Here is a 72089-nt window from a genome sequence, read left to right on the forward strand (position 1 = left end):
TACCAATCAAATTCTACGACTATCTACGCAGCGAGAGGAAATTGAAGTGCTGATAGAGAACTGTTGATAAGAAAAGATAACTGACAGATTAAGAAAGCATTGGTATCTATGCTCAAGTATAGCAGGATGCATGAGATGGGATCCAATGACTTCGTCAATAATTTATCTTCCTTGATGAATGATTGAAGTGCAACTAGCAATAGCTAGCTAGCACGTTTTATGCTTTGTCTGTGTCTGGAATGAGAATACATGTTCTGTATATATCTGCTTGATCTTGCTTAGCAGATCTACATTAGTTCCTCAATTTTATCAAATTGAACAATGACTAGAAATTTCAATCCCTGGGTATTTAGTGCACAAAGACCAAAATAAATTGAAAGAGTAATTAGGGAGATCAACTATTTAGATTAAATTTTGTAAACAATATGACGTGGTTAATAATAATTACGGTATTACTTAATTAAGTAACGTGCTTATTTTTTATTAGTGATATATCACATAGTTTGTATAATTGATCTAAAAAATTGCTTTACCTAGCATTACTCAAATTGAAAACTCTGGATTAGTATTATTGAAATTGATTACAAACGATATTACTATTCTACACTAAACTAGGAGGAGGGAGAAGAATTCCAGCTCGAAATGCAATTGGTCGAAGAAAAAGCCCTATCACAAGTGGTGGCATTATTAAAGAGGACTGCCCATTTGCATACATGAAAAAGCCCTAAACTAAGCTGTCATGTTCCAACGTTTGCTTGCATTGCATGCCTACCTCCACATATAGCTTTGAGCTGCTTGTCTTATTTTAGCTGCTCCACCATGGCTACAACAGCTACATTTAAAATATAGCCAATTTTATTTCCAGCTTTTGTACGTATTCTATTTTTCACTTCCTCTGTTTTAGGTTATACACATTACATTATACAAAATAAATTAATTAATTAATTAATTAAAATATATATATATATAAGGGCTTGATTAAAATCCTGAGTCATGTTCGTATGACGACATGCAGGTGGTGAGTGAGGTCCGAAATTTCTACTTTATATGTTCACCACAATATTGGAGTGAAAGTTTGTGCATTTTGAACTTTAAAAACCAATGAGCCGTGGAAGCAACTTGGGTTTCTTTTAAAGAGAAATTAGATTTTCATCCCTCTTTTTTTTCCTTCATTCATTAAAACATTGTTTCTTTTCAATTTTTAATCAAGGTCTTGAGGTTTTAATAAGAGTTACTTATTGATTTCCCCCTCAAACTTGCCAGGCGCTGTCAATTTACCCCCCCCCCCCGGGAACTTTAATTTTAGCCAATTATCCTCATAAACTATTATAATTGGCCAAAATCCTCCATCCTGTTAGATTTTCTAATTGGCTTATTTGACGATTTCCCTCTTGAACGTGTAAGGCGCTGCCAAATTCCCCCATGAATTCTTATAATTAGCCAAATTCCCCCACGCCGTTAGATTTCCTAATTTTTCATTTGATATTCCATCCATCCTGAACAAAAGCGTCTTTTTATAGGCAGACTGACTCAACTCAACTCACCACAACCTCTGCCTCCTCCTTCGAATACCTTATGAGCCCCTTTCATTTTCTATGCTTCTCTCTCCAAAGTTCACAACAGATTACACACAGAGCAATAAGAAATGCCACTACTGTAAAATTCCCCACCGAATTCGACAGTTAAATCTCATTTCCAATTCTTTCCACCCCACATCTCTAAACCTCAATCTCTCCCAAAACCACCTCCAAAAATCTAATTCCACCAATTAACACCCAAATCCCAACTTGCCCACCAACCCATGCTTCTTTTCTCTACAACCACCCTACCAACACCCATCAATTTCCACTTTTACCCACCTCTTTCCTTCTATTTCCCATAAACTCTCACATCCCTCAAACCCAACGCCACTTCCATTCCCCGACCCATGACCTTTTCACCATTAACGCCTTCATACCCTCATCCCTCCAAAACTCTAGAAACCCCCCCTCCCCACTACCCACTACATCACTCACTCTGGCTTCGATGGCGATCCCAATTCCAATTCCATGGTCCCTCGGCGTCCGCCGTCGTATTGTTCTAGAAGATTAATGAGACTCTTGGGAAGTTACAGATAAGAAATCCATCGGTGGATGTTCCATATCGAATTATATAAGATTGTGGACCCCCACCGTTGACAGAGAGTTGACTTTTGGTCAATATGTTATGAATTGATCTTAAATATCAAAATTAGTAATACTAGATACTATGTAGGACTTACTGGGCCTACATTTGTTAGTGAGTTATCCCATATAATATATACCTTAGTTTACGTGTATGCGACGCTTTATTGTGATATATATATATATATGTGTGTGTGTGTGTGTGTGTGTGTGTGTGTGTGTGTGTGTGTGTGTGTGTGTGTGTGTATTTATCTTCTTCATAATATGAATCATATGTATGATAACTGTTATGACAATGTGAGCCTAGAATCCTATTAGAAACATTCTGTATAACTTATATGCTTGTGTGACATGTTGGTTAGTGGCCATGAAAAGTTGATAGTGCAGGTGCCTACGTTGTAACTCATAGGCGTTCAGGTAGGGGCAGGTGGTGTGTTGAATTACTACACCATGTAGCAGTGGTACATGGATGGTCCTGCTTGGTATATCCGCGATAGGAGACCATACGTATTACAGGGGTGATCATGCTTGGTAAATCCACAATGGGTGATCACCGCTTGCACTATTAGACTATGCTTATGGTTCTGGTTGGTTTCTCCGCAATGAAGGCCCATACACATTTTAGGAGTGATCGTGCTTGGTATATCCGCGATGGGCGATCACGACCTAGAGCTATATGATATAGTCTTGCTTGGTATATCATGATGGGGGACTATTAGGGGTGATCATGCTTGGTATATCCGCGATGGGTGATCACTTTCTACATTATTAGACTACGCATTGGTTCTGCTTGGTTTATCCGCAATGGGGGACCATACGTATTCTAGGATTGATCACGCTTGGTATATCTGCAATGGGTGATCACTACCTAGAGTTAGGATGTGGTCCTACTTGGTATATCTGCAATGGGGACCGTACGTATTTTAGGGGTTATCATGCTTGGTATATCCATGATGGGTGATCACTGTCTGCACACTTAGAATATGCCTATGGTTCTGCTTGGTATATCCACAATGGGGGACCATACGCATTCTAGGGGTGATGAGGATTAGTTGTACTTGGTACATTTCGATAGGCCACCATATTTTAGTTGGATTCCGTTGAGTGGTCCGGAATCCCTACTCTTACTCATTTCCATAAGGTTAGTTCGACCCTAGATTCGAGTGAATATGAATTGCTCGCAATAGGCGTTGTGTTTATAAATTAGATTTATCATGTTGTTACTTGGAATCCAGGTAGGGAATTGTGTAGAATTCCTCTATTAAATTTCATGAATTGATATGTGATCTTATTGATTGATTAACGTAGTTAAATGTTAATATCATGCATCTTTGATTCTTGGGATTGATTAATTAGAGTGATTGTGGAATGACATTGGATATGATTGTTATTATTATGACTAGATTATTTGATCAATGTGGCTTGAGAATAATATTGTGTTTCGTTGATTCTTTGATATGTTACATGCTATGGATTGAGCTATCATGTTGAAAACATAGTGATTTATATGATTGATGAAATAGAAATCTTGAATGTTATTTGGGTTGTTATGTAGTCCTGAATCTAGTAATTCATGCTTGTCAAGTTCTAATAATTGATTGAGGGATGCTATGCCTTTCTGTTATAACGTATTGTGATAAACGTCAGAGTGTAGTGATTGGTGAACTGCGAATGGCGTGATCCCTTCTTAGGGTACGTAGGCAATCTAACGCAATGTTAGATGCAACCATGAAATAAAAGAAAATGTCTGTGTGGTTAAATCATTGACTGTGTTTTGGTCTTGTCTCGGAGGCGAGAGATGATAGATAAATAGGAATGTGGTGATGTCACGTGTTGATCTTGGACATATGTCAGGATTGGGGTGTGACAGTCGCCTTCTAGCTTCCACCTCCCCCGTTGACTTATTGCAGAGTTTCGCGAAGGACAAGAAGATCCTGCTCCCCAACCCCTACTTCCAGAAACTTTGTGTTCAATAGTTAGACCTCTTTTGCCAAATCATCGACGCTGATGCGTCAAAACATCTTAAGAGGCGTGTAATGCCAATTATAAAAAAAGGTCTTTCACACACGGATAATAATGTGATTAAATTAGTTGTCAAATGATTGTTTTTTTTTTTTTTGGGTAAAAGACTATTTACTACCCTCATGTTTTGTGGTTTTCAACATTTAGTACATCAAGCTTTTTTCGTCTCAGATTCATACCTAAAGTGTAAATTTTGGGACAGTCTCATACATCCGTTAGTCAAACTGTTAAATCTACTGTTAATTGTGACGTGGCACCCATGACTGGGCGCCACGTGTCATCCATGTTTTTTTTTTCTTTTCTTTTCTTCTTTCTTCTTCTTCCTTCTTCTGCAACTTTTTTTTTTTCTTCCTCCTTCTCCTTCTTCCTTCTTCCTTCCCCTTCTTCTCCTTCTTCCTTCTTCTTCCTTCTTCTTCTTCCTCCGAATCTGGGGAAGTTTTTTTTTTTTTCTTTTCTTTTTTCTTCTTCCTCATTCTTCATTCTTCTTCTTCTTTCTTCTTCTTCTTCTTCTTCTTCTTCCTTCGACTACAACTTTTTTTTTCTTCCTCATTCTTCTCCTTCTTCCTTCCTCCTTCTTCCTTCCCCTTCTTCTCCGTCTTCCTTCTTCTTCTTCTTCTTCTTCTTCTTCTTCTTCTTCTTCTTCTTCTTCTTCTTCTTCTTCTTCTTCTTCTTCTTCTTCTTCTTCTTCTTCTTCTTCTTCTTCTTCTTCTTCTTCTTCTTCTTCTTCTTCTTCTTCTTCTTCTTCTTCTTCTTCTTCTTCTTCTTCTTCTTCTTCTTTCTTGAATATGGGGAAGATGAAGGTTTTTTTTTTTTTTTGAGGAAGATGAAGAAGGAGGAATGAGGAAGAAGAAGAAGGAAGAAAAAAAAAGTTGCAGTCGGAGGAGGAAGAAGAAGAAGAAGGAAGAAGGGGGAGGAAGAAGAAGAAAGAAGAAAGAAGAAGAAAAAAAAAAAACCTTCATCTTCCCTAGATTCGGAGGAAGAAGAAAGAAGGACTTCTTCTTCTTCTTCTTCTTCTTCTTCTTCTTTCTTGAATATGGGGAAGATGAAGGTTTTTTTTTTTTTTTGAGGAAGATGAAGAAGGAGGAATGAGGAAGAAGAAGAAGGAAGAAAAAAAAAGTTGTAGTCGGAGGAGGAAGAAGAAGAAGAAGAAGGAAGAAGGGGGAGGAAGAAGAAGAAAGAAGAAAGAAGAAGAAGAAGGAAGAAGGGGGAGGAAGAAGAAGAAAGAAGAAAGAAGAAGAAAAAAAAAACCTTCATCTTCCCTAGATTCGGAGGAAGAAGAAAGAAGAAGGAGAAGAAGGGGAAGGAAGAAGGAGGAAGGAAGAAGGAGAATAAGGAGGAAGGAAAAAAAAACCTTCATCTTCCCCAGATTCGGAGGAAGAAGAAGAAGGAAGAAGAAGGAAGAAGAAGGAAGAAGGAGGAAGGAAGAAGGAAGAAGGAGGAAGGAAGAAGGAGAAGGAGGAAGAAAAAAAAAAGTTGTAGTCGGAGGAAGAAGAAGAAGAAGAAGAAGAAGAAAGAGGAAGAAGGAGGAAGAAGAAGAAAGAAGAAAAAAAAAAGAATAAAAAAAAAACTTCCCCAGATTCGGAGGAAGAAGAAGAAGAAGGAGAAGGAGAATGAGGAAGAAGGAAGAAGGAGAAGAAGGGGAAGGAAGAAGGAGGAAGGAAGAAGGAGAAGGAGGAAGAAAAAAAAAGTTGCAAAAGAAGGAAGAAGAAGAAAGAACAAAAGAAAAGAAAAAAAAAACGTGGATGACATGTGGCGCCCGTCATGGCACCACGTCACAATTAACGGCATATTCTACAGTTTGACTAACGGATGTATGAGACTGTCTCAAAATTTACACTTTAAGTATGAATCTGAGACGAAAAAAACTTGATGTACTAAATGTTAAAAACCACAAAACATGAGGGTAGTAAACTGTCTTTTACCTTTTTTTTTTTTTTAACAAACGATTTTATCTATACTAAAAGGGAGGGGCTGGGCTTAGCATCACAATGGGCTAGCAATAATATGATTCAATCAGTTGTTTATTAAATATTATTTCTGTATTTTTAAACACGTGCACAACATGTTAAGAGGCATGTAATGCTGGTTATAAAAAAGGTTTTTCACGCGCAGATAATAATATGATTAAATTAGTTGTCAAATGATTGTTTTTATTTTTATTTTTAACAAACGATATTATCTACGCTAAGAGGGAGTAGGTGGACTAGTAATAATGTGATTCAATCAATTATTTATTAAATATTATTTTCTCTATTCTTAAGGTAAGTTCTATTGAGACCGATTTTATTATGTGAATTCAGCTGCTTTAATTGATTTATGAGGGGTTTCTTCTAGCATGATCTAAGATTATTCATCCTTCAAATATTTGACTTTCCTTTTGTCAATCTACACAATTGTAAATAATATCATTTGTTTAAAAAAAAATAATCATCCATGAGTAGATTAAATTAAATAATTGAACAATGCCACTGGGCAGGATCATAATTAAACTTCTCAACTTTACATTTTGACTTAAACCCTATCATTTTCGTCTTCACTTCATACATTCATCATTGATCTATAGGATAAATTGTGGTAATGGTTCCTCAATTTTAATCAAATTAGAGCAATGGTTCCTCAACTAAAAATTCATTATCATTGGTTCCTCAACTCATCAAAACGTGTAGCTATGGTCATTTTCGTCAACTTTGTCAGAATTTTATCAAAATGAGTTATGTTGGAATGACTATTGCTACAATTAGGTTAAAGTTGAGGGACCATTTCTCCAATTGGGTTAAAGTTGAGGGACAATTTCTCCAGTTGAATTAAAGTTGAGGGACTATTAGTAATGGATTTTTAGTTGATGAATCATAGCAGTACGTTTTGATGAATAGAGGGTGCGTTTGGTACGTGGGACGGGACGAGACGTTCCGTCCCGCGTTTGGTGCGCCAAAAATGGGTGGAACGAGCTGTTCCACGGGACAGATTTTGGGTGTTTTTGCGTCCCACCTCCCCCCCTGGAACGGGTTTGTTCCACATCTGTGGAACACAATGTTTTACCATTTTAAGACAAATATACCCCATGTCTTTTTCAAAAATTACACCTTCGTTCCGTCCCGTCCCGTCCCGTTCCGTCCCGTCCCGTCCCGTTCCGTTCCGTTCCGTCTGCGTACCAAACGCACCCTGAGAGACCAATAATAATGGATTTTTAGTTGAGGGACCATTACTTTAATTGAGTTAAAGTTGAGGGACCATTGCTACAATTTACTCTAAAACAAAAGAAAAATAGAATTTGTACATAACATGCATCCATATGCAGTTATGTTTCTATTTTGTTTGTTTTCATTTTCTAAACACACATAAAATTATTAAATGGGAAGTCAACTTATTGTTAAGATTTTCTTAATTTTTACTCTTTCCATTGACTTTTATTGTCACGATTAAAAAATAATAATGATGTTTGGAGCTGTTACTCTTGGTTTTTTTTCGAGAAATTTTCTCAAAGTGAGACTCTTTATGAACTATACTATCTCCCAGTTAACATTAATTTTCGTGAAAACATTATAAAAAATTTATGCTAAAAACATGAGATGACAGAGAGTCTGTGAAAAGTCACACTTTTGAAAAAGTCTCCTTAGCATTTTATTTTTTTTATTATTATACATGATATTCTATATTAGAGCAACTCCAGTGTATGAGCCCTCCCCCCAGGCTATTCACTATTTAATCCACCTAGTGAACAGTAACTACCCTTAATGAATAGTGCATTCCCCTGGCAATTGCCTTTTACATCTCCACCCCTACACTGAATAGTCCTGGCAATTGGCAATAAAATATTAGTATTTTTTTATTTATAAAATAATACATAATAATTTTATTTGTAATTTCGGATAAGATTTTTAATCGTTCTCGTTGCACCACATGTCAGTAACCGAAAAGCCAATAGCAATAAATTTTTGTATTTTTGTATTTATAAAATAATTCAAAAGAATTTTATTTGTTATTTCAGATAAGATTTTTAATCGTTCTTGTTGCGCCACGTGTCATTATCTGCAAAGACAATTATTGGTGATAGATTTCCGATAAGATTTTTAATCGTTGTGTCAAGGGACGTGTCATTATCTAAAAAGACAATTATTGGTAATGGATTTCTGATAAGATTTTTAACCAATCACGTCATGCCACGTGTCACAATCCGATTACAATCTTTGAGGATAGATTTCCACCAGATTTTTAACGAATGACGGCATGCCACGTGACATTATCTACAACCTAATCCTTTCTGAATCCTCCATATAATCAACCATCCATCCTCATAAATCTCACACCAATTTTCTCAAGATCTCTATCATTATTCATAGTTTCTGCTTCCTTCTTCGCCAAAATCTCTATCATTATTCATAGTTTTTGCTTTCTTCACCAAAATCCCTATCATTATTCATAGTTTTTGCTTCCTTCTTACAATGTCTTATTCTTCTTCTTCAAAGATGATGTGGGAAATCGATCAAGAAGAGGAAAAATTGTTTAACCAATCAGAAAGAATGTTCAATGTTGGGGATTAGGCCCAAAATGAGATGGAAGAGGATGACGAGCGTAGACGGAGAGATGACGAATCAAGAATGGCTGGAGCTTCACAATCCCGTCGAGTCGTCCAAGCTGTGGCTCATTTCTGCAGGCCCAACCGTGCTGTAAACATTGATAGAAACAGGCAACGACGAGGTCAGAAGCTCTTGGACGATTATTTTGTCCGTAACAGTGCATTCCCTGATACATACTTCCGACGTCGTTTTAGAATGGAACGACATTTGTTCAACAAAATCATGGACGTTGTTTGCAACCATGATTCTTACTTTGTACAAAAGCCGGATGCTTTTGGTGCTATGGGTCTCCTGTCTGAGGAAAAAATTACTGCTGCCTTGCGGATGCTTGCATATGGAGCAGCTGCAGACCAAGTGGACGAGATAACGAGGATGGGAAAATCAACCATTCTTGAGTCCCTGATGAGGTTTTGTTCGGCAATCGAATCTATCTACACCGCAGAGTACCTCCGGAGACCTACTCATATGGACTTGCAAAGGCTTCTGAAGAAAGGCAAGATGCGAGGTTTTCCAGGGATGATTGGAAGCATTGATTGTATGCACTGGACTTGGAAAAACTGTCCAAGTGCATGGCAAGGCGCTTATAGGGACAGAAAAGGATAAAAAAGTATCATTTTGGAGGCGGTGGCATCTTTTGATACATGGATTTGGCGCCTTTTTCGGGGTTCCGGGAGCTCAAAATGACCTCAACATCCTTGCCCAATCCCCAGTGTTCAACGATGTCCTGCAAGGAAAGGCACCAAAAGTCACGTATGAGGTCAACGAACGTATGTACGACGGGCCATACTACCTAGCTGATGACATTTACCCAAGGTGGTCAACATTTGTCAAAACAATGCCACATCCGCGAAGTGCAAAGGAAAAACACTTTGCAAGATGTTAAGAGGGGTGCAAAAAGGATGTGGAGCGTTGTTTCGATATCCTCCAAGCTCGCTGGGCGATCATTAGGGGTGCTGCCAGATTGTTTGATGTAGAGTCGCTTCGATCCATCATGATGACGTGCATCATTCTTCACAACATGATTGTGGAAGATGAGTACGATTATGAAATCGTTGATGAATATGAGCCAGACACGATGAACAATTCAAGAACACATATATATTGTGCTCATGACGCCACCGATGAGCCCGTGCAACATGAGCCATTAGAAAGGGATGGATGATACAATGAAAGGATCATTCAACGATATACTGCACTTCAAAGCTCATATATGCACAATTCCCACCAAATTGACTTGATAGAGCACCAGTGGGAATTAAGGGGTGCTGAAGATACTTACGTTCATTAGTGTTTGTTTTTATTTGGTGTGTTTATTTTATTTTATGTGGTGTGTTTTTTTAGTTCATTTAGTGAGTTGAAATGTAATTTTATTTGGTGTTTGTTTTTAATTGGTGTGTTTATTTTATTTTATGTGGTGTGTTTTTTTAGTTCATTTAGTGAGTTGAAATGTAATTTTATTTGGTGTTTGTTTTTATTTGGTGTGTTTTTTTGGTGTGTTGATGTTATTTTATTTGGTGTGTTTAAATGTGTTTTGAATAAAGTACTAAATTCAATAAATTGGAAACAACATAAAGTACTAAATTCAATAAATTGGAAACAACATAAAGTACTCTATTCAATGAATAAGAAATTACAACCCGAATTGACTGGAAAATTATGGGTTCGTGAATGGATAACCATCACCTAACCAATTTGTGGTGCTAGGATGATATTTTCTTGTCGTGCTAGGATGATCTTCTCTTGTCGTGCTAGGACCATCTCCTCTTGCTCTCACTTCTCTTGCATGCCTCCTTCGCACCACGTCCGCTTTCTCCGACTTCCAAAAATATTTAGAGTCTGGAGACTTCCCTTCTAAAGGCTCCTTCATAATGTCACGATCTCGTTCAACCATTCTTTCTTCTCTTCTATGTTTCCTTTCTTGCCGAAGTAGTCCTCTTTCTCTCTCATCAGCTTCAAATGTTTTCTCAAAAGCTGCAGCTTTTGCATCCTCTCTAGCCTTATCAGCCTCAAATTTAGCCATTTCCCAGGCCAAATTCAATTCACCTTGGCGGGCAAGTTCTTCCATATATTTTGCATAATCATTCTTGGAAGCATTACCTTTTCTCTTTGAAGCCTTCTTACCTTGAGGCCTAATTGGAAAACAGGTCGACCCCGACGCTTGTTCAACGGGGGGCGTTTCAAGCACTTCTTCATAATCATCTTCATCATGATCATGCGAGACATGCTCGGGTGTAGAGTGTAGAGGGGTGTTGTTCATGAAAACTTCTGGACCGACATGCACAACTCTAAATTTAGGACAATCTTTGACAATATTCCAACATTCAAACCGGGTGAATGTTTTGTTTTTTCTTTTGGTTTTGGCACCATACCAAGATTTTGCTTGAAGTTCCTACACAATGCGGGAGAATAAATAATTATAATGAGAATAGGTAACAAATAAATAATACAAACAAATAATTATAATGAAAGTAGGTAACAAATAAATAATACAAACAAATAATTATAATGAAAGTAGCTAACAAATAATTATAATGAAAGTAGGTAACAAATAATACAAACAAATAAATATAATGAAAGTAGGTAAAAAATAAATAATACAAACAAATAAATATAATGAAAGTAGGTAACAAATAAATAATACAAACAAATAAATATAATGAAAGTAGCTACCAAATAATACAAACAAATAAATAATATATTGTTACCTGATCCGCTAAATTTTCTCCACTTCAAAGATTACCACTAACTTGTGCCAAGGCGTCTCTCCATGTACTAAACGATTGACTAAGTAATTTCCAACGACTGGACATCGATTCTTTAGTTCTTTGCCCACCCATTTTCTCAAGATAATTGGTATGAATAAGACTCCACATTTCTCGCAACTGCATCTCATTACCCGTAATCGAATCATGAGTAACTTGAACCCAACTAGTACACAACGCAACATCTTTAAGAAGCGTTCAATTCGTACCTGCTTGAGTAGTCATTTTGTTGGAAAAAAATTGGATTGAAACTTTGAGAGAAAGACATGAATGTGGTTGAAAGTGGTTGAGAAAATATGAAATTGTGGTGTAGGGTAGAAGATAATGAGAAGGTATTTCTAGAAAAGTAAAATCAAAATTTTTTATAATTTTTCATAATTTTTTTCGGATTTTTAAGAATTTTTTACATTTTTTTTAATTTTTATTCACCTAATTAATCTCTGCCGTTGGATTTAAAAAAATTTAAATTCCAACACTCCAGATTGTGCCACGTGTCACAACGGTAACATTTTAGATTTTTAAACTGTTTTTTTTTAATTTACAAAGCCTAATAACGTGGACCGTTGATCTTAGATCAAACGGATGAAATTAAATGAGATTTTTAAATGTTTTTTACCATTGGAAATCCAACAGTCCATAAAATAGGACCGTTTCAATCGAATGGACATGGGGAAGCCACGTGGCTTCCCCAACGGTAACTTTTCACAACTGACTCGCGCATGAAACGCACGAGCCTGACGCAGCCCTCGAGCTATCGGGCTGGCAATCCTCGATGGGCCTGCTCCTCGAGCCTCGCCTATCGCTCGGGCTTCCTAACGATGGAGGTCATCCCCCCAGCAATTTGTTACTGTTTGGAGGCCTGGCCCCCGAGCAACCTCTCCCGCTAGAGGTGCTCTTATGGAGGGAGAGGCAGGGTTTGAAGTCAGGAACTCAGGATGCAATGGATTAAAGAGAAAGACCCTAACTAACCACCAGGACAATCTATCACTTGTTTCTTTGTAATTTTCTTTCATAGCTCATTTTCATTACTATTAAATCATTCTACTTCGCAATATTAATCTCGTGATACTTATCTTCTCATATATAAATATACACGAGATCAAATCTTCTGCACCTAAAACAAGTGTGGTCTTTCTATGGCCCCAATTGTTGACCGACACGTATTTATAAACTTAACTTTTCTTAATTTTATTATCATAAGCTTAATATGTGTCAAACAATAATTATGACTACAGAGAGACCACATATATTTTAGGTGTAAAATATTTAATATCAGTATACACATACTAGAAGACAATTAAGGTTAGAAGCCATTGGCCTTGGTCTTCATCCATTGCTCAAACATTCATGCATGCATGGTTCATATTTACTAGCCTTAATTCACATATGCATGCAAAAAAATTTGTAGTGTCCCATTTTTATTCCTCCAAAATCTCTATCAATATCCATTAGTGGCCCAAATCCTTTCATGGGCCAAACTAAAGCTCAATTATATTTTGTCTTGTTGTTTATTGAAGAGCAGGCTAAGCCCAAAATTAACAAACAAAATAAAAAGCTACAAACTCTATTATCATGAGAATCAAAGTGTAGAATAAAAAAAGAAAAAAAAACAAAAAACAAATCAAGAGCCAAGAGCACTCTCAAACTTAGTAAACAATTAGCCCCCTTATTTATAAACTAGCCTTCATGCACGCGCTCACGTGTGTGCAGAAGACATTTTTCGAATCACGGCGTGTTACGCTTAACTTACATGTTTTAAATGTATTTATATGCGTAAATTGACAAAAGAAAAGTCAAATATTTGAAGTAAATGAATAATCTTAGATCATGCTAGAAGAAACCCCTTATAAATCAATTAAAGCAACTGAATTCACATAATAAAATCGGTCTCTATAGAATTTACATTAAGAATAGAGAAAATAATATTGAAGAAACAATTGATTGAATCACATTATTGTTAGCCCATTGTGACGCTAAGCCCACCTCCTTCCCTTTAGTGTAGATAATATCATTTGTTAAAAAAAAAAAACAATCATTTGACAACTAATTTAATCACATTATTATCATGTGCGAAAGACCTTTTTTATACCGACATTACACGCCTCTTAAGATGTTTTGAACGTTTTTATAAATAGAGAAAATAATATTTAATAAATAACTGATCGAATCACATTATTGCTAGCCCATTGTGAGGCTAAGCCAATCCCCCCTCCCCTTTAGTGTAGATAATATCGTTTGTTAAAAAAAAAATCATTTGACAACTAATTTAATGTAATTTAATCACATTATTATCCTGTGCGAAAGACTTTTTATATAACCGGCCTTACACACCTCTTAAGATATTTTGAATGTGTTTATAAATAGAGAAAATAATATTTAATAAACAATTGATTGAATCACATTATTGCTAGCCCATTATGAGGCTAAGTCCACCCTCTCCCTCTTAGTGTAGATAATATCGTTTGTTAAAAAAAAAAATCATTTGACAACTAATTTAACTACATTATTATCTGCGTGCAAAAGACTTTTTTTATAACCGGAATTACACACCTCTTAAGATGTTTTGAACGTGTTTAAAATAGAGAAAATAATACTTAATAAACAACTTATTGAATCACATTATTGTTAGCTGATTGTGAGGCTAAGCCCACCCCATCCCCATTAGTGTAGATAATATCATTTGTTAAAAAAAAAATCATTTGACAACTAATTTAATCACATTATTATCCGCGTGCGAATGACCTTTTTTATAACAGGCATTACACACTTCTTAAGATGTTTTGAACATGTTTAAATTGAGAAATTGAATTACATTACTGCTAGTCTATTGTGAGGTACTAATTAAAAAAAAAAACCACAAAAAAAAATTAATTATTAAAAATTACTATTAAAATGACGAAAATGCTCTTGCCTTATTTGATGCATTATTTTAGAATGCCTTTGAAATTTTTTATCTTCGCGGCAGTTTTGTCCAAATCTTTTTGTTGAAGCTTGATGACACTAAAATCACTATTCCCTTTCCATTGGCTTTATATATAGAAGATAAGATAAGATAAGAAGTAGGAAATATCTACTCATGGACTTGGAATACAGTCGTGTACACATGTTTGGTCGTAGTCAAATTTCAAGAGGAGTGGGTCTCTGGTCAATCGCTAGCTTTGACACTCAATCTCTCAATGCGTCGAATGAATTAGGTCTCGTAGAATCCACGGTATACAAAACATTCTATGACCGGACTAATCTGTGCCTCATATTTTCTGCTATTCTAGTTTGTTGGATATTTGAACATTGTTTCTGCATGGCAAGATACTTCAAGACCAATTTTACAATATACATAGCCAACTCATTTCTGCTATATATCTACCATTAATATATCAAATACATTCGTACAATTTCATAGCTTAATTTTATTTTCTTTTAAAACGTGGTTTAAGAAACGGCAAATCATTGGTACTAACCACGGAAGAAAACACTACAAGAAAAGTGTTAAAGTGAGCAACATCTACCAAGATTAATAGCTATTTAGTTATTATTGCTGATGTAACAATAATTTTACTAACGAGGAAAAGGTGGCAAAAAACCAAAAAATAGATAATAGTTGCATCATAAACACAGACACACACAGATTCTTTAAGGAAAGAAATTCTCATTTTTAAAAAGAGGGGTGTGCTATCCACACACCTCTTTTTACTTCTCCCACACCCCTTGTTAATTTATGTCCTTTGATCTTCTTCAATTCATCCGATCCGACGGCCGAAAATTAAAAGGGTGTGAGAGAAGTAAAAATGGGTGTGTGGATATCACATCCCTAAAAAGAAATGAGGATTAGTTATAGGGCCTACACCACATTGAATTTTAATGATCCGACCGTTTATTTTTCAAGTTACACCTCATAGATCATTCTTGCAAAAAAATTAACGAACATTTTCTAAGAAACATTGAAATCCCTTCTCTTAAAGGGCTTGTGTATATATGTTTGATCTTCTTTATTTTCACATTTTTTTTTCCATTAGTAACTTCATTGTTACGACAAAAATAACAACCAAATAGCTACTAATCTTGGTAGCTGTTCCTCATTTTTCTTGTAGTGAAAAGCATCAAATCATTGAAGTTAGTCTAGTGATGGGGGATAGAGCGACGAGTAAAAAGCGGCTAGGTACAAGGTTTGAAATCCTCCACTAAACAATAAAAGAGTAGGAAAAAAATCTACTACATGTGGATACATATCATCTCTGTCAAAAAATAATTGACAGCAATTAATATTTAAGATACGTTATATGAACCATTTCTTAAGTAAAATTTTACCTTTCACTCAATTGCATGACCTGCCATCTTCATTTTCTTTCTCAAAACTACTGCTTGCGTTATTGAATATTTGTACAGAATTGACCAAATAACTAGTGATTCTGCAGCCTTAGCTTAAAACTCAAAGTAACACAGTCCTGTATGCTTTCGTATGTTTCAGAACGTCACAATTACGATCAATATATTTTTAGTGCGATTTTGATTAATATTATTGTTGACTGCTTATCAAAGTTAGGTTTATTTGAATCAGTGTCATTAAATTGTTCTAATCATGAGAAGCACTAGAGGAATTTTCGTGGAGGTGAGTTATTGCAGAATCTCACAATTGCAGCACGCTATAAATTTGCTAATACTTTTAGTCTTCCATTGCGATATGCAACTATGCAAAATCCACTAAAAAGATGCCCCGCCCCACTTTACTTGTGGTGGCAACTATGTCCTTGTCCATAGCAAATGATGATTACTTTTAGATGCATATTAAGGATATAATTAACGTTTATTAAGTTAATGGACATTTCCAAAAACTTGATGCGATTGTTTGCATGCGCGCATATATTTGGTAACAAATAGCAGACAAAGAAACCCCAAAGTATGGCAGCTTTCCCAAGTGAAGATTTCCATTCTCCCTAGTACTTATAAAGAAGAAAGACGCATTATATAAAATCATAGATATCTCATATATATCATACAATATACTGACCACAACTTTTTACGTTTAAATTTTACCGACAAACTATTGTTATCTACACACGGATAAATGATTGTCAATTGTAAACATATCACACATGTGGATATCAACATATAACTTACCTACATGCATGAATGATAGAGTATATATAGTATGTTATAATTCTGACTCCCCTCTAGATCTTGAACTTAGAAAAATAGAGAATAACTAAACACACACAAGATTTGTACTGGTCTGGCAAAACTTTTGCCTATATCCAGTTGTGATTTCTCTGGGTAGAGAAATCATGTCTTGTTTGATTAATAATAATGTTACAGTACTTTTGCAAAACCCTAGAACTAATCCGCCCTCTTTGTCCCTCTCGGCTGTCTCTGACTTTTCTTGCTGATTTCTAGCCTTGCCGCACCCTATTTATAAATATAGGGTGTAGTTTACATTTTTATTTTCTGATTAAGTTTCATATTTTATGTGGAATAGGAAAGTACACTTTCTTACCTAGTCCAATTAGATTTTCAGGCTTCCTAATCTAATTGTGCAAGGAAAATTTTGATTCTTTCCTAGTCCTTTTTTGAGAAGAATCGGTACACCTTTACTTTCCGTAATACAATCCTAAACAAAATAGGACACTAACTTTGAGCCAAAATCCAAACAATCTCCACGTTGGTGAGTCAAACCAAGAATTGAATGCTTTATGTTTTAGTTCTTTGGCTGATCACCTTAAGGCTTTGCATATAGTAGTTTGAAGACGAATTTGAAGCGTAACAACAATATAATTTGAATTAGCTTCTTGTGAATATGGCTTGTTAATTACATAGATGTTGTAACAAGATTTTTATGGTTTGCATGGTTCTATCGCTTTCTCGTACATAATGAGTTTTACATGTTAAATCTATGTCCTAATCGGATAGAATGAATGTTAAGATATAGAGCCTCTTCCCTAACCCCATAGAGATACATACACTTAAGGACAACTATGGTGTATAGTGCTTTAACCAGACTTAGATACGGGAGTTCTAAGAGAAGAAGTATTCCATTGAATGCATTAAAACCAAAACTGGATTGCTTGTAGTTGATTTCAAGACAAATGAAGATCATTGTATAAATTGTGTAAGTGCCATAGACTCATAATACAATTTATTGTTTCGCATATATCAATTTTTTTTTTTTTGGAACGAACGATTTCATTCATAGCTACTTAAATAAATTAGATTTTTGTTTTCTATCAAGAGTGAAATTGGCTTGATAAATTTCCAACTTCAGTTTTAATTTGCATCATTGCATGTATGCAATTCATGAAGTTTATCTGTTTACCTTATCTGTAATAACGTTTATCTGATATTTTACTCGATAACTAATACTTTTATGTTATACTGAAAGGGGAATCAAACCCCTAACTTTTAATAAAGCATTTTGCTCATGCGCGAGTTTTTGGTATAAACTTGTTGAAATCTTTCAAGCGCGAGAGCAAGTATTTTATTTTATTTTATTTTTCCCCAAAAAACGTTAGTATGAGCTAAAAGCATTTCCAAATTTTTATCTCAAAACGGTTTTAGCCTTCCAGAAGCAACCACAAAACATACTATTTAATAGGGAATTGTTATTAGTACTTTAAAAATCTCATTTTATACTCCAAACTTTCTATATTAGGAAAAAAAAATATACTTGGGAAGAGTGTAGAATGATATTTTTGGAATGCCAATAACACTTCCTATTTAATATATATATATATATATATATATATATATACATATATATATATATATACATATATATATATATATATATAAATTGTAATATAAGAAGTACTTATTTTTAACAAAATATGAATCTCACCATAGCAAATTTAAGAAAATATAGAAATTTTATTTAAATATAAGGGTGTGCTATCCACACACCCTTTGTTATTTCTCACACACTCTTTGTTAATTTATCTCATTTGATCTTCTTCAATTCATCTGATCCGCCAGTCAAAAATTAAAAAGGGTGTGTGAGAAGTAAAAAAAGGTGTATAGATATCACACCCCTAAATATAATAATGGGTTCGTTATAAATCATGAAGAACATACAATAAATATTGAGAGATGATTCAAAATAGAACTTTGCATATAAAAATCATTGTTCGGCGCTAGGCGGCTGTCCACCGTTCCAATTAATGCCTAAGCGTTTGAAAATTAAGAAAGGACACCTAAATTTATTGAGTCACCCGCCTAGACTGCCTAGGCACCCCTCCTAGCCCGTCCAGACCCGCCTAGGTCGCGGCTCACTTAGACAGTAATAGATAGCTTTCATTTTGTATTTTATCTTTTTCAATAAATTGTAAGAGACTTGTTGAATACTTAAATGAACACACATTATATGCTTGTTCCCCCTGTTTTCATTATGTTCCAATACTTCATAATACATATGTCATTTTATTTTGTAGTTTATGATGAAATTATATATATTGTCACATACCAGACCGACTCTACCGTAGCACGATATTGTCTGCTTTAGGCCATGCCCTCACGGCTTTGTTTCTGAGAACTCACGCGAGAACTTCCCAGGGGGTTCACCCATCCTAGGATTGCTCTCGCCTGAACTCGCTTAACTTTGGAGTTCTGATAGAATTCGAAGCTAGTGAGTTCCCAAAAGGCCTTGTGCTATATGGAGGCGGGCATGTACATATAAGGCACATCACCCTCTCTCCGTTGGTCGATGTGGGATGTTACAATTCACCCCCTTAGGGGCCCGACGTCCTCGTCAGCACACTCGTACCACATTGTCACATCTCAGACCGACTCCGTCGTAACACGAAATTGTCCGTTTTTGGCCACATCCTCACGGTTTTGTTTCTGGGAACTCACGCGAGAACTTCCTAGGGTGTCACCCATCCTAGGATTGCTCTTGCTCGAACTTGCTTAACTTCAGAGTTCTGATGGAATCCGAAGCCAATGAGTTCCCAAAAGGCCTCGTGCTATATGGAGGTGGGCATGTACATATAAGGCACATCACCCATCTCCATTGGTCGATGTGGGATGTTACATATATTTTAAGTATAACCAGATACTTACTCACAAGAAATATAGTATTTTTACTTAATTCTGCCTAGGCGTCTAGGCGCTAAGCCCCAACCCGCCGCCCAACTAGTGCCTAATGTCATTTAGAACATTGATAAAAATAAATGCTCTAACCACTTAAACTATTATTTACAATAAAAATATCTAATTGATAATATAAGTTGGGACAATTCCTTAATCTTAGGACATAAATAGGACATTTCGAATATGCACACGACATGCATAACAATCGAACATAAATAGGATTTTTTCTACACCTTAAAATGACTTAATTACCCTTATATATAAATGGGTTATTTCCTCCCATTTTTTGATTTCTCTCTCTACTCTTTCTATCCCTCCTCTATTCTCTCACTTTCTCCCTCACGCACTCCCTCTCCCCTTTTCATTGTGCACACACAGTGCACAGTCGTCCCAACCAACACCATCCAAATCGAAGCCACCACCTCTTTCATCTTGTCCTCACGAGTCCAAAACACCTAACCTTGTCACGAATCTTATCCTCGATCCTTGGGATCGAAACTTAAGCAGGCCACAAATTTCTCGACCATTTTCTGGCGACACGGGAAGCAATTGAGGCTCGAGACCACCACCACTGGACTCGCATCGAGGGTGGGAACAAAGTCCAATCATTAAATGCTGGCGTTTTGTTGGATGAATTTTTCAGGATTTGTTCACTGTATGGTACACGACATACACATGATATGCTCACAGATTTGAGCCAACCAAAAAACCTAGAGCTCACAACTTTCTCTTTGAAATCAGAAAAATGACGTCATCACCTATCCATATACACTATATGTACACTACATGCACATAATATGTATATTACATGCACATGATATGCACAGAATTGGAGATCGAGCAATGAGCTGCTTTTCACATGAATAAGAAAATTTAATGGCAACCTATTGGTATAGTGGATACAATTAAAACATAATTGTTACGTATATAAGGTTATAATGGCAGTTTGAAAAGTCTTGTTACTTATATCAATCATCGCTTAATCGTGCACGTGGAAAACATGATACTCGTTGTCGTAATTCATGGACATGCATGTTCCTTTAATGTCCTCTAATCTTTTTCTTAATTTTGTTTTTCGTTGAGGCCAACTAGGTTGTGGTCATACTCGTTAAATTTTGGGCCACAACATACGTGGATCATAACTAGTGAACATTCCCCTTTCTCATATTAAGATGTAGCCATGCACACCATATGCACACCACATGCACATACAGAAAAATTTTCACAAATTTCTGCAATTGAAAACTTGAACCAAAAATTATTCCATTCTAGTTTTGTAGCACGTCAAAACACTAAATTAATTCCATAACACATAGGCCCCAACATGAAACACAAACCCTAATTTAACTTCTAAGTAATAATTCATCTTACAAACAACCTATTTACTCCATAAATCATTGATGAAGGAACTTGGAACTACACCCTACCTTACTATGCATGTCGAAGCTTTAGTCGTAGGAAAAAATGGAACTTTCCGGCCAAAACAAAAAATATGGTACAAAACCTAGCTCACACTTCTCACCTCTCTTTCGCATCCCTTTGTTCGAAATCAGAGGTATGAGGTCAACCCAAAACCCAGCTCACTTTTGTCACCTCTCTTTGGATTTCTCTCTCTTCGAAATTAGAGCTCAACCCAGAAACCCAGAGCTCACAGAGATCTCTTGACATCCATCTCTTCCAAATGAGAAAAGTGAAGCAATGGGCTTCTGATTTTTATTATCTATATGTGGGTATTTTAGTAATTTTGGTTTTATGTATGGTGGGCATGACCTGTTTGTCTTATTTCTGTTCCAAGATTAAGAAATTGTCCCATCTTGGATATTTCCCTATAAGTTATCCAATCCCATAATAAAATAAAATAATAAACTTTTTCTCGTGAGAAAATGTTGAAAATTATTGGAGTTAATCTAGTGGTCAATAACGAGAGAGTGGGTAGAATGATGGGAATTAGCACGAAAGATCATTTTATTATATTTGGTTACAGAAAGATCATTTTTAATAACGATGACATAACTACATCTAATCATTATTACAACTAAATATCAAAAAAGTGATTGTTTTAGAATAAAGGAAAACTAATGAAAAAGACTTGAAAAGTTTGAGTTTTAACAATAAGGACAAAATAAAGGGTAAAGTGAATAATATCATGATTGACTTTTTAGTATAAAAATTTATTTTTTCATTAAAATAAATAGTATCAGAAGTTTTTCATTAAAATTCTCTTAAAATAATTGGTACGAAACTATGACTAGGCTAAAGATGTAGGATTCCTATCCCCATTTTATACCAAAAAAAAGTAATATATTAGACAAGAACCAAATACGGTCAAAGAGAAAAAAGAAGCTTAGTTGTTAGTTTTTTTTTTTTTTTTCAAAGACCATATATTTAGTCAAATCAAACATGGGCCATAGACCAAGGACCAAGGACCAAGGACTAGTAAAGTTGATCCACTTCTACAAGAATCAACATCGCACTGATGAAACTTTTCTACTACACAAGGACGCAGTTGCCATTTCTACAGAAGACAAGGAGATACTCGTCCTTTGAACCCAACATTTCCTACCGAGTCTTTGACTTCCCTATGCCACTACACCGCGTCTTTACTCGGAAACCTGAAACTCGTTTTTGACTCGGACCCTTTTGTCTCTCTCTCTCTTTGAAGTTGAACTCCTCCCAAAAAAATGTTTCCCAAAAACTAAAAACTTGTGCTACCTACATAATTATTTTTACTTTTTACATATATTTTTAATTTTCAACCGTTTGAATTGAATGAATTAAAAAAAATTAATAAACACAAATTAACAAAAATATGTTAAAAATAAAATAAAAATGTGTGAATGATACTGTCAAAACAAAAATACAAAAAAACAAAGCCAACATTAAAAAGTAGGGTTAAAAACCTAAGTGTTTTTCACAAGCACATATATTTTTTTTATAAAACGTGTGGACGGTGAGAACAAACTTTTTCTCTCGCATAATCATTTTCTCTTTGTATATATATACCAAAGCAGAAGCACCAACTCATCGTATTCTGCATATTCCATTACCAAATAAATCATCTCACTTCTTCTGCAACTACCATTCTTTTTTTCTCTGCACAAAGCAAGAAAAGAAAAGGATTCAAACTTTCTCGAACAAATATAAGTTTTGCAGAGAATTAAGGAAGAAGAAGAAGATGGCACTGGCTAAACAAATCATTGGTAGTTCTCTGATTGAAAAGTCTGAGTTTTTTTCATCATCTTCTAAGTTGTTTTTGGCCAGACCAAGTTTGGTTCCTTCACAGAGAAGGCTGGTCCATTTGAGGAGGGCACAGAGGGGTCCTGTGGCAGCCATCAGTGAAGATTTGGTGAAGATTGTGCCTGTTTTTTCTGCTGAGAAGCCTGCGAAGTTGAAGGTGAGAGCTGTTGTGACTGTGAGGAATAAGATCAAGGAGGATTTTAAAGAGGCCATTTCCAAACACTTGGATTCCCTCACTGACAAAATTGGCAGAAATGTTGTTTTGGAGCTTGTCAGTACAGAATTAGACCCAAGTAAGCAACTTTCTATCTGATTTTCTTAGAAAAGAAACAATTTCTCCACACTTTTTTTTCTCCTCTGCACACCATGTTTATTTCCGTCACTTGATTTTCTTTGTTTTATTCAATTCGAATGTCAGAGATAAACAAGGGTGCGTATGTGAGAAAATTGGTGCATGGAAATCACTCTTCTTTCAGAAATGATGAACTTAAAATTCAAGTATGCAATTTAAGAATTGTACTAATTTTTTTCTTCTTCTTTGTGTTCTTAATTTTTTATAGGAACAAAGGCTCCCAAGAAAAGCAGTGAAGGAGTGCTAAAAGATTGGTCTAAAAAATCCAATCTAAAAGCGGAGAGGGTAAATTATACAGCTGAGTTTACTGTGGACTCAAGTTTTGGCGTCCCAGGAGCAATTACAGTTACAAACAAGCACCAGAACGAGTTCTTTTTGGAGACCATAACCCTTGAAGGTTTTGCCTGCGGTCCCCTGCATTTTCCTGTAAATTCCTGGATGCAATCTAAGAAAGATCACCCGGAGAAAAGAATAGTCTTCTGCAACAAGGTAGATTTCATTTTCCCCTTAATTTTGCTTGGCCTAGATTGGAAAGTCAAAACCTAATTATTTATTTTAGGCTTTGGATATCTGCAAGTGATGACCTATAATTTAGGTCGGTATTGTTGTGAATCAATCATACATTAATGCATACTTTCTTGGTGTATATTTTACATAAGAGAAGTTTGAATGGTCATACCTTGATAGCTAGCAGCCATTAGCGTCACATTTTATTTTTTTTCATTAGATAAGTATAACTTAATTGGCTGGTCACTTCTTGTCCTTTCACTGTTTCAATCTATCTCCCTGAGCCCCGTGGAAACAATTTTCAATGTGCTGAAAATACGTCAAGTACATTAAATATTATAATATTAGTAATTAAAATATTTTTAAAAAAAAATATTCAATTACTTGTAACCAAATAATGTGGATGTTAATGATTAGATTGTTACTTAAATGTTGATTAACGCGCTTATTTTTTATTGATGACACATAATTTGGTTTACAAATTTAGTTGAAAAATTTCCAACAGGATCCTCTTCAGATCTTTTAGTAAGGATCATGGGGAGCCGTAAATCGTGTCTGTTCATCGTAATGCGGTCAATTTATGTCAGGTACTGTTTGTATTTAATTTTAAATAAAAATATTTAGAATAATTTCTGACCGCAGGATGTACGATGAACGGATATGATTAATGGTTCTCCGGAATTTCCACTAAGAGGATCCGGATTCGAAAAATTTAACCCACTTTACCCTTACTTTAATATCAATACAGAATTTTAATTTTTGGCAGCATGTTTAAATGCATTAAATAATTATCGACTTTTATTTCTTTCTGAGCAGCCATATTTACCAGACCAGACTCCTGATGGGCTTAAGGAACTGAGACAGAGGGAGTTGAAGAATCTGAGGGGTGATGGCACTGGAGTTAGAAAATTATCAGATAGGATCTATGACTATGCTTTGTATAATGATTTGGGAAACCCTGATAAGGGAATCGACCTTGCTAGGCCTACACTTGGCGGTAATAAAATTCCCTACCCTAGAAGATGTCGAACCGGTCGCCCCCCAACTGATACTGGTATGAAATGTTCACTCGCCACATAGTCTGTCACATTATGTTGCCAAACTATGACTGTTAATAACTTAAATTTAAATGGTCTATTTGTTTTGTTTGTGGCTCAGATATGCTAGCGGAGAGTAGGGTTGAGAAGCCACTACCAATGTATGTACCAAGAGATGAACAATTTGAGGAGTCGAAAATGGACACATTTTTATTTGGGAGGCTCAAGGGTGTCCTTCACAACTTGGTCCCTTCCCTAATGTCCAGCTTCAAAGCTGACAAAGACTTCCGGGGATTCGCTGACATCGACAGCCTCTACAGTGAGGGCGTCCTCCTCAAATTGGGTTTGCAGGATGAATTTTTAAAGAAGCTTCCATTGCCAAGTATGGTCAGTAAATTCCAGGACTATAACCAGGGCGTTCTCAAATATGACACCCCCAAGATTCTAAGCAGTGAGTTCAATTCTTCAACCTATATGCTCTTAATTAATTAAAATCCCTCAATGTGCCCACTAAGTATATAAATATATGTAGTGCGCAGTCATTGTGTGGGAATATAATGAATCAATCAAAAGCCATGATTAATCTTTTGATTAACTGAGATATTATTCCATGTGCAGAGGACAAATTGTGTTGGTTGCGAGATGACGAATTTGCCCGCCAAGCAGTGGCAGGGGTTAATCCACTGAGCATTGAGAGGCTTAAGGTTTTCCCACCAGAAAGCAAACTTGATCCTGAGGTTTATGGGCCATTAGAGTCTGCTCTCAAAGAAGAACACATCACACCCTATCTCTATGGCATGACTGTACATCAGGTACTACTCATTATCCCATATACTATTTCAATAGTCCCAGACTTTTTTAGGAAAACATTCCGAGCATCATTCTGTAGTTAAATATCGGTATTTTAACTACAACAAATTGAAAGCGTGAATAATATTTCCAACCTTTTTATGGGACTATCCATCTTTTCTTCAACCATTTTTTGTATCGTTGATGGTCATCTTTGTTTTTTGTTTGTTTTATTAATTTTGCAGGCGTTGGATGAGAACAAGTTGTACATGGTGGATTACCATGACGTCTATCTTCCATTTCTTGATCGGATTAATGCTCTAGATGGGAGAAAAGCCTACGCAACTCGTACCCTTTATTTCTTGACACCAACTGGAGTTCTCAAGCCCATCGCTATCGAGCTTACCCTCCCCAATACAGGACCAAGTTCAAGATCAAAGCGTGTTTTGACACCTGCTGTTGACGCCACCACCAACTGGATGTGGCAGCTTGCTAAGGCACATGTCTGCGCCAATGACGCTGGCGTCCACCAACTTGTACACCATTGGTACGTAAATTCTCTTTTTTTGTTCATAATAATTGACTAACTATATTTTGTGACAGTTGATTATATATTATCAAATTAGCCATAATAGTTTATGTAGCCAACTTGGGGTTACTTATTTTATAATAATATATGATTTTGTTGTACATGTTTGTGCTGAAAATTTGTTGCATTGGTTGCAGGCTTCGTACCCATGCTACCCTAGAGCCGTTTATCTTGGCAGCACATAGACAGTTAAGCGCAATGCACCCGATTTACAAGCTTTTGGATCCGCACATGAGATACACTCTTGAGATCAATAAACTGGCTCGCCAGATCTTGATCAACGCTGATGGTGTCATCGAGTCATGCTTCACTCCAGGCCGCTATGCCATGGAAATCAGTTCTTCAGCATACCAAACCTGGCGCTTTGACACCCAAAGCCTTCCTGCAGATCTTGTACAAAGGTAGGTGACAAAAGATCTAGCATATTGCATGCGTTTGCATTAGGTTTACTATTCTTCTGAATATATGGTTCAAATTCATAGTTTGACAATATGTCTTGTTAGCACACGTTACCATATGATATATGTTTCTATGTTATTTATCTAATTTATTTGGTTCATAATTTTTAATGTAGGGGTATGGCAGTGCCTGATCCAACACAAGCCCACGGTGTGAGACTTGTAATGGAAGATTACCCATATGGCAGTGATGGATTACTCATCTGGGGTGCAATTGAGAACTGGGTTCGAACCTACGTGCACCATTACTACCCCGACTCAAGCCTAATCCGAAACGACAGAGAGCTGCAAGACTGGTACTCGGAGTCCGTCAATGTAGGTCATGCTGATCTCCGCCATGAAAACTGGTGGCCGTCACTGTCCACAGCAGATGACCTAGTCTCAATCCTCAGCACATTAATCTGGCTAGCATCAGCTCAACATGCTGCACTCAATTTTGCACAGTACCCCTATGGAGGATATGTCCCCAACAGGCCACCCCTGATGAGAAGAATGATCCCGGAGGAGAATGACCCCGAATACGCAAATTTCATCTCAGACCCACAAAAGTTCTTCCTCTCAGCTTTGCCAAGCGTCCTGCAAGCCATAAAATACATGGCTGTGGTGGACATATTATCAACACATTCACCGGACGAGGAGTACCTCGGGGAGAGGCAGCAACCTTCTACTTGGTCAGGGGATGCGGATGTGGTGGAGGCATTTCACAAGTTTTCTGCGGAGATTAGGGAAATTGAGAAGGAGATTGACAGGAGGAATAGTGATCCAAGTCTTAAGCATAGATGTGGAGCAGGAGTTTTGCCTTATGAGTTGCTTGTACCAAGTTCCGAGCCTGGGATTACATGTCGTGGTGTGCCGAATAGTATTTCGATATGAGTCTAGAAAGTGGGGGCTCATGAACATTATTTTATTATTTTGAGGTGGTGGTGGCAATTAAGATTGACCATTCTCTATATTTTGTAATTAATTAGATCATTAAGGTATTTTGTCGTAGGGTTATCTAGTGGGATGTAATATGGTAAATAATCTAATCGTAATTAATTGATGTGCTAGAAGTTAGTCATTTTCTCTCTATTTTCTATCATTGATTTCTTTTTAATTCCTTTTCTATTGGTTATTCTTGTGTTGTAAGTAGGTCTGACAAATAGGTTGTGTTTTGTGTCGTTTTCGTGTAACATTTATTATCTTAATAGGTTGTGTCGTGTCACACCTGTTATCTTAACGGATCCTGAACATGTTAGGTCACTTTACCCAATAGGTAAAATGACTAGACCTTTTAAGAAAAAAAAAAAAAATATATATATATATATATATATATATATATATATATATATATATATATATATTTCTTAAATTTGCACATACCACATTGCCATATAAATATTACTTCAAAACATAAAAACACATTTGTCGTTAAGTACTATATGATATCTAACACTCTAAAATAAGAGTCTAATAAAAAAGCATCAATACACACTACTAGTCTACTACAAAATATCAAATGTGCAAGGATATGCAAAATGGAGGAGTTTTTCTTTTCAAGGTTGTGAAGCCTTTCTCAGAAGTTAAAACCTTGCCAATGAAACTCAAAACTTGCATGTTATTCCTTTTACAAAATCCTTCAATTTTCATCGATCATAATGGGGAAATTGTATTGGAACTTTGGCTTGATCTATTGCCTTCAAGAGTTATGTTGATGATGTTTTGAGTAAGGTTTTCTACATCAGAACTCTCTTCCACATAAACTAAGTAGTATAGACAAACCAAACATTATAAACCATTCAAATTATGAGAAGTTTACCAAAATAATTATGAAAAGAAACAAAGCAATAGTACTATATCATATACCTTATTTTTCCAAAGAACCAATCTTGTGTACACAACAAAGCTTGAACTGAGAGCGGCGCCGAGTGTTGATGTCTGGATAGATTGGAGTGAATGAGAGAGGAGGATAGTCTGGGCTCTAACCTAATGTACAATGGACAACCAATCTAATGGTCATCAATTTTCTAAATTTAATTTAATATATATGCGCTACATATATATGATTATAGTAATTTTTAGAAGTATAAAATTATTAAATTAATATTTTGTTTATCGTGTATCGAGTTACCCATTTGTATACCTGGATTAATCAGTTATCTTAACAGGTGCTTATTGAATTACCCGTAACCAAGGTCTAAAATATCGATGATATCGGAAATATCAGTAGTCCAAAAACACGGAAATTTCGATGGAAATATTGGGATATTATCGATATCGATAAAAATTGAATAAAAACCACGAAAATTGTAAGAAAAACTTGGAAATTTTTATTGAAACTTTGCAGGATGTTTATTTAGTCAATTATCTATTAGTTTATCACAAAAAATTGGAAGGAAATGCATTGCATGATGAATTTAACTGATTTAAGTTGATTATATAGCGAGCTGGCAAACATTGTGAGTGTAGAAAATATGTAGTAATTAATGAAAGAAATTTAAACACACCATAATCATTTATATATAATGAATTAGTACAATATTTTATACTTTATACATTGCATGGTAAGATACATGAGTGACTTAATACCACATAGAGTTCATATGAAGGTCTAAAATATCGATGATATCGGAAATATCGGTAGTCAAAAAATACGGAAATTTTGATAGAAATATCGGGATAATATCGATATTTTAGACCTTACCCGTAATGACCCGATTCGTTATTGTGTCGACCCGATAACATGTTAATTTCGTGTCATTTCACATCGGGTTAACAAGTCGTGTCAGAAATTACCAGACCTAGTTGTAAGTTGAATAAATTCCAAGGTTCTCATCCAGGTCATAAAGAATAGATTGATTTAGTAGTACCACATTTGGCATCTTGTGTTATCATGAATCATAAAGCAAATATTGCAGCTGATGAATCTTCATCAATTTTATCATCAATCATATATATAGTTTAGCAGTTGATGATGCACCTAAGAGTTCCTCTTGTTGACAATTTTTATGATGAACGGCCGTCCCATTATTTTTCCCGCCAGCTTAAAATTACAATGATAAAAAAAAAATGAAAGATCTTGAATTGGAGAAAGTTGTAATTGTGTTTCAGATAATTCATCAAATAGATTTGGTAGTTAATTATTCTTTTGCTTCAAGAAAAGTTTAAGATTACCATACAATTAGCAATGAAATCTTCCATAGGCGAAAATCCTGCAGGATATTTCAAAGCAACATTACTAAAATTATGATGCTTAAGCCAATGACCTTGAAACCTAATTTGATTTCTAAACCTAATTTGATTTCTAAACAATTGCATTAACCCCAAATGGCATGGAGCACAAATTCCAAACTCAAACTACAAATTCACCCCCCTTCGTTCCTTCATCACCCTCCACTTTTCTCTTTTCCTATGACACACTCACTCGCAACTCTCCTTTGTTGTCCAAATGTTAGGGTTCCAGCCACACAGAGAAGAGGAAGATTTGGTAAGGGATGAAAAACAGAGAAAACTAAAGGATTAATTCATTTCATAGTCATAAAGGAAATACAATGTGTTTATATCTACCCACATAATCTAATTCAGACAAAGAACATAGTAATTCCTAGTGCTGAGTCACCATTACAGCTAAGGCAATATCAAAAGGACAAGGAAACAACTATGAGACTTGGTAGGGTCCTATCAGCACTCCCCCTTACAAAGAGTCTATCCTTAGGCGACGAACTTAGGAAAGCAGACCAAGATAGAATCTGCAATCTCCCATGTTGCGTCATGTTCTGGAAGACCTTCCCATTTGATTAACCAAAGAGTGACTGATTTATTAGCATGCTTGAACATACCACACTGCAGGATCGTTTTCGGAGACCACCTGAGAGTACCATCAGAGTATACTATTGACAGAGTTGTAGAAGCTCCAATATGATTACCAATCTTGGTTTTGAACAAGGACACGTGAAAGGTAAGATGAATGCAGGAATGAGGAGGGAGATCTAGTGTATACGCAACTTGCGCAACCTGAGCCAGTACTTGGAAGGTTCCATAGTAGTGAAGGGCCAGTTTGGGACAGTGGTTTTTGGACATGATGGGTCTACCTGTATGGTTGAAGTTTGAGGAAAACCCAGTCTCCAACTTGAAAAGTCCTCTCAGACCGGTGTTTGTCTGCTTGTTGGCGCATTTTGTTTGTGACAGTTGTAAGTGCTTATGCAAATGTTTGAGTAAAGAGTCATGATCACGAAGAATGACATCGACTAGATGAACTAGGGAAGAACTTGGAAGGTACGTGGACATTATGGGAGGAGGGTATCCATAAACAACTTGGAAATTTGTCAATTAAATGGCGGACTGGAAGGTGGTGTTGTACCACCACTATGCCCATGTCAGCCACTGAATCCAATCACAAGGTTTATCTATCACAATATTATGCAAGTAGTGTTCCATGGTGCGATTTAGCACTTTTCGTTTGCCCGTCGGATTAGAGATGATAAACCGAGCTCATCTAAAGAATGGTGTGTTGTTGTTTAAAGAAGGCAGCCCAAAATTCACTGATAAAAATAGGAATCCGATCATTGACTATGGAAGCCAACATACCATGACCACGAAAAACTTCTTGAATAAATATCTCAGCAATCTTAGAAGTTGAATATAGATGTTTGATAGGGATGAAATGCTCATACTTGGAAAGGCGAACAACAACCACCAAAATAACATTCCTTCCATGGACCGATAGAAGACCTTTAATAAAATCCATTGCGATGCCAATCAGACTTGGCTGGGAATGGAAAGAGGCTGCAATAGACTAGGGGCTTGATCATCTCATAATTGGCACATTGGCAAGTCATTACCAGCTACAAAATTTTTACATCATTTTTCAAGCCTGGTTAATTGAAATTAAGTGTCAAGTGTTTGTAGGTGCATAAGAACCCTAAATCTCCCTCTGAGGGACAAAAATGGAATTCAAGAAGGAGGCGACATCGCCAAGAGGAAGAGACAGACACATAAATACTTGTGTCTTGTAATATAGGAGATTTCCTTGGAGTTTAAAAGACCCCTAACTTGTCTGGTCCTGCTACAAGGCCGTGACAAGGGGCTGAGAGAGGCCCATTAATGAAAGCATCTCCGAGCGATGGAAGAGTGCATTGGCGAATATGACCCATGAATTTTTGCACTGCAGTAAAAAAGGGGTTGTGAGATGCCTATTAATGAAAGAATCTCCGAGTGGCAGAAGAGTGCGTCGGCGACTTTATTCGAAGTGTCTGGCCTATATTCCAAGGTGTAGTTATGCCCAAGTAACTTCAGCAACCATTTCTCTTATGCAGGAGTAGTAATACACTTATCAAGAAAATATTTCAGAGTTGATGATCCATAAGAATCTTGAATTGATGGCCAAGCAAATGCAAATGCCACTTTTGTACTGCAAAAACCACTGCAAGCATTTCTTTATCATACACAGAGTAATAGGTTTTTTTCTAAAAACCCTAGCATACCATAAAACCTTTCATGAAACATATATCGTATAGTGTGCTAACTAGTGGTATCATATATAAGTATCTTCCGGCTAAAGCCATCTACCAACGCTCGGCTGAAGCCAATATAAGTATCTTCCGCCGTACGCACAGAACAGTGCCCTACACACGCCCGCCTGAAGGCAATATAAGTATCATCTCCCATACGCATAGGCAATATAAGTATCATCGCCCGTAGGCAGAACAGTGACCACTAGATACACACAAAACCATTGAATATAATCTTTCCAAACATAGGTAGATATATCTCAAAATCATCTTCATAGCATATAGTCATCCATCATATATACTATAAAGAAGTGTAAAAATATGTTCATAAATAGTATATAGTCATCCATCATATATACTACAAAGAACATAAATTCGATAAAGTATGGTATTCCAAAATATTCTTAGTAAAGCATGATAATAATAAAGTGTAAATCTAATTTACTCATAAAACGTAACCATTAAATCATGTTTTTCATGTGTGCATTTCTACTATTAAAACATGCATTTTAGAAGGTGTCCATTCACAGATACTTCACCGTCGAAAAACCACACAACCTAGCGAAGAAGGGAACTCCACAATAAATGCACCTAAGTACAGAAAGAGTCCAATTAATAAAACTATATTCAATCGATTGATTTTGGGAAAACGGATGTCAAAAATGGATTCAGGACGTCGAAATTAGCCTAGGAGGGGTCCCGGACAAAACCCGAAAAGTCAACCCAAAAGTCAACATTGACGGGTCAACGGTCAAAGTTAACGGGTCAGACCGGGTCAGTCAAACGGGTCGGGTCACTGGGTTTGGGTCAACAGGGTTTAGGGCTTAGGGTTTGGACTTGGGTTAGGGTTAGATTTAGGTGGGTTGGGCTTTGGGTTAAAAGGTTAATAGGTTTAAAGGTTGGGCCCTGGTTAGGGCTGAGTTAGAAGGCCCATGGGTTTGGGTCACATGAAGGAAATATTTGTGAAAACTAGTTCATTTGAGCAACATCTATGCATGAATTAACAATTAAATGGCAGAATTATGCTTGTATGCACTCCAAAACAAAACTTTACCCATGAAATTCAAGGCCTAGTGAGTGTGGTAAACCAAGACTCAACTCAAGAACTAAGTGAGTTGAGAAATATTATATCTTTGTTGATTCCTCTTTGCATAAGTAAAGGTTAATCATGCAAGAGGTAGGGCTTTCATTCCTTACTTCTTAGCTCCACGAATTTCTTGGATGAGGATGGTAGAATGGATTCTTCAAGTTCCCAAAATAGAGAACCTCTAAGTCTCCATACCAAGGAGAGCATTGATGAAGAGATGAGTGACCTAGAGGAAGTAAGATTGCTAGCTAATTTCCTCTATGTCGGCCGACGTCTTAGAGAGAAAAGAGAGCTTTGTGTTCTCATCTTTTCTCCAAAAGAAACCCTAATGATGAAATGTTATAAAGTTCTTTATATAGTCCCTTCAATTAAGTGACAAAAGAACCAAAACCCTTCATCCTAGAATGTGGCCGGCCTTAAGGATTCATTGGGCTTTCAACCCCTTTGTGTTTTCAAGTTGTCATACAACTTGAGTTAATGGGCTTGACATTCAAATCCCACTGGGCAGTGCGGCCTAAAACCAACCCGAGGTCTATAACGAACTTATTCGTTTGATTAATTAACATATTAATTAATCATAGTCATAAATAATTAACCATTTAATTATCCTTACTCATCTTATTCATACTCTGACCAGAGATTCTTAATCATATCATAGAGTATTCTCCCTCAAACGGTTTGAAGGTTAGAGATCTCTTGTTGCGCATTCACTTGCCTCCATGGCTAAGTAGCTTTACCCTAACTATGCTATGGACACCCTCTGACGGAGTGACTTTGACATAGTCAAAATCAAGGACCTAACCATAAGACAACTATGATGCCTCTGGTTAAAGGACTACTTTGCATTATCCCAACCATGAGTTCTCATGTGATATGAGTATGAGAACTCCTTGTTGATCGTGTTCAGTGGACTCATTCTCTATTGAGCACCTACATGTTTGTCTTGGTGTCAGTCACACCAATGACTCGAGACCAGTCACTCTCCTTAAGAGAAGACATAACATTTACTGATCTTAACGGACTATCAATGCCCAATTGGCAATCCTAGGATCAAGAACATTTAGGATATGTATACGAAAGAGAATTGTCTCATGAATCTAACTTCTTTAGATCACATCCTCCCAATTACATATTCCTTGGACTTATCGTTTAAGCATATAACATTTATATGAGACAACTTCAAACAATAATCTTCACCCTTTATATTAAACAAGATTAGTTTAACATGTGAAATGTTCGTAATATATCATCATATGATTGGACTTAGGGCACATTTCCAACATCACAAGGGTCATGGGTTGGGCTGAAGGCTTGTGGGTTTTGGGCTAGGTTTAAAGGACTTGGGTCGGGTTGACCCGTTTTCAAGCCAATGAATTGGCTGATTTCTGGGCACTACTTCAAATGCCCATAACTTCTTCGTTACTCAACCAAATCAAGTGATCCAAAAATGAAAGTTGTAGTACTAGACGAGACGAAGAGATTGGCCAGAAAACGCCTCGAAATGTGACTATCTGCAGGAAAACTGTTAACTTGCTGGAATTTTTGTGTAAACTTTAAACGTCCATAACTTTGTGAATACTCAACAAAATTGAGTGATTCAAAAGCCAAAATGTAGTTAGGAATGTGGAGAAGAGATTCATACTAAGTGGGGACCAAGTTGTGGCTGGAGTTAGCCTGAAAAATGGCCAAATGACCATTGCCTGGAAATTTTCAGATTTACAATGATAGGGACCAATTTTGAGGTTTACCTTTGTCGGAAATGGTGAGAAATTGCAAGAGAAGTTCCTTGAACAATGCAGCTCGAGGGTGAGTTTTCGAATGGTTTTTCTTCTATTTTCTTGGTTCAAGAACTAGTAGGGACAATGAAGGAAGGTTGTGGTGTAGTCTAGGTTGTTGTGTGTTGTTGTTTGAGTGAAAACCTTCTAGGAGGGTTGGTTTTTTAGAGAGAAATGAGAGGGCTGAGAGTGAGGGAGAGGGATGAGAGAGTTGTGAGAGAGAGAGAGATGAGGGATTTGTGCCTGGGGGACAAAATCAAGGATGGGCCTCTAAGGCACACCAATTTAGACCAAAAGCAATCCTATTTCAAAATATCTAGCCCAAAGTGAAAATTTACAAAAATACCCTTTTGTTCTATAATTTTCGGGACGGGTTTTTATGGATTTTGGCCTCGTGTATTCGTATATGGTAATAGCCAAAACAGAGATCTAATTTTGAAAAAATGACTGCACCTTGTAATTCCACCAATAAGTCATCAATAATGGGAATCAGAAAGTGGTCTTTGATGGTTAAGGAATTCACAACCCTATAGTCGACACAAAAACGCAAAGAATTATCATCTTTTGCAACCAATATAGCTGACGATGAGAAAGGGCTGAGGCTTGGTTGTATGATGCCACCGATAATATCTCATCCACTTGTCGTTCAAGTTCCACTTTATGAGCATACCTATAGCGATATGGGTGTACATTTACCAGGCTTGTTGCGAAAAGTAAAGGAATCCGAGGATTGATGTACAACGGGGTTGCAATGTGATTCCCGGTATAAATAAGTCAACATAATGGAGAAACAATGCATGGATGATGTTCGGCGGTAGGGATGCATGAAGGGTTAATATATAGGGGCTGTAGATCTGAGTGATGCCATTGATAGGATCCCCGACTAAAGGTTCCACCTCCGTATATGGTGCTAAAGAAGGGGAAAAAAGGGGGGAAAACATTCACCAACCTGTAATTGGTCCCATGAAAAGAGAATTCTATAACCTTAAAAAGAAAATTCCAGCCAATGAAGCCCAAGGTTTCAAGCCAATCGACACCAAGAACCATGTCACACCCCACGAAAACTAGGAAGTGAAAGTCATTACTAAAGGCATATCCCTGAAGCCACACAGAGACCTTGTGGGCCATGCCCTTTGTACGAAAATATTGGCCCATCGCGACCATGACAGCTTCACTGCTGGACAAGTTGATGTCCATGCCTAAATGGGTAGCTACTTACGGATTGATAAAGCTTTGATGTCCATGCATAAACAAAGAAATCATTATTCATGCTATATTTGCATAAACGATGTCCTGTCTATAGGTTAGTATTTTGTGAATGAACCTTCCCCCTCCCCCCCGGAAAATTGCATAACATGGCCTTACAAATGCTTAGTGGCGGAAATAGCGTTGAGTGCAATAGGTTCATCAGGTTGTTCCATCAAAACTAGGGGTGGTAGAGTAGGGTCATCGGTCTTCGTTGCTAGATCCGGAAAGTCATCATCAACAAGTAGCTTGAGCACATGGGATTGGCGGCACTGGTGACAAGCTGATATTGCTCATTCCAGTTAAATAAATGCCATGTTCTCGGTGTGCTAACATTTATGTTTGGGGTGAGGCGTAAGACCGGTTTAGATGAAGCTATGGTAGATGGTGGTGAAGGTGGGCAGTTCATTGAAGGTTGGATAGATGAGGTGGCTGGGGAGGGAGATGTGTGTTTGGAGGTGATGGCATATGAACGGGAAAACCTTGGGCGAAAGGATGAGCGACGCCATTGTTGGTGCTCGTAAATATGAACGAGTTCAATCTCACACACGAGGGTTTGAGGCCTTTGAGCCATCACATCATCTTGTAATTCATCTCAGAAGCCCCTTAAGAAAGCCCTCAATAACTGGACATTAGACGGATATAGAGTTCGACAAGAAAGCCAAATGTAAAGTCCCACATACGCTTCAACTGACCTAGTTTGGGTTATGTGAGAAGAAGCCATGTTAAAATTTAAGGAATCTGTAGGCCCAAAACGTTGTTGTAGTTGGGTTGTGAAGGTAACCCACAACGAAAAAGGAAAAAACATCTTAAACCAACGAAGCTAATGGGTGATGTCACCTCCCAGATGTAGCCCCACAATCGTCACTCGGTGGCGGTCCTCGATCTTATGGTAATCAAGAAATTCCTTCACTGTGGAAATCCACCTCTACGGGTTGTCCCCGAAGAAACGAGGGAGTTCAATCTTCAAATGTTTTGGCTTAGTAAGAGATGGGGAAGATGGCTGGTAGGGGTAGGAAGAGTATGGGTCTTAGTCCAACGAATGGACTATATAATTGCCAGAAAAAAAGGGTGAAATGTATTTGGAGGTGGGGGTGGCTAGTAGTATGGTAAATGGAGTGAAGTGATGCTATGGAATAGGAGAAGGACGACAGACCAGTGGCCATATGGGACCCTGAAGGATGGGTGGTGGTGATGGGTTAGGAAGGCGAAGGTCTCCACGTTGGTGGAGGATGGGTAGGTGTGGACAGTGTAAAATGGGGTCGAGCCAAGAGAAATTGATATGGAACCTATTGGAATTTGGGAAATGGGATGGGATGGGGTTGAGTTTTGAGAGATTGGAGCTGATCCAGCACTCTCTATTGGAAATGCTTTTGCTGAGCTCAGTGGACGAAAAAATTTGCGAGAGAGTGCTATAGATCGGCGATGTGGTGTTGCAGATCGTTGTGGTGAAGATTCATCATTGTGAGTGTATCATGGAAGTCATGGAATCAAGTGAACATCTGCTGCTGCTGAAATTCTCGGTTGAACTCCGGCTTAGACACATTGGCAGCCGTCATCAACGCGTTGCTTTTGCCCATGGAAGTATACTTGGGCTTTGGATACCAAATGTTAGGGTTCTAGCTGCATAGAGAAGAGGAAGATAAGGTAAAGGATAAAAAATAGAAAAAACTAAAGGATTAATTCATTTCATAGTCATAAAGGAAATACAATGGGTTATATCTACCCACATAATCCCAGTCAAAGAAAGAACTTAGTAATTCCTAATGTTGAGCCACCACTACAACTAAGGCAATATCAAAAGGATAAGGAAACAGTTATGAGACTTGGTAGGGTCCTATCACCAAATGCATGCGTTCAATTGAGCGGCCTGATCTAGCTCATGAGTTTCCTACCCACCCCGAGAACCACTAATGACTCATTTAGTTGATGGCGTGTGAAACTACTAGTTCGATGCAGATTCTCACCCCCACACCCTAACCCAACATAAAGACTCTGATTTTGGTTGATACGTTGATTAATTGACGGTAATTTTGAGTGTTGTAGTTGTTGTCCTGCTGTTGTATGTTCATGGCTTAAATTTGTTTATTATTTAGGGCTTTTGAATGTCATGTGTGGTAAACTTTAGGGGTGATCAATTTGTTATTTTGTAGTACTATATGCTAGTAAATATTGACAAAGAAATCATTATTCATGCTATATTTGCATAAACGACGTCCTGTCTATAGGTTAGTATTTTTTAACATTTATTTTAAACTTGGACGTGCATGGTCGATGTACAATGTCCTTTTAATTTGCATTTTATTAAGTAATTCACCCATTAACAAAAATAATTGTTGATTATTAGTCCAGGTAAAAGAATTCCCCTAATTTTACCTCGAACAAAAAAAAAAAAAAAAAAAAATTCCCATTTTGGGGATACGTAAAATTTATATGGACCTTAATATCATCTTTACTATCAAAAAGGCAGAAGTCTCTTTTGGAGTCATAAGGCTTGACAAAAAATAAGCAGACATAAAGGGCCTCAAACAAAAAATTCCAAAATTGACCCAAAAGAAAAAAAAAACCGTAATGGTAATTTGTAAAAAAAAAAAAAAATATTAAATTTGTTGTGGTCAATATTTAACAGAGGGAAAAGAGAGAGAGGCACGACATGAAGAGAAAGAGAGATGGAGAATAGGCTTGAGGAATTCTATGTGTTATTCCCCATAACGTTGTTGAGGGAGGTGTTTAGCTTGGTATAGACAAGGATTGGAGCAAATCTCCTTAAGGCTATCGTTAGGGTTGTGCCCGGGGCTCCAGTCGGTCCACCAGTCTTGGTCTTCTTCACTTGCCCCCGCTGCGCTCATACCGGGCTCATTTACCCTTCATTCCAGCACACGTGGCTCCGTAGTGGAATTCGTTTTCAGTGGTTCTCTCCTCGTCCCATGTGACTATCTCTTCTTCCTTGTCGAAGCACTTCGGCCAAGGTGATGTACTCGTATTTTAGCTTATGTAGCTTCTTGTTGAGCTCGAACTCTATGGGGGTTCACTTTTTGAATGTTGTGGCGGCCATAAGGTCATCCGGCCTATCAACTTCCGTGAAATCCGTGCGGAATCATTTAATGTAGTCCATAAGGCTTTTATTGTCTCTCTGGCAGATCACAAGGCATCCTTCCCGCATTTCACCTCTTTGTACGTGGAGAAGGCCTTCATGAACTCATCACACAAAGTTATGAAGTTCGTGATGGACCTAGATGAGAGGCCAATGTACCACTTCATCGCATTTTATTCGAGCGTAGAAGGGAACATTTTACACATTAGGGGGTCAATGTGGTGGCTGTACAGGGCCATGGCATTCCTATGCTACATGATATGGCTAGATGGGTCGGAGTCTCCCTTGAAGTATTTCACCCTCGGCTACGTGAACTTATCTAGTGAAAGTTCCCACATAGGTTATCGGAGAAAGGGTATCCCTCATAATGCGATTGCATTCCACCATTCGAGAACACTTAGCTGGAACCTCCAAGATCGAAATTAGGTCATCTAGGATTATCAGGGAGGACTTTCATCTGGCTATTTGGACCATGTGATTGCATCATGGGCGGAGCCTCAACGGGGGCAGCTTCCGTGGGTGAGAGCAGGATGAGGCTGGGTGATTACGTCAGAGGTTCGTCATGTCATTGCTCATCCTCTCCAGGCATCTCCAGAATGGGGTCCAGTATAGCACCCACAATGCAGGTGGAGTTGGTGGTGGAGTGTGATCTTCCTCAGCAGACTCCGGGGGTACATTTCCGGCAGTAGTTGCCTCAATCGCTAGACAAGTTGCACTTATCTCAGGCAAATTTGGGTGATATGGGGGGTCAAGATGATTGGCCATGGGTGGGGGTAAAGCTGTTTACGTGGGAATATGAATTTGAACTCTTACTGAAAGCACCAAACTGTTGGAGCGATTTTTGGACAACCGAGTGGTTCTAACCTGCACAAACCAAAGATAAGTAAGGACAATTAGGCCAAGCACTGCGAGTGGTGGTTCCCAACGTGGGCGCTCCGACGGTCAAGTCAGTTGAGTATGAAGTGAGAGTGTTTAAGTGTTTTGTGGGTTCAGAATGTCTAACCGTCTGTGAGGAGTCGATTTTCCTATTTATAGGCCGGGAGGAGTCGGTCTGAGCCTTCAAACACTTTTCTATGTCGTCAGGACAAGTAGGAGGTTGGTGGCAAGGTCAGTCAGTCGAAGATGTCCTCCGTTCAGAGCAGCGATGTCTGCCCCTCGTGCAGCATGGGCCGACATTTTGGCATTGCCAATCAAATGGGTGAAAAGGTGTTGTCCTGATGAGACAAGACAGGCGTTGACGATCCTCCGAGATGACTCGCTCCACCCAGAGTGGGCTGACTCAGCGGGAGGAACGAGTATGTGAGATTGTGCCCGGAACCACCTTATTGTTGTCTCCTCTCAAGCGGTGGATGGATTAGATCTTACTCTGGGCCGGATCCGGCGGATATGGTCTCACATGCACTAGCCAGTATGAATCCTCTTCATACTCTCGCTTCATCTCAACTTTGTCCCAGCGTAATCAATATTTTATCTCCATCTATGAAAAATAAAAGAAAGAAATCACAAATCAAGAAAAAATTAAACTTGAAACAATAATACCTGTATTGCATATTGAATAGGTCATCTTCCACTGTCAGCCAAAATTATAAAAAGAAAAGCGTAAGATAAATTCATAATATTCATAATAAGTTGAATAAACAAAAACTCACACTGATTTTCATATCTCAATAAAAGTATTTTTTTTTTCTTTCTCATACGTTGTTTCATCCCTGCCAGGGTCCAATCGCTAAATCATTCTCTTTCATATCCACCGCATAAAAAAAGAAGGTTTAAAACGCATAAGCAAATAAATACCAAATTAAAAGATACAAATAAAATGAAGGGAGAGAAGGGGGGATGGTAATTTTTTTTAGTACATCGATATTTTTACACTAAGAGGAGGGGGTTCAGTTAAGTCACACAATGGACAGCCTAATTTAGTATCGAATTCGCCATCAACGAGATTTAAACCTAAGATCTCTCATTTCCAAATAAAAAGAAATACCACCAGACTGTAGCACTGAGTGGCAGAAGGGGGATAGTTATACCTCACTGTGGAAGGCTTATTAAAAGACTAAATGTGTAAACAAAAATTTATAAACTAAATGACATGGAAGTGATGATTGAATTATTACTTAAATGTTGATTAAAATGTTTATTTCTTATTGGTGACACATCTTTAAGTTTACAAATTTTGTATACAAATTTTGTCTACCTAACATTACTCGGCTTATTTTTTGTCTAGTTTTGGTCGCTACACTCCAACTATGCTTCCTTCTCACTACACAACACCATCAACAACCCTAGCAGGCAGCTACGACCCACCCCTCCCCCCACCGTCCGCAACCCCACGCCACCCCCACCACGACAAGCAATGTAACTAGGAACAGAAACCAATGAGTCCTTGGTCATTTTTGTTCAATTTTTCAGTAAACTCTCTGGACTTCTCAATTTCCAATTTTTCAGTAAACTCTCTGGACTTCTCAATTTCTAATAGGACTGCAACATTCCCCATTGACTGTGTAAATACTCGAGTAATTGACGCATCAGGTCTTCAGCGATAAAGTAAGTACAGTTGATGAAGTCGTTGGCACAATGAGCGAATACGAGTTTTAAATCAACGGAAGAATGCATAAAAAGTAAAACTCACAAAACCTCGCTATGGTAAAACCCAAGGTGGGAGAAAACCCATAGGCTGAGGAGAAAAGTGAGAAGTTGCATTAAATCAAAACTATACGTCTTTTGTACGCAAGTAGAATAGCTCACAAGGGTATGATCAGCCCAGGATGGGTGCCTCGTTAAAACCTAGTTAGGTAGCAAAACCTTAGTGGGAAAAATGCTCATAATCGTAGGGAAAAAGAGTACATTAAGATCAAGTAAGTATACTTCTGGATACTCTTTCTGAGTTTGACATAACTTCCAAATGAGAACGACAAGCATTGCATATGATAGTTAGGCATACCAATTCCTCGAAGAAGCTTCTGGACGGTTGACTTCGACAGTGACGTCGTGTAGAGGTCGGCAAGGTTGTCTGTGATCGGTTTTCATGACTTTATTCTCCTGATGCTTTGCTGATGTAGATGTAGACGCAATATGTCTTGGTGTTGGCTTCATTGATGTATTATGGCTTGGGTGGTGGATACATGCGACATAATATTCATGGATCGTTGGGACTCAACGATGGATGAAAACATAGCAAGTACTTTGAATATGCTCAACAAGAACTCCTAACCATGTCTTACTTGTGGCGTAGTGAATTGAGGTAAGTCTTGGAACGATTCGAAGATTTCGCAACTAAGGTCATATCGTGGACCTCCAAGATATTGTGATATCCCTAACAGTAAAAACATAACCATTTGCGAATTTTGCCTTGTGCGGGTTTGATAAGTAACCTGCGTCAGCATAAAAACAAGGCAAGCATCATTCCGAGGATCAGGGGGGTTGGATCTACTTGAGATGCTCTGGGATTTTCCCTTGTAGTACCTTCAAGGTACATCTTTAATACCAATTCAGTGGTTACGTGTAGACGCGGTGCTACATCTTTACCAAGATCAACAGCGAATGAGATGTTATATCTAAATACAATGAGCTAAGTACAACGAAGAGCACAGTTGAACTTTAGATATGGAATTTCGGATTCCTTAACCTTTTCAAGGGTCTCATTTGCATATAACGTATGGATGATCAAGGGTATACTAAAAGGTGACACATTCAGGGTGTAGTTCGACTGGTAGACCAAAATATCGTTAGAACAATGCTTCAACTTCGGGTAAGGCATAAATGAGGAAGTTTTCTCAAGCTCTTCCAGAGTCTTAGTGAGATTCGTGTTAACGACATAAACTGTAACTCTAGCAATTTGGAATAAGACTTCATAGTTTAACACGCAAAGGCATAATTCAATCCATAAGTGAATGCCTCAAAACAAGTTTAGAGGGTGTTCCATGGTTTTGGAACTATTTGAACCAGTCCATGTAATTCTTCGGGAACTTACATGTAAATTTCCATATCTATATCCCCATGGAGAAGCACTAACCACATTTCATAATGCTGCTATCAATCACATGACGTTTTTAGAGAAACCTTGCACCGTAAGACGTGCATCATATCGCATTATTTCATTCACCTCAATACACTTCCTTTCCCACTTGTAACACAACAGGGTTATCTTGGGCAATGTAAGGACAACAGGTCTAATACACACTTTGGTAAAGAATTTGACCTGCACTGTAACTTTAATTGTCCAATCAGTTCTACGTTGTCACTTAATCAACGGAACACGGTTCGATATCATCGCTTTTCATTTATGTCGGTATTTACCATATAAGTGAAAACATCATCGATGATAATCTCATTTCAATTCCATTTACCTCATCCAAACTAGTATATTGGACCAAGAACTTTAAGTCTCAGAAGAAATCCAAATTAATGTCATGAGATGGAAATGATTTGAACAATGATCAAGTGTAGATTCATTTTGTGTCGTGCCTTCCTCTTATAAGGAAGTGAATCCTACAAACCGAGTGATCTGTCATGCTCTAGGCCAAGAGAGATTGATTGGCTATCCACCGGTGTATTGGACCATCCAACAAGGGCATCCAAACGGTCCAATAGGGGCGGCACACCCTCTAGGGATGTTGACTCGACGTCCGTTAAGTACGTCTATCCTTACAGGCATGTTTGTAATTGATATATGATCTCGTCACTTTAGCTAGATCAGAGGAATGTGTTTGGAGCAACATTCTGAAAGCTAGAATTCATCGCACTTGCTTATCACACTTGTGCAGTATGAACGTCTACGCAAATTCGCGCCGTTATACAGGAACGTTAACGTTCTTATCTCCTCTTAACAGCGGGAATACTGTCTCATTAAAGTGACAACCCGCAAATAAGCGGTAAAGAGATCGCATGCAAGGGCTCGAAGAGAGCTAATGTGAAGGAGAATCATGATCGACAAAAGATACACATCCTTTTTTGAGGACCCATGGTGGTGCGTTGCGGCGGCGCAACTTGGCACTTGGAATGCACACCCAAATGCCAAAACCATAAGTATTTATATGGTCTGCATTTTGGTTGGATTAGTCCACATATATTCCTTTGAATCCACTGTGAAAAGAAAGTCGTGTCGTATCTTTGTGAGGAATGATATAGAAAATCAATTTCCCTAATGAGCATGCTTGGCAAAGTGTGCTTATAAGTATAATATCATTCCTTCAGATAAGGAGATGCGTTGTAGCATCATTGTTCGACCTAAGTGTCCCAAAAGGTTGTGCCAAAGCAAGTAAACTGCTCAATCACCAGGCTCTAGGCCGGCCACATATGGTGTATTCCCAGTTGGGAGACAACCCATTAGCCCCAAATCAAAGCTGCAAGCTCAATTTTTGGAGGTGGTGTAAAGATATTTCACTCTATTTACTTGAGTGGTTTCATTTATGATCATTGTCATCTCGAATATCCTTAAAAACTCAACGTTAGGGAGCATTTAAGGTTCCTTAAATGGTGATTCAGTACTATTCATACAACGAGGAGCGTGCCAATGCTTTTAATCAGGTTGAATAGACCTGAAGTCGTTGTTAAAGATGTGATTTAGGTGTAAAGTTAGTGTGCGTAGTACGCATTCATCCAGACAACTAACTTCCCTAAATTCCTACCTAATCAAGTGTTTAATTGAATTGGTCACATGTATTAAGAAACATGATTTAATTAACTCATATTCAAGGACAATATAAATAAGATGATCCATAAGTAAAACATACACCAAATGTGAATCCAAGAACATGGAAAAATGTTCACAAAGTAAATGTTTTACTAAGGGGATTCAACCAACAAGGCCATCCATGTCAAAATTCTGCTTTTCCAACGATGTTTGGTGGAGCAAAATTAGTCTCACGTATTGACTACTAGAATGGTACTCCTTAACAACATTGGTAAGGGCAAGAACATGTGCATAACCAATGGTCTATTCTATCGAGATAGAAATAAATTCTGCAGGGTTAAGGTTCGAGAATATTTTCCCTTATTCTTGAAGTTTTAGGTCTTAACTACCAAGGATCATGCTTCGGGCATGATGCCACACCTTGGCAGGCCCCGATTCTACCATATGTTGTAAAAACAAACTCGAAATTGGATTGTGAGAGAATATGCCATTCGGTGTATCACTGTCGAAGCAGTGCATCACCATTCAGTAGGCTTTAACTGAACTGGGTTGAGTAATTCGATAGACTCCAACCGAACTAGGTCCATACCTTTCTCTCACGTTTGTGGTAGTAATTAGATCCGAGAATTTGGTAAACTTTCGCTTTTTACACTGCTACTTCAGGGGCGAGTTAGAAACATGGAAGGACGAGAAAAGTATTCTCCAGTTAAAATTTGATCGGATTTATAAACTTCATAATTGTACTCATTCGTGGACGTAATCATGGTTTGCTTCAGGCAATGTCTTTCATGATTAGACAGTCCGTAAAAGCGAGCCAAAGAGCCATGGAATTCTCGATCGGGTGGTATTTCCATTTGCAATGCTTTGAGCACAAGTCTTCGAATGAAGATCATGGCGGAGGCTTATTCAGCTCTTCCATGCCATTGTTGGCTTCAATGGTGTCTCAACTTCTTGATAGTCAAGTGGATATTCACGTCTTGTACCCCACATAAAGTGGTTTCTATTAGGAACGTCCAAACTAGGAAAATCAAACTTGTCACGGTTCGACAATCTATTGAATTGGAGGGAGCAAGATTGTGATTATTGCTATGGGAAGGAATCATCCATAGCATCAAAGTTAGAACATTCGAGTTCTAAAACATGGTTTTCATGAAAAACGTCGGGTTTTCATGGGTGTATTGTTTTATGAAAACTTTGGGTTTCAAAGGCACTACATTTGAAACTACAAGTTCAATTTAGTTTATGAACGTTTAGTTCATAAAAGAGAGGTTCCTGCAAGACACACAAAATGCAATATACAACTAAGTGTAGTGGATTTGAGTCTCGTCGGGAAGTTAAGTGTGAGTGCTTCGAGACCACGAAAGTATGTAAACAATTTAAAGTATAAAAATAAATTATTGAATCGTTAATGTCCAAAAGTGATATTCAGGTCAATAATTTTGGATTTCTTGTCAAATTAATGGACTGCATGTCACTTTTATTTAATTCAACAAATCGGGCCATACATGGTTGATTATAGAAGCTAAATAATATTAAAATAATATTATTGGATTGAAAATATAGCCCCAAAAATATTTGGGCTTGGTTGGGTGCCTTAAGTAGAAAATGCATGGCCCAAAAAGGTCATCGGGAGTAACTGCAGTTCACGGGGGTGAGGTGAAATCCCAGCTGTAGCTGGGTTTCAAATATGGGCCGAAGGTGAAATCCCAGCCAACTGGGCTGGATTGGATGAAGGCTGCAGGCCTGGGCTGCATGGAACCTAAGTCAAGGCTTGGTTCGGTTCGAGAGAAAGTAACAGGCCACAGGTCAAGGTACAAATAGGCTAAGGGCTTTAGGCCCATCAAATTGACCTTAGGCCGAAGCCTGGTTGCTGTTAGCACAGTGATGGTGTGGTGGGTGTGCCGCACCATGCCCAATTCCCCTTTTTTTTCAAAAATCCCTTAGGGTTTAGGAAACCCATATTTGCTTCTAATTTATTTCGATGCTTTGACTCACAAATTCCACATAGCATATATGCATAATACATGAAACAAATATATATATTGACAAATATATAAACATATACAATATATATATATATATATATATATCGGAAGGAAAATATAAACATAGGGGGGTTCATGCATCATGGGGAATGTTTGCATGCTTCATGATCGTTTCAAATATCTTACTTTATTTTAAGCGTACCTGATTGGCAGAAAACAAAAGCCTTTGAATTTGTAGAAGATCCTTCTCGGAAAACCGGAATTGTATCTCCAATGCGTTGTATCACGTTCAACACAAAAAAATTAAATTGAATCAATAACATATAGATCAATTCAAAACAATAAATTAATCACAAAAAGAATGATTAAAATGTAATACTCCCCTGATTGAAGAATAAACTCTCTTTAGCGTAGCGTCAAGAACGTTCTGATAACGTGTTGTATGCATAATTTACTGAACAATTATGGAGGCCATAGAGAGAGAAAGGTGCGGCAATAGTACAGAGAAGAGAGATATGTGTAATTGTGTGGTGTGTTTATTCAATCCCATTGTGCTTTTATTTATAGTAGTAAGATAGGTAAAAACTTTTTCCTTTAGGATTACAACATTTAATAGGTAATCTATATAAGAGATATTCCAAGATATACTAAGATTTATACAATCACATTCCTAATCTAATAGGACTGCAAGTTTTTCAATTGTCTTTTGCATCCAATCCCAAAAGTTTCCAGGAAACTCATAAGAAAGTAAAGTGAATTTCCAATCTAGTCTAGGGTCAAGTCCTTCAGACCATTCAAACATACCAAATGACAAAACGCCTCTCACTTTTTTTTTATTTTCTTCGGGTATTGGCTTGGTAGGTTTCTTATTATTTTCCCTAAAGACACGAGAGGGTTTGAATTTCGTATATTGATCATTGACCAAATTATCAAGTTCGCCATCTTTACAATACACTTCACTAATATTATTGAGTAGTGTTATTCACAAGCCTATTTTTATGTTTCTTTTAATTTTTAGTTGTCGAATAAAACGAATTGAAAAAGATTAATGATAAAAAATCACAAAATATGTGAAAGGTAAGATGAGTGTGTTGAATAGGCTATCTTATTATTAATATTATCTTTTTGTAACTATTAATAACAATATTATTTGAGTTGTTGAGCAATTGAATTTTTAATTTGGACAATCGAATCTATATTTTATTTTATTTATTTTAAAAAGTACTTTGGTTCTCTACTATTATAATTTAAGTTATCAAGCAAAACACAAGAACAGAAGCTCTGTCTACAAGGATACTATGTGATAATCACATTCTAGTTGTGGGTAATCAATCGTTAGGGAATAGTTTTGTAGGAAGCATTTCTTGCTTGTACTATAAACATGAAGAAATTTTTATTAAACATCCAAAAACATTAAAAAGTACTTCTTTAACAAGCATGGAATATGTGTTTCTGTAAAAAAATGTTTGTATAATTGAAAGACATTCTTAAATTTATTTTAAACATAATCAGAAGCCCTTCAAAAAAACACTTCTTTGCAAAATCAATCTCTTATATTCTCGCCTAATGAAGACACTTAACTTGCCATTTACAATTCATAATCACCATTGACTTACGAGTCTTCTTTGTTTAATGGAAATCCAATGTGCTTACTTGACAACGAGAAATGGGCAATTCAACAAAGTTACATAAAGCATAAGTTAAGTTGGCATCATGAAAAATGACAATTGAAAATATTGTTAGATTATAAACTAGTCAAGTGAGGCGACTTGTGTAATGACTTCTTCCTATTATAAGCCCATTTTCCCACCATCTCATTCATACATCAATATTCCACCACCCAAACAAACCACTTCACCACCCAAACAAGCCACTTGGGTTGCATACGCAGAACACATTTCGTACTCAAGGTTCCATATACCATACGATTAGAAGTTTTTTGCCTATTGGACATAATAGACCGAGATTCCTACAAATGTATATATATGGCACAGCTCATGAAATAGACAATCAGATGAGAGAAAGTGAAAGCACTAAACAGAGATGTGGTTGAAAAAATTCAACAAGTCTTGAATCAAATATAATCCATTTATGCAAACATTTCACCACCTTGCACAAGGTTAAGATTTGAAAAATTGCAGATTGATTATCGGGGAGTATCCCACGAATCAAAGACAAAATTGTTTACTGTTTGCATCTTAGGTTCTTGTAACCACAGTATGTGGTGAATGATTAGAAAACATTAGAGGTCGGGATATTGTTGTGCTAACTATAGATGGTCAATTTAAGAGTATCAAAGATTGTGTCAGCTACTAAGACCTTAACAATATCCATTGTTGTTACTTTATGGAATATATGGATGAGATGTGAATACTCAAAATAACGACCACAAAAAAGTGACATGTTATGACTATTATTTGTATGTTCTTCAGGTAACGTAAGACCTTCATCTCTATCAATATACTACTAATTTTTTTACATTATATTGTGTTGAACAATGGATTTTATCATTTTAGATCCGTCAACAAGACGAATCGCTTCTACTTCGTGGTGGTTGCCTGTTGCAGCAATATGTAGTTGATAACTACGTAAAGATCGAATCACAAGACCTTAGATGGATGCGTGAAAATCAACACAAAATTTGATCTAAATTTTATCAAAGATTACAAGACTCATTAATTGCAGGATAAACTAATTCAAGTATGAAGCTTATCAGTTTATAACAATAACATACGTGCTTCATGTTTATGTTTTGTCAGATTAAATGAGACTTATTAATGAGTTGGAACAAAACAAACATAATCAGACATATTAATAACTTAAACCAAAACAAATACATGAAACGTCAGTCATCGTAGGACTATATTACCATCATCTTTTGTTGGTAGTCCCCGTGACATGTATCAAAGGTATCAAGATGCAATGACTTTGGTTCAAAATGTGGAAGACCATAAATTTCCTAACAATGACACGTAACCCAACTTGGGAAGAAATAAGTGATGAGCTACTACCCGGCCAAGCACCAAAAGATCGACCGATTTTGCTTACAAGGGTTTTTTGTGCAAAATTCGAAGAGTTGAAGAACGATGATATAAAAAAAGGTGTTTTAGGTAGAGTTCTTGCATATTTATATGTCATTGAGTTTCGAAAGCGTGGTCTCCCCTATGTTCACTTGCTTCTCATGTTAGAAGAAAATGATAAGCTTAATAGTCTAGATGATTACAACTGGGTGGTAGGGGCTCAAATACCAAATCCAAACGAAGAGCCTGAATTGTATAATGTTGTTAAGGCATATGATACATGCTCTATGTGGAATACGCAATCCACGATCACCCTGTATGAAATGTGGTAGCTGTAAACGAAACTATCCTAAGCCGTTTGCACCAAGTACAGTTTAAGAAAATGATTCTTACCCAGCCTATTGTAGAAGAGACAATCATGATCCAGTCCCATTAGATCATAATGCACGTATAATGGTGGATAATCAATGGGTCATTCCGTATAACTCATGGCTACCCATTAGATATGATTGTTATATTAATGTTGAGATTTGTTGTAGCATTAAGAGTGTTAAATATATGTACAAATATGTTTGTAAAGGACCCGATAGAGTAGCTTTTGAAGTCTATCCTAAACCTACTTAAGATGAAATAAAGCAGTTTGTTGATGCAAAAAGGGTTTGTACACCTAAAGCTTTATGAAGAATATTTAAATTTGTAACTAATCGATTTTATCCATTGGTGGAACGATTACAAATTCATCTTCCTAAAAGACAAACTATTCATTTTTACCCTCACCAAAGAGTGGCAAATATTTTGGTAGATGACACAAACTCGATGACTATACTGACAAAGATTTTTACCAAGAATACCACTTGCGCAGAAGCACGAAGATATTTCAGGGAGTTCCCTGAACAGTTTAGATGGAATCAAAGTGAGAAACTTTGGAGTGAGTGGATGACTAACTATAAAGTTATTGGCCAGATATATGTTGTCTCGCCGAATGAGGTTGATAAATTTTACTCATACATCTTTCTAAATCATGTTAGAAGACCAACATCACTTGAAAATTTAAGAACGTCAATGACATTGTATAACCAACATTTAAGAAGGCAGTGGAACAACAAGGTTTTCTATAAGATGATGATAGTATCAGACAATGTCTTCGTGAGGCCTCTAACATTCAAATGTCATCGGTTGTACGAAGGTTGTTTGTTACCATCTTGTTTACTATGAGCCGCATGGAGTAAGAAGATTTTGAGATGAATTTCATTCATTTATGGGAGGATTATTCTATTTCAAGTACCACAAATAATACTTCTATCTTGAACAACCTTTTGCAAGACTTGAATGAGCTATTAGTACAACATAATAAGTTTGCATCTAATTACGATCTATTACAAATAACACAAGATTGTTCTAAAGACAACACACTTCCAAGGATAATACAAGATGAAGTTTCTTGACATCTCTAAACCAGACCTCAATATGGTATATAATCTAAATGAAGACCAAATGGTAGCGTATGACTCAATTATATCTTCTATTGAATCTCGAGAAAGTGCCACTATTTTTTTGTGGATGGTCCCAGAGGGACGGGAAAGACATACTTATATTGTGCATTGTTAGCAATCTTAAGGAGCAATGGTCATATTATATTGGCAATGACAACATCTAGAATTGTTGCAACCACATTGCTAGGCGGAAGGATAACACACTCGAGATTTAAAATTCCCCTCAGTCCAGATACATCTTGCACATGCTCTATATAGTATCCAGTCAGATTTGGTAGAATTGATAAGAAGAACATCAACTATTATTTGTGATGAAACACCAATGGCATATAGGTTTGCATTTGAAGCTCTCGGTCGAACATTCAATAATAGGCGTTAACCTACCATATGGAGGAAAAGTTCATAATTTTTGGAAGAGATTTTCGACAAGTTCTTCCAGTTGTTCCAAAAGGAACAAGGTCTGAATTGATGCAAGCAAGTATGATTAATGTTTCATGTTAGGGACATGTTGTGGGACAACGATCTTCTAGGGCCGGAGTAAGCTAATCCTCTTATAGTTACCTTAGAAGTCCGATCATGGACTTAACGGCTCTGAGCGGAGTTGGACTAGGCAGAGCCGCAGTGCCATCACCCTGTTCTGGGGTAATAGGTGAAGCCTGAGCGACTCCGGTATATGAACATGCTTGCTTCACAAGATACGCAATCAAATATGAATATAGACTCAATTAGATCGTTATAAATCTTAGAGTTCTTACAATCTAGGAATTGGTGTGCAACACAAGTAATCATAACTCCTAAGAGAATGCAATATCTATTTCTAGATATCATCTAGGATTCTCCTGCTTAGAATGAAAATTATATCCTTAAAATGTCTTTCTCCCAATGGTATTACTACACCCGTCTAAGGTTCGTCTCTAGTAATGCAATCTTAATACTCTAGTTCTCTTACCCATTACTTGAGTTTAAAATTGCTTACTTACTTGATCGTCGGAGAGCCTTTGGCCGACACATACACCTCATCCCTCCATTCTTAGGCTTGCTCACAAATGTTCTCTATTTTACAGATTCCTCGAGTTTGTGTCTCCATTATTAGTAGCAGTGCGCAAATTTGGTTTCAACATGTGAAATCATTCACCTAAGGCAAAATATGCGATCCATCAATAATCAAGATTTTTCAGAGTTCTTACTTCATGTTAGTAATGGGGAATAGAAATTATGATAGATGACATGGTGCAATTACCATCATCTATGGTCATACCATGGATGGTGAAGAATCCATTGTCCAATTGGTTAATGAAGTTTTCCCCGATTTGGAATGTCATGTATGTGATGCAAGATACTTGGTGGAAAGAGTGATTATAACTCCAAAAAGTGTTTGATAAAAAAAATCACTCTAAAAACTGAGGAGCTGACAAACTCAATAAAATGATCATCCATAAATTTTTGGTTCTGAACACATCTTATAATCTTTCGATTCAGTTGAGGACAACGTCAAAAATTTGTATCAACAAGAATTCTTGAATTTAATCTCACTTGGTGGAATGCCCCCTCATCAGTTTTTTTTAAAAAAAAAGTGATAATGCTTTTGAGAAATATTGATCCAAAGATGGGGTTGTGCAATGGTACAAGACTAGCTAGCCATGGAGCTTACAATATCTAACTGATGCTGAAATCTTATCTAGACAATTTGCTGGAACTAGAGTGTTTTTACTAAGAATCTCTTTAAATGCCACATAAAGTGTCAGACTCCTATTCGAAATATGAGCAAACAATTTCTAGTGAAATTGAGTTTTTCCCTAACAATAAATAAAACACAAACATTTGGTAGACATTACCAAATGTGGGTATTCATCTGCATACCACGTATTTAGTAACGAACAATTGTACGTGGCTTTATCAAGAGAAGTTTCAAAGTCTACAACAAAAGTCTTGGTGAAGAAAGGAGAATTACATGGTCATGAAGGAATCTTCATAAGAAATGTTGTGTACAAAGATATTTTGCTTTCATCAAATTTTAATGTTTAATTCATTATTTCAACTTTCAATGCAATTCAATTACCAAAAGTGCCAGTATTTTTAACCAAACTCATGAAATTTTCAACAGGACAAAACGATATGAGTTAAATATATGTTTTGTTGTCAATTGTATCAAGGTCAATTACTTCTTGGATTCTTATAATACTTTTTATTTAGCTTTTAGTTGCAACTAATAAGGATCATCCTTTTCTTTTCTTTTTTTCTTTCTTTTTACATATTCTAGAGAAAAAGAAGTTTTTATTGAGGCCTATTTAGCACACTATCATTAGTTTGTACGATTTCTGAATTGCTTTAATGAATATCGTACTTGTTTCAAAAAAAAATTATTGTTATAAATAGTTAGGATACTATTTTTCCTTCGCTTCAAATTTTGTCCCAAGTATTCCACGAACACGGTTTCAATTAATTCACAAATATTCTCCCTCAACTTCAGTAAATTTTAAATTCATGCTTGTATTATTAGAGATGACGATCACCTTTCTTTTATGTTTGTAATTTGACTCACAAAGAAAGAAAATAATGAAATAACAAAAAATTGAAGTAATCCATGCATACAAATGCAGCTAAAATGTGTAAGTTGCGCATAATGCGCCATGATTAAAAAAAAAGTCTTTCGCACACATGTGAGCGCGTGCAGGAAGGTTAGTAAATAATTTAAGTAACTTAAGGCCCCGTTTGGCACACTGTATAAGACACCGGATAATACTAATAATACGGAGTATGATGTTTAGTGTCGTTTGTATTAAATAGCCACTGGGTTAAAAAATCCAATCCCACCTACTTTATACGGTAAACACTCGTTTGTTTATCCTCTCCAAAACCACTGTACAATTTAGTTGGGTCATTCCTCTCCAAACGCAGCCCTTGTCTATGCTCTAGGATAACCGTCATTCTCGACAGTGATGATGTTGCCTCCTACCCAGTCCCTAGCCTTCGTGACTATGACATTCGGGACGGTGTCGCGTGCTTGATAGCCAGCACATGAGCGATGCAGAGCCCACTGATTCCACCGCCCACCACCACGTAGTCAATAGAGATGAACATCTTCTTCTTCGTTTCCCCTACCTCTGTTATTTCCCCTCATTCCCACAAATCCCAAAACCCAATTCCTCCGCCGGCGAACCTGCAAAGCAGAAACGCAGGTTCCCTTCCATCATATTCTTCTTTTTCTTCCTCCTCAGTTCTTCTACTTCCGCAGCTACTGTTTGACGGGTTCGATATCACCATAGTTAGCAATTTGAAACGTGAATTCTTGCAATGATTCAGAAAGTTAGCAATTTGAAAGAGAAAAAAAAATTTCCTCCACCTGTATCTTATTCTGGCTACCGGATCTCCTTCCCTCTTCTCCACCGCTGTATCTCCGACCCCTGCAAACAAACAAAGATTTCTCAATTTTTACAAACAAAGATTTCTCAATTTTTTTTTCTTTCCTTTTCTTATATGGTTCAATACCAAACACAGTATAAATAATACGATCATTAGTCTGATGCTGCCCCAAACGTTCGAGTAATTTAGTCAGTAATATTCGATGGCTATTTATCCTATACGACAAAAATAGTCAGTCCAGTTCGAGCTGCCAAACGAGGCCTAATTCTTTTTGTAAAATTTTCATGTGGCATCGGTTTTTTGCAAAACTCCTGCCGGATGAATCCTCTTCATACTCAATCTTCATCTCAACTCTGTCCCAGAATCATCAAAATTTTATCTCCATCTATAAAAAACAGAAATCACAAATCAAGAAATTTTTTGAAGTTGAAATAACAATACCTGTATGAATTTATTGCATATTGAATAGTTCATCTTCCACTGTCAGCCAAAATTATTAAAGGAAAATCGTAAGATAATCCCATAATATTCATAATAAGTTTAATTAACAAAACCTCACACTGATTTTCATATCTCAATAAATTCTTTTTTTTTTCACTTATCTTGTTTCATCTTTGCCCGGATCCAATCATTAAATCATTTTCTTTCATCTCTACTACAATAAAAAAAAAACAGTTTAAAACGCATAATTACAAATAAATACCCAATTACACGATACAAATAAAATGAAGGGAGAGAAAAGTAATAGTAATACCTCATTGTGGGAGGGAGGCTTACTTTGTCTAGGTTTGGTAGCTATGCTCCAACTTTGCATGCTTCTTGCGGATGCAAAGTTCTGCATTTCCTTGATTAATGATGTTGATGCACAAAACCGGAGATCTTAGAACAACATAAATCCGACCATGAATCTGCAAGAAAGTAAATAACACAAGATGTATTGTGGTTCACCCTAAGGTTTGGGCTATGTCCACACTGATATTGTATTTCTGAGGGAGAGAGGATTGTGAGGGAGAGAGAGCCTGTATGTGAGAGTGAGGCTTTGGGATCTCAGGCCTAAGGACCTCCCCTAATGAGGAGAGTGAGGGGTCCTTTTATAGAATAAGGGCTCCTCACTTATTACATATTTGCCCCTTCCTTTATTACATAATTACACTTAAGTCCCCCGAGTATTTATACGAGATCTAAATACGGAGGCCCTAAGTATGGTAAAACAAACGATTCTGCACTTGCAAAATAATAACACTTAAGATTACGGCTAAACACCTCACACACCCACGATGAATGGGAGGGGGGCTTTGGCCGAAGAATTTCTGATGCCAAAGTTAGAATTCTGTAAAGAATGTCTTTGAGTGTTTGTGGGAAGCAAAAAACCTCTTTAGGGGTAGCTAAAGCTTACGGAAGTTTGGAGATAAATGGAGCATTTATAGGAGACGAGGAGGAAGTGGGCCCACCCTCTAGGATTTAGGGGTGGCTAGCCCTAGGTGGTATTTTGGGTGGAATATTCTAAGATATTTGTGTAAATAAATATCTTAGAATAAATAGGTAAATATCCTAAATAAATGGAATTAGGATAACTTACTTGAAATAGGTCTTCTCTGATTAGGAATGTATTTATAGTAAGAATAAGGGATTATTCTATCATAAATACCTTTGACTTTTTCTACGGGCAGGGTGTTGCCTTGAGCAGTCGTTGATCTCTGCGCCTGTTCTACCTCAGCTGTGCGTGGTGAGTGAGGCTGCTTCCAGCTCATTCAATAAGGGCAGTCTTGTCTTTCTTGGGAAATAATCCACACATCAGCTCCATGATTTTTGGGATTATTTTTTGCTCGAATTGATGTAGATTCCCTCTTTAATTTGAATTTAAATTCTTCTAGGAAAGGGAATGTAATTGCCACGTAAACCTACTAAATTCTGCATGAAGCAAGGGGTTAAATAAATTTGGAGTGCAATTAAAATCTCTCAAGAAAGAGAAAAAACCAGAGGATATTTGTTCCCCTTTCCCTAGCAATCTTCTTCACTTGCCTATGCAAAGAATTGTGTTCCGTTGCTTTTCTTCTTCTCCAAGGTAAGAAAAAATTAATTTTCTCTTGATTCTTGGAAGCCTTAGGGCTCGAATTTTGGCTCGACAAGGGTCGAGGAGGTGGCAAAAAGTGAATACATGGGTTGTTGTGCTATTGCCGTAGCAGTTGGGTTGGCTTGGCGCGCCGCTAGGGCTGGCCTAGCTAAGTCGACTTGACATGGAGGAGGAAGGCCGGCGCTGGGCTTGGGTCCATACGTTGCTTGACTTGGGTAGTCTTGGGTTGCTGGGCTCAGGCTCGTGTAGCATCGATAGGATGCAAGAGGGACGGGGAGGCACAGAGGCGCCAACCCTTCTTCCATGTGAATTGGGCCGCAAAGGTGATAGGAATGTTCTAGTTGGTATTTTGGGTGGAATATTCTAAGATATTTGTGTAAATAAATATCTTAGAATAAATAGGTAAATATCCTAAATAAATGGAATTATGATAACTTACTTGAAAGAGGTCTTCTTTTATTAGGAATGTATTTATGATAAGAATAAGGGATTATTCTATTATAAATACTTTTGACTTTTCCTACAGTCAAGGGTGCATTGAGCAATCGTTGATCTCTGCCTGTTCTACCTCAGCTGTGTGTGGTGAATGAGGTTGCTCTTTGCTCATTTAATAGGGGTAGTTTTGTCTTTCTTGGGAATAATCCACATGTCAGCTCTATGATTTTTGAGATTATTTTTGGCTCCACACTCCTTACTACATAATTGACACGTTTAGAAGTACTTTTAAAAAGACTGAGAGCACTTCTAAAGAAAATAATTTTACGTATGACGATTAATAGAATGATCAAGATTTAATAAAATGCAGGATAAATACGAGATGTATAAATGTAAAAATTTGGGAACCGTATTCAAACAGCCACCTCTGCATTGACTGAAATGTCTACTTCAAAAAAATTAACATAAAAGAAAAACCATTTTTCAATTGTCTTATGCATCCGATCCAAAAAATTTCCAGGAAACTCATGATAAGAAAGTAAAGTGAATTTGCAATCTAGTCCACGGTCAAGTCCTTCATACCATTCAAAATACCAACTGAGAAAACGCCTCTCACTTTTTTAGTTTTCTTCGTGGATTGGCTTGGTAGGTTTCTTATTATTTTCCCTAAAGACTAGAAGGGTTTGAATTTCGTTTATTGATCATAGACCAAAATTATCAAGTTGGCCTTCTTTACAATTTTTTAAGACACTTCACTATTATTATTGGATAGTGCTATCTACACACTTATTTTTATATTGCACACATTCTTCTTAATTTCCTGCCATCCAAAAAAATTAAATGAAGAAGATCAATGACAAAAAAATTAACAAAATGTGTGGGAGGTAAAATAAGTGTGTGAATATCTCTATCTTTTTATTAATATTATCATTTTGTAGCTATTAATAACAATATTAGTTGAGTTGTTGAGTCTCATTTGAATTTTTAATTTGGACAATCAAGTCTATATTTTATTTTATTTGTTTTAAAAGGTACTTTGGTTCTCTACTATTATAATTGGAGGCACCAAGCAAAACTAAACAATAGAAACTCTATCTACAAGGATACAATGTGATAATCGCATTCTAGTTGTGGGTAATCAATCGTTTGGGAATAGTTTTGTAGAAAGCATTTTTGCTCGTAAGTATAAATATGAAGAAAATTTTATTAAACAACACTTAAAAGTGCTTTTTTAACAAGTACAGAACATATGTTTCTTTAAAAATGCACTTGTATGATTAAAAGACGTTTTTAAATTTATTTTAAACATAATAAGAAGCTCTTTTAGAAAACACTTATTTCCAAAGTCAATATCTTACATTCTCTCCCAATGAAGACACTTAACTTGCCATTTACTAAACATAATCACCATTGCCACTTCTTCTTTGAGTGTCCTTTTATGATGGTATTTGGTCTTTAGTGTTGTTCAAGTACGGTGTCCCTTGGCCAAGGCTCCCATGGCCTCTTTTTGTCATGTGGGTTGCTAGCCATTGTAAGGGAAAATCTTAATCATCGATAGTATTGAAGTTAAGTCTTGCTAATACTATGTATTATGTTTGGAGCGGAACAACTGTAGATTCATGAACTCATGTCAAACCGCTGCGATGGTTCTCAACTCAATTAAGTACACTATTAGCCTTCGGTTGAGTTCTTTGAAAATCGCCAATTCCGCTGCTAATGAGTCTATTTTACAGAAATGAAATATACCTATAAATAGTTAGTGCTTATTGTTGTTGCTTTAGTTCAGCGTTGTTAGCTTTGCTATTTGTTTTTCTTGTGGCTGCAGCTCTTTGCTGCTTTTATTCTCCTTTTCTCTCTAATATATTTTATTTAAAAAAATAAAATAAAATAAAATAAAACATAATCAGCATTGACTGGCGAGTCTTCTCTGTTTAATAGAAATCCAATGTGCATACTTGACAATGACAAATTGGAATCATGAAAAACGACAATTGAAATGTTGTTTATATACTAGACAAGTGAGGCGACCTGTGTATTGACTTCCTCCAATTATAAACCCCCCTTCCCACCATCTCAAACATACATCAATATTTCACAACCCAGACAAACCACTTCACAACTTGTCAAATAATGGAAGCCACTTAGTTTCCAAAATAATAATAATAATAATAATGGAAGCCACTTATGTTGGTGCATATGTAGCCGCATGGCTAGGAGTCCTAGCCCTCATCCTCCTCTCCCGCCGCCGCCTCCGCCACCCCAAGCTCAATCTGCCACCCGGCCCTAAACCCTGGCCTATCATTGGAAACCTAAACCTCATAAGCCACCTTCCCCACCGTTCCGTCCATGAGCTTGCCCTAAAATACGGCCCCATCATGCAGCTCAAGTTTGGGTCATACCCTGTCGTCGTGGGTTCTTCAGTAGAAATGGCCAAGGCCTTCCTGAAAACACACGACGTCACTTTTGCCGGCCGCCCTAAATTCGCAGCCGGCAAACACACAACCTACAACTACTCGGACATCACTTGGTCCCCGTATGGCCCATATTGGCGGCAAGCCCGTAAAATGTGCATTACGGAGCTTTTCAGCAACAAACGCCTAGAGTCCTATGAATATATTAGGAGGGAGGAAATGAGTGCCTTGCTTAAAGGCTTATATGATTCCTCCAACTCCAACGTTTTGCTTAAAGACCACCTTTCAACCGTGAGCCTCAACGTCATAAGCCGGATGGTGCTTGGAAAGAAGTACACCGACGAGACTAAAGATGCGATCGTGAGCCCCGATGAGTTCAAGAAGATGTTGGATGAGTTGTTCTTGCTGAGTGGGGTGTTGAACATCGGCGATTCGATACCTTGGCTTGATTTTTTGGACTTACAAGGGTACATAAAGAGGATGAAGACTTTGAGCAAGAAGTTGGATAGGTTTTTGGAGCATGTGTTGGATGAACATATTACAAAGAGGGAGGTTGGTGGAAAAGACTTTGTTGCAAAAGACATGGTTGATGTGCTCTTGCAGCTTGCTGATGATCCTAACCTTGAAGTTAAGCTTGAAAGGCATGGGGTCAAGGCATTTACTCAGGTATGATTTCATTAGTTTTTTATTTTATGGAATAATATACTATAATTATTGAGAATTTTCCTAAAGTTTAGCAGATGTGATATGTGACATATGAGATGTGAAATACTAGTCTTGTTCACTGAATATAAGAGAAATGTTAGGATTAGATTACTGTGAGCAGTTGCTGCATTTAGGTACCACAATGCATTAGTATCTCATAGTTATTGACTGCATGTGAGCGGTTGAGATCACCGTAATTTTAAATAAGATCTAGAACTAACCCAGATAAATACTAATGTCTTATTTATGACTGAAAATATTGAAAGTTATTTTTTGTTGGTGGATTCTATTAGGACCTAATTGCCGGCGGAACGGAGAGCTCAGCAGTGACGGTGGAATGGGCAATTTCGGAGCTCCTAAGGAAGCCGGATTTATTCAAAAAGGCAGCGGAGGAGCTAGACAGGGTGATTGGAAGAGATAGATGGGTTGAGGAGAAGGACATTGTTAAGCTCCCATATGTTGATGCCATTGCCAAAGAAACCATGAGGTTGCACCCAGTGGCACCCATGTTGGTGCCAAGGCAAACCAGGGAAGACTGCCAAGTAGCTGGCTATGACATACCCAAGGGTACCAGAGCCCTAGTGAGTGTGTGGACAATAGGAAGAGACCCTGAATTATGGGACAACCCTGAGCAATTCTTCCCTGAGAGGTTCCTAGGCAAGGACATTGATGTCAAAGGCCAGGACTTTGAGCTGCTACCTTTTGGGTCAGGCAGGAGGATGTGCCCTGGCTACAATTTGGGCATTAAGGTCATTCAGTCAAGTCTAGCTAATCTGTTACATGGATTTACATGGAGATTGCCATATAACATGAAGAAAGAGGATTTGAGTATGGAGGAGGTTTTTGGGCTTTCGACACCGAAAAAAACTCCCCTTGTTGCAGTCTGTGAGCCTCGTCTTCCACCTCATATTTACTCACTGTGATTATGCGAGTCTCTTGGTATCAGCTAGTTCCTCTTAATAATGTTTAGTACTTGGGAAAGTTTGTTATGAGTGCAATCCCAATCCAGACCTGTTCCTGTATTTCCTTTTCTTTTTTTTCTTGTTTTTCACTTTTATATGTGGAAATAGTAAAATAGTTGATGGGTGGCTTTTACTCTCCTTTAGGAGGGGGTCTTTGTGTGGCACCCGTTGGTGATGGCTCATTGGATGATATGAGAAAGGTGTTGGAGCAATATTAGAAAATATGAAAATAACACAAGCATTCTAATAATAATAATCATATAGAAATTCACAACATCAATTATGTATGAGACTAATATAAACAATTAGAGATAAAGTTAGAAAAACTGACAAACTTGGAGATTGAGGCTTGCATAAATGCAATGTCCTAAAGATAGAATTTCGCCCCTACTCTTATGCTTGTAGTTCGATAGGCGTCCATCTCCCAGAATTCAACAATCTATAATCCGAAGTCAAAGCACTTCAATCTTCGAACTCTGGCGAACTTCATATATTCTGTACTCTCAAGACACGACTCGGATTTCTACTAAGACATTGGAAAAAACTCTTCTCTTCATTCTATTAGACATGTGGGATGCTTGAGTTTATATATAACTCAAGCCACCCTTTTTGAAACAATATGGCTGTTGTCTAAAGTTTCAACGAACAGATACAACTTATGAATTTGAATTCAACTATGACACATGACTCTTATTTTCCATTCATACAAAAATTAAATATTATAATATTAATTATAATATATAATTTCCAACAATCCCCCACATGAATGAAAAATTAGGAAGAAATTGAGAGTACAGGCGGACAAGAGATGCATCGGGAGAGGTGTCTTTTGGACTTGAACCTACCCTAGTGAATACTTATCGGATTTACTTGGTGACGCAGTGAATATAGAATCTTGAACTGTTCACCGCAGTAGTAAACCGAGACAATAAGCAACACACATCACTAATCCTAATATATTCCGGTTCATACGGTTGTGTTCATTTTGGTCCTGAACAAATCCCAGATTCATGAGAGCTTTAGAGAATTTAGCCATCTCATACTCATAGAAGCGACCCACTTCTACTCTCACATAGGTGACCACTGATTAAGAATACTATGCAATATTCCTCTTATTTATAAGATATCATTGTCATTAAGTATAAATATACATCCTAAAACGTCTGCAGACAACACACTTCTTCCATCATAGGAATGAGGTATATAGTGTGTTAACTTCTTTGAATCATGCCCAACCAGTTTGCCTATTGAACTTAGACCATGGGATCTCCAATCAACTAAGTTAGGTTTCCGCCCAGCTGATTCATTAATTATGTTGGCTTTAGCCTCATTCCCCTTGATGATCAACTTGCTCTCTAGTCTAACCTTTAATAAATGGATCCACTACTAGGTTGACTATTTTTAATGGTGTGCACAATCCATCTTATGAAATTTTATTTCATACGAGAGTAGTTGTTTGACATTGTTTGAAATGTCAAGTCCTCAAAATTATATTAGGACTTAATTACTAAGTAATTTGCTAACACTAAGTACTTGGGTAAACTCCCCCACATTTAAGGTATTTGTAAGGTCTCTAACCTTGCCATACCTTAAACAAGTTATCCATAATAAGAGATATTGCTTATTATCTCTTTTAAATGCAAATTATTCTTCGTAATTTAGACATTGTTCTTTGCCATATTTGGCAAGCCATCATAATACATGCATGACCATTTATATGCTTACTTAATAAGCATCATCAGGCATAATACATATTTTCAAATATCCCACATTTTAGTGTCTAATTTTTTCTTTTCTCAAAGACCCCCCACACTTCCAATGTATAATTCCTCTCACATTGAGTGTTTATTCTTTTCAAGATGATAATAACTCATCTAAAATGAGTTCAAAGATTTAATTTGAATACAGTATCTTCTTTTGTTATCACAAAAGCTTTCTTACCATGAGTAACCATTGATAAAACACACTCATTGGTTGCCATTGCTTACTAAATAAGCAACATAACGTCTTTCTGCAAATTTACAAAAATCCCCACACTTTTGGCGTCTTATTGTTCTCAAAGGACTTGGCTTTTAGTCTGGACCATTCCCGATTTATGGCAAACCCAATTTTGTGGTTTCCATTAGACAGTTTCCATTTATACGGAACTATACCGTACAACTGAAAGGTCATATTAACTCAATTAAAACTCTTAGATAATTCACTATGGCCTTGAAGCCTTCGCGCATCTGCCTAATAAGGATTAACTGCATCAATTATACAGATGCAATTCCTTTCTGCAAAACTAAGAATTTATTTAGATATAAAACAAGAACAGAACTGGTATGCGTATCACATATAGATACTGGGTTGTGGACACTTTTCATCTGCAACATCTCAGAAATCTATATGCTTGGGAACAAAAGCAGAGCCGTTTGACTGCAATGCATTCCATATGCAATTTTTTTTTTTTTTCCCTTTTCAATTATGTAGAAAAAATATCGATTTAAGAGCATGCATACATATATGTATATGCCACATGGATATGAACCGATTGCACTGCAAGAACTCAACCGGTCCAAAATAGATCCCATTACGAAACGGTGCGACTATAAGAAAAGTCGCATACAGTTTCTTCTGCATCAACGCATAACTTTGCGTAAACTTTATGAGTGAGAAGAAACATCCTATCATGAAAAGGTATTTAATCTTTTCTCAGATTTTCTTATCACCTCTACATCATATGCCAAGAGGCAAACAATTTCATGTATCAAATACAACCAATTCATGTTCCTTTATAATACTCGCATACATATCCATAACAATTAAAAGTCACGGCTGCATTCAAATCCAGCACTAACACTCACAAGGCATTTCATTATAATCCACTAATATTTCTTTAGGAAATATTGGACACAACCAAACATCGAATTGCTCTACATTTGTCCATGAATATATTTGAATTGTATCATGCATTTAACAATACAATTTAAATGCCAACATCACAAATACTACTATGTTATATATCAATAAGCAAATAAAATCAGTCCCACCAAGACATACATTTTTCTGTAAAAAACCACAGTTTCTTTGAATTAGGGGTTACTTTCAATGTTCTTGAACATCTTCTTCACATTCATATTTACTAATTATTGCATAAGAAAAGTTCTATCTTTAGATTGTTGGAGCAATATTAGAAAATATGAAAATAACACAAGCATTCTAATAATAATAATCATATAGAAATTCACAACATCAATTATGTATGAGACTAATATAAACAATTAGAGATAAAGTTAGAAAAACTGACAAACTTGGAGATTGAGGCTTGCATAAATGCAATGTCCTAAAGATAGAATTTCGCCCCTACTCTTATGCTTGTAGTTCGATAGGCGTCCATCTCCCAGAATTCAACAATCTATAATCCGAAGTCAAAGCACTTCAATCTTCGGACTCTGGCGAACTTCATATATTCTGTACTCTCAAGACACGACTCGGATTTCTACTAAGACATTGGAAAAAACTCTTCTCTTCATTCTATTAGACATGTGGGATGCTTGAGTTTATATATAACTCAAGCCACCCTTTTTTGAAACAATATGACTGTTGTCTAAAGTTTCAACGAACAGATACAACTTATGAATTTGAATTCAACTATGACACATGACTCTTATTTTCCACAAAAGACCCCCACATTTTGTTGTCACATTTAACTATTAATAGTTGAACAAGTCACATTCAGGAGACTAAATTCTCCTCCATCATCCTCTTGAAATCTAATTATCCCAAGTGACTTGGTTGGTTAATTTCTTTCACCAAATCTTTTGCCCAAATGTAATAAAAACCATGTATTTGTGGTTCTTAAATAAGGCATGGATCAATCTGCTTTACAGATTGGTTAGGCCTTCCAATTATACTTTGGCCCTTGATCTCATCTATTGATATCGTCATGCTCATTTTATTTCACATGTATTTGATAATGCCCACATGCCATTAAGAATATTAATTCCAGGCACAATGCAGCTGTGATCCATCCAAGCTGAGAACATATATTCAAGCATCATCTAGAATCCAAACAAGATTTGGATTTACCACTGCAAATGGAGAAATCCATTCAAACGGTCTGATTATTTTCTAATTATGGAGTAGTGTTGAATTTTAAAGCAAAGGATTTGTGTCTAAGATCCACACAGACAAGTGATCCTATTATGGGATTTCATAATTTTTATTTAACGAAAAATTTTAAAATATGTCTAGTCGTATATTTAATTTTTTTTATTTTTTATTTTATCTTATCTAGTCAGAAGAGTGCAAAACAGAAATTAATAATTAATGGAAAATAATATTTTGTACATGTGTCCTTGTCTCATTCATCACAGGAATATTCATGCTTACAATTGTGCTATCCTATGCAACTATTTTTGTCTCATTCATCACAGAAATATTCGTGTTTACAATTGTGCTATCCTATTCAACTATTTAAATAGTTGAATAGGATAGCACAATTGTAAACATGAATATTCCTGTGATGAATGAGACAATAACACATGTACAAAATAATATTTTGTATTAATTTTGGGGTACAATCTTTTTTACAATTTGATCCTCTGATTCTATCTTCGTAAGGCGTAGATTTGTGGGTGGGCTGTTGATCCAAAGGGGTCGTCGGGGCTTGATCTAGGGATGAACAAGGATGAACGGATCTTTAAGGGCCTTTGGGGCTTGATCTTGACGGGCAGATATGTAGATTTCTTTACGGGCCGTTAGACTTGATTTTGATGAATGAGGATAAACGGATCTTCAAGGGCCTTTGGGGCTTGATCTTGATGAATAGGTGTGTGGATTTCTTCAAAGGTCATTGGGCTTAATCTTGATGAACGAGGATGAACGGATCTTCAAGGGCCTTCGAGGCTTGATCTTGATCAACGATGCATCGATTTCTTCAAGGGTCGTTGGGCTTGATCTTGATGAACGAGGATGAACGGATCTTCAAGGGCCTTCGGGGCTTGATCTTGATGAATAGTTGTATGGAATTCTTCAAGGATTTAACGAAGAACGAAGAGAGCTTTCTTGATCCTTCAGGATTCTTGGGAATTTGGGAGGTTGGATGCTTGAAAGCTTTAAAGTTTCAAAGCCTCAAGGATTTGGGGAATTCTCTTCCAATTTGAGAGTAGAGAAATGTATATGTGAATTGGTCCTCCAAAATGAATGCCTTAGCCTTCTATTTATAGAATTTTTCAAGGCTTAATTTTAAATATAATAATATGATGAAATAAATCATTTCTGCCAGATATTGACATGTGTCATTTATGATGACATTTTCGATTTTTGTTAAGTCACACACTACGTGTACAATTTATGTGATATGTGAACGTTGAAATTTTAATTCATTGGTCAACATTTATTTCATTGAAATTTCGATGTCTACAAATGCCCCAACTTCAAGGTACATCATATACATGTGTTTGTCACGTTTAGAAGATGTGTTTTGAAGTCCCTTAATGTAGATGTCGATTCAAGATCCGTCGAGGCTTGATCTTGATTTGGGCTGAAAGTTTCTTCAAGAGCCGTTGAGGCTTGATCTTGAATTCGGTTGGAAGATTTTCTGGTTTCCTCCAATTGTTGATTTTCCACAGGCTTGATCTTGAATTGGGTTGGAGGATTTTCTGGTTTCCTCCAAGGATCTAAACTTACTCCTTTTATTTGTGGATGAATTTGATTCAAGGATGGTGGACACTTGATTTTGAATCGGACTTGTGATTTCTTCAAGGGCCTTCGAGGCTTGATCTTAAATTTAAATAGACCACGAGTAGTTTCACTTGGCAAGTGAGATTCGACTTTGTTGGGGATGAATCGGCACGTGTAGTTTCACCAAGCAAGTGTGATTTGATTCCTGATTGGAAGCTTGATTCCAAGTGCCAACTGATTGCTCTCCTTCTCATTGTCCTGCAGGTAAGAACAAGGTCAAAAAAAAAGGACAAGGAGAAAGCATGATATGAGATACTTTTTCTCTTGATGAAGCATAGGTGATTTGACGGCGTTTCACAGCGAGGCTTTGTTTTTCGACAACGGTGCCAACGAAAGGCTATTGAAGCTTCTCGAGCTCTTCCATTAGAGCGACGACGCCGGGCTTGGATTTGACTTAGACTCCTTTATCTGGATTATGTAGTTCTGTAGGGAAGGACGTTGTGCTATAGTGATTTGTTACAGCTCATCACCTTGCATTTTTTATGCTTGTTTCTTTTGCATAACAGAAGTGGTGCGCAACATTTTGCCTTTAAATAGTCCTTTAGAGCATCACTTCTTGACAACTCATCCATGCTTAACAGCTTCAGTGTAAATAGTCAGCATCATATTAACTGTCTTGAAGTATTCGCTAAGGAAATTCGAGACATATCAACAATTGAAGACAAGCACTCGAGAGCAATGCTAGGTAAGCAGCCAGGCAAAGGTTCCAGGCAATCAGTTCCAGATCGGAAGTTTGATTTCAGGTTCCGACTGATTGCTTCCTTTCTCCTTGTCTTGCAGGTAAGTGCAAAGGCAAAGGAAAAGACATTGAAAAAGCATGATATGAGATACATTTGCTTTCAACCTTGATGATATGAGATACTTTTTCTTTTGAAGAAGTAACGGATGAATTAGCACATGTATTTGTTATTCTTGTCTCCATATGCATCGATGTATCATTTTCACTCGCCTTATCTATTCTCTAGGCATCTAGTATCTTCTTCGGAAATACATCAACAGTTGAAATGAGTATTTGAAAGCAGTGCTAGGTAAGCAATCAGGGAAGGGGTTCCAGGTAGTCGGTTCCAAATTGGAAGGTTGATTCCAAGTGTTAGCTGATTGCTTGCTTTCTTCTTGCCCTGCAAGGAAGAACACGAACGAAGAAAAGGATAGGGAGAAAGCATACTATGAGATACTTTTACTCTAGTGTGACTTAGTTGAATAGGTATTTTCAGGGAAGAAGAAAACTAAGTATGTTGAGAGGTTTGGCTACAGATGTATTCTTGGCAAGGAAGAAAAATCAGGCGTTTTGGATGTATGCCTTGCCATGGAGGATGAAGATCAACATATATAGGGATTTCTTAATAGCAAGTAGTGGTGCAGACGTGGCATTGTTACCATGCTTGTCGGCGACAACGTTGTAATTGGAATATTAAAATTCATGCGTTTTCAACTTTGTCAAAGATATTTGACAAAGTTGTACTTATATTCGAAAAGCTGAGAATGCGTTTGAAAAGTGTTGACGAACTTTATGTAGGAAAGTCTAGCTTTTGAAATTCTAAGAGTGGTGTTTCTTCGATTTTTTGAATGGGTGACTGTGTTGCCTCTCCTTTTATAGAGGTATCGATTGTATTAAAGATGCACACTTTGAAGATTGTCCGCTTGTGAAAATTGTCTCTGCTGTATTTATGAGATTTTACTATGTCCAACCCTTTTCTTTCATCATGTCTAAAAATGGCTTACCCATCTAATATTTGCTTAGATTTGAGTCTCATGAGTGATACAGACAAGCGGTGTCAGGATAATATATAGCGCCCATCCTTCTTATCTTCTAATGGCCCTCTTACAGTTGGAGACTCTATGATGAGAGATGAAATAACAGCTACATTGGTAACTAGGAACCTCCTTACTCCCAGAGATAATAGGCTTCTTTCAAGATGGTCTGATGATTTGGCCGTTTGAGACTCCCTGACTCTCAGTGTTCGGTGTGCGGGCTTTGTGTCCAATATGAGTCAACGCCTACTTGCTCGAACGCGCCAAGTTGAATCATTAATAGCAGAGGTGGCAATTCTCAGACAAGAGATTAGACAGCTCAAGTGCAAGAATAGAGAGTTGCACATGTTTGCAAATAATTATTCAACAAGCATGAAGAGAAAGCTTGATCAGCTGCAGGAATCCGAAGGTCAGATTCAAAGTCACCATTCAGAGTTCGATCGAGTATTGAGGCGCCACATGATCAATCTCCAATGCCTCTTTCTTTTGGGGTTCTGCAGGGTGTTGAGGCTTTACGCGAGCAACCTTTGTGAAAGCTCTTTTTTTTTTTGCACATATTTGTAATTTCTTAAAGACACCAATAGACATGCTTTATTTCATTTAGTGTATTGTGCTAAATACCATAGAGCATATATTTCATTAAGATGTGGTACTTCCCTCTTTTTCTTGATTATATTTTCAAAATGATGCCATGCACCATCCCATAACCTTTCTCTTTTCTTTTTTTTTTTTAGATGGTGCCTGATGCACCATCTTCCCCATTTTTTTGTTTCTATCTTTCAATGATTTTGTCACCACCATCCCCCCCTCTTTTTTTTTTTCTTTTTTTGACTTTCTATTAGTAGCATGCAATTGTGAATGGCTTGAAGATGGCATAGCTGGGTTCCTCAGTGGGTGCTTGAATTTGCATAAGATATCATTCCTCTTTAGAAAAAAAGTGAGCTCCACCTTTGAATTGGCATGTGAGAACTCACGTCAAATGTGTTGATAGGTCACTTTTGAACATGTGCCTTTGTCCTGCAGCTTAATCCCACCTATAACCCTTCACATGGTGACGTGCACCATTTTTGAAATCTTTATATATATATATATATATATATATATATATATATATTCATTATTATTATTATTATTATTATTGTCGGCCAACGCCTTCCCTTTCTTTTCTAGATATCCCCTACATGGTGCAAGGAGGAATGTAGAGGAGCTTGGAGCAGCAGGAGGCTAGGCACGGAACAATGAGGCAAGTAGGTGTAAGTTGACAAACTTTGGTTTTGTTAATCACATTCAAAGGCAGCAGCAGAGAAACAGAGGCAAGTAGATGTGAGTTGACAAACTTTGGTTTTGTTAATCACATTCAAAGGCAGCAGCAGAGAAACAGAGGCAAGTAGATGTGAGTTGACAAACTTTGGTTTTATTAATCGCATTCAAATGCAGTAGCCATGGCAGAGGTGCAGAAGTAGCTGAAGCTTGAGGCAGAGTGTAAGGCGTCGAGCTTCACGATCGGCTAGTCATTTGACAATGGTCACTGAAGTTTTTCGCTAATTTTGATCATAGTGGCCAGAGTGACAAGCTTGAGGTAGTGTAAAGCATTGAGCTTCACAACCGGCTAGTCGTTTGACAAGATCACTGAAGTTCTTCGTTGACTTTGATCATGGTGGCCAAAGTGACGAGCTTAAGGTAGTGCAAAGCATCGAGCTTCACGACCGGCTAGTCGTTTAACAGTGACCACTGAGCACAGCTACTGCACATCCGTTGCACTGCCAACCGTCCTAGAGAAAGCAAACTTGGCGAACTTGTTCTCTTCACCCGTGGATACACCTATTAAGCTTTGCAGAGACTAATCAAGCTCATAACACGCCATCACTACTTTCATTGGGTGAACTCGGACATGTTGCATCTATTGTTTTTTTTTTTTAAAGAATGAAGCATATCAAGGTCTTTCTCATCCGTGACTCCAACATCCCCATCGGCTCTCGAGTACTTGTCGACCACGCTCTACGACTGCATGAGCAGCTCGTCGATCCTCGGTAACTGATCGACCAACGTCGCAATCCTTAAGCACGACAAGTGTGCCGACATAAACTTCTCGTACAAACGATGTTCCATGATGTCGACTTTGAACACGTCGAACTTGTAATCGTGCTCTTCCTTGCTCACACATGACTTGCCGTATTTTGTAAAACCATTAGTGAATGACAATGAATTATACCGAGGATATTTGAGAAAGTAATTGACTTGGCAATCAAGTTAATGGAATCTTTCATGATTCTCGGTGTAACATCCCATATCGCCCAAGGGGGTGGATCATGTAAGCCTTATATGTATATTCGCATCTCTACCTAGCACGAGGTCTTTTGGGAGCTCACTGGCTTCGGATTCTATTGGAACTTCGAAGTTAAGCGAGTTTGCACGAGAACAATCCCATGATGGGTGACCCATTGGGAAGTTCTTATGTGAGTTCCCAGAAACAAAACCGTGAGCGCGTGGTCAAGGCCCAAAGCGGACAATATCGTGCTACGGTAGAGTCGAGCTCAGGATGTGGTGGGGGTCGGGGCCGAGATGTGACAATTTGGTATCAAAGTCAATCCCTGGCCAGATATGTGTCAACAATGACGTTGGGCCTCTAAGGGGGGTGGATTGTAACATCCCACATCGCCTAGATGAGTGGATCCTGTAAGCCTTATATGTATATTCCTATCTGTACCTAGCACAAGACCTTTTGGGAGCTTACTGGCTTCGGATTCTATCGGAACTCCGAAGTTAAGTAAGTTCACGCGAGAGCAATCCCATGATGGGTGACCCACTGGGAAGTTCTTATATGAGTTCCTAGAAACAAAACCGTGAGGACGTGGTCAGGGTCCAAAGTGGACAATATCGTGCTACGGCGAAGTCAAGCCCAGGATGTGACACTCGGAACTTTAAAGGGATAAATATATTGGAGTCCTAATTACTTGCAATCAATTTAGGGCCTTTTATTGAGATGATACAAGGTAAAAAAGTCATGATGGGACTCTGATTGATTAGAGAATATTAGGGTGGATATCCTTTCCGTTAATAAGAAGGAATTGGTGGAAACCCTAAAGATATATAACCAAGAAGCAGTCCCTACTTCCGTACCGACTGAATCACATCAAACTACAAACCTATTTCATTAGTTGTATTCATAAAAGAGGTATTGGAAGTAGAAGACTACTTCAATATTGTACCAAAAACATTCATGGCGACAGGTAAGTGTTTCACTATCATATGCATGCATGTCGTTTATGCCATGC

General features: G+C 37.2%; 3 protein-coding genes and 1 pseudogene across 3 annotated transcripts; 3 read left to right on the top strand and 1 right to left on the bottom strand.

Annotated features, from left to right (window-relative positions):
• The first annotated feature begins 8737 nt into the window (after window positions 1–8737).
• On the top strand, window positions 8738–9364 carry LOC139193395 (uncharacterized). The gene has a single exon (XM_070816393.1). It carries the CDS (start codon window positions 8738–8740, stop codon window positions 9362–9364), a length of 627 nt encoding a protein of 208 aa, XP_070672494.1.
• Window positions 9365–22771: 13407 nt separating this feature from the next.
• On the top strand, window positions 22772–27438 carry LOC103449741 (linoleate 13S-lipoxygenase 3-1, chloroplastic-like). Its single transcript, NM_001293999.1, is given in 8 exon segments — window positions 22772–23126; window positions 23394–23674; window positions 24509–24746; window positions 24851–25180; window positions 25348–25541; window positions 25764–26065; window positions 26245–26508; window positions 26682–27438. Coding segments are annotated over 8 exon segments (2721 nt in total).
• Window positions 27439–54199: 26761 nt separating this feature from the next.
• On the bottom strand, window positions 54200–55507 carry LOC139193396 (protoporphyrinogen oxidase 1, chloroplastic-like; annotated as a pseudogene).
• A 3801-nt stretch (window positions 55508–59308) lies between these two features.
• Window positions 59309–61611, top strand: LOC103405364 (trimethyltridecatetraene synthase-like). The gene is made up of 2 exons (XM_008344349.4): window positions 59309–60334; window positions 60667–61611. Exons 1-2 carry the CDS (start codon window positions 59429–59431, stop codon window positions 61294–61296), a joined length of 1536 nt encoding a protein of 511 aa, XP_008342571.1. The 5' UTR covers window positions 59309–59428; the 3' UTR covers window positions 61297–61611.
• The last annotated feature ends 10478 nt before the right edge of the window (window positions 61612–72089 follow it).

This window comes from Malus domestica, chromosome 17, assembly GCF_042453785.1.
Source record: "Malus domestica chromosome 17, GDT2T_hap1".
NCBI lineage: Eukaryota > Viridiplantae > Streptophyta > Magnoliopsida > Rosales > Rosaceae > Malus > Malus domestica.

Excerpts from the sequence above, each read along its gene's own strand:
- LOC139193395 (XM_070816393.1), top strand. The coding sequence starts at position 8,738 with ATGGAAGAGGATGACGAGCGTAGACGGAGAGATGACGAATCAAGAATG.
- LOC103405364 (XM_008344349.4), top strand. The coding sequence starts at position 59,429 with ATGGAAGCCACTTATGTTGGTGCATATGTAGCCGCATGGCTAGGAGTC. Across the intron at positions 60,335-60,666 it reads GGGTCAAGGCATTTACTCAG|GACCTAATTGCCGGCGGAAC; the intron begins GTATGATTTCAT and ends GGATTCTATTAG.